The 72089-nt window shown below is 39.4% G+C and overlaps 1 protein-coding gene across 6 annotated transcripts; it reads left to right on the plus strand.

Moving 5' to 3' along the window:
- Positions 1 to 7093: 7093 nt before the first annotated feature.
- Positions 7094 to 47749, plus strand: VAPA (VAMP associated protein A). Of its 6 annotated transcripts, none has more exons than XM_007974668.3 (7): positions 7094 to 7481; positions 24986 to 25138; positions 28998 to 29101; positions 29865 to 29945; positions 37455 to 37589; positions 43297 to 43470; positions 46974 to 47749. In XM_007974668.3, exons 1-7 carry the CDS (start codon positions 7403 to 7405, stop codon positions 47130 to 47132), a joined length of 885 nt encoding a protein of 294 aa, XP_007972859.1. In that variant the 5' UTR covers positions 7094 to 7402; the 3' UTR covers positions 47133 to 47749. The 6 variants fall into 6 exon arrangements, with proteins under 6 accessions (XP_007972859.1, XP_007972861.1, XP_007972858.1 ...); XM_007974667.3 differs by lacking the exon at positions 7094 to 7481 and adding an exon at positions 11219 to 11321; XM_073006474.1 differs by lacking the exon at positions 7094 to 7481 and adding an exon at positions 22304 to 22479.
- The last annotated feature ends 24340 nt before the right edge of the window (positions 47750 to 72089 follow it).

Raw genomic sequence — 72089 nt, forward strand, 5'->3', positions numbered from 1 at the left:
AAAATATATATACATCTGCTCATTTGTGCCAAAGAGTAAATTAGGAGCTGAAATTGGTTACCTACAGGTGTTGGGTGATAACAGAGGAGAAATAACAGTATTGCTGAGAATGGGGTCACAGGAATTGGGAGAGATACTTTGCAAACCATGTTCATACTTAGAACCATGCTAGTTTTTACTCTTAGAGCCATGTTAATGCTTCACAAACTCCCAAAATAAGTGGTTAAAACAATGGGGATGGGACACAATGGAATGCTAAACGTAATAAATGAATTTACTATAATTGTATTACGAATGGATTACATAACCACACTGAAGGGGTGGGAGAGAAAAGCATTAGCCAAAGTTACTTTGGAAAACAGTATTTTGATCGTATATTGTAAAGGAAAAGGCAAAATGAACTAGACACAAATATTGTACTCCAGTTTCCTATCTGTTTTTCACAGGGGTATGCAAGAATGAGACTCCTTCATATGCATATTATGATTCAGCAGATCAGTAAATTTATGGGAGGTGATGAGACTCAAACGTTATTAAGAACATCATAAGGGAGAGAAACTATATTTCCAATTCATTTAGTGGAAATGGATCATCGTAAAGGTCTTCATCCTCATAGTCTTTACGTTGAGTGGGCTGAGGAGGAAGACAAGGGAGGAGTTGGTCTTGCTGACTCAGGGGTGGCAGAGGTGGGAGAAAATTCCCGTATAAATGGACCCACACAGTTCAAACTCATGTTGTTCGAGAATTAACTGTCATTCAAAATAAAAATTAGAAAACCATAAATGTATGTTGAGCAGCTTCTGTGTCTTAGGCCCTGTTGCAGATGCTAGAGATATGTCAGTGAACAGCATGAGGCATGAGGCCCCTGCTCTCATGGGGTCTACATTAAGTCATAAGTCTCATGCTAATCACTCACCATTTGTAATAAAGACAATGAGAATATTACCCTGTACAGATTGAATTATTCTGACTGAAGGTTTACATAATTTATAGTGACACTTGGCTTCTGTCTTAATGATGTCACAAAAGAAAATGTAGAATCAGGGACCAGACATTGTTTACTACACTGCTGAACAGCTCTGGAATTTATATACTCATTTCCAAAAGTACATAGTTACTAAGTCTTCTTGGTGGGCACAATCTAATTTCAGCTTAATGCATTTTTCCTGAACTTGAACCATGCTGATAAGATTGATGTGTGATAAGCCACATCTGATAATTGCCCTTTATATGTTAAGTCTAGAAACTTCAAGAATGATCCATACACATTTAATTAAATCTATGACTTGTATCTGAATTGTGATTTCATTTCCATTATTTAGCTTTACAATTCTTCAAAATCCACAATTCTATTGATCTTTGACCAGATTAAAAATAGGAACAATGAGAGTTGCCATGGCCATGGGCTCAGTTCGTTTGTCCCAGCTGTGTATGATCACCTTCCCCTGCAGGGAAACTGGGCGAGGGGTGAGCCTGGTGGTTTAGTCCTCTGGAGACCTGATGCGTGTTGGGCTTTTTCTTTTTGCCAGCATGCTCTGGCATTGGCAAACAAATCATTTAGAGGGAGCTGAGAAGAGATAAACGGAATCTGAGGAAAGTAGACGATGTGTGAGTTTTCCAAGGGTTCAAGAATGTTTATCACAGCTGTAAGGTCAAGTACAATGTTGTGAGCCACTAAGGTGGATACTTCAAGTCTTCAGGGTTTTCTCATTCCAAAAAAGAGCCTAGCTGCAAAGGAGTGGCTTCTGCAATACAGTAAGGCAACCCTGGAGGAAGTCAGAATGGGGATAACTGAGCCATCCATGTTACTAACCATGGCCTTCTTTCCTACTCACCTCTCTGGCCACTTTTCTTCCACCCAAGCTAACTCATTCTACTTAATGAGATATTTGAAAGCTGCAGTTTCCCAAGAAGCAGTATGAGGCTCTGGTCATTTCTCTGTCTGTATTAGGTGACCTCCTACATGTCCGTGACCATTCATGTTCAAGACTTGGAGGTTCAGTTTTCAGTGCAGAGCTGCTGCTCCTGAGTTCCCACCAGAACACTTTATTGCTTTTTTTTTTTTTTTGATGGAGTCTCACTCTGTCACCAGGCTGGAGTGCAGTGGTGTGATCTCAGCTCACTGCAACCTCCGACTCCCTGGTTCAAGTGATTCTCCTGCCTCAGCCTCCTGAGTAGCTGGGATTACAAACACGTGCCACCACACCCAGCTAATTTTTGTATTTTTAGTAGAGACAGGGTTTCACCATGTTGGCCAGGATGGTCTTGATTTCCTGATGTCGTGATCCACCTGCCACAGCCTCCCAAAGTGCTGGGATTACAGGCGTGATCCACCGCGCCCGGCCAAGAACATTCTATTGCTTATTTGATGTTTCCTCATGAATGTCTCAAAGGCATCTTACATCAAACTGGCTTAGTGATCTTTCCTTCCCTGCACCCCAACATCAGAATCTGGTCCTCTGTCTCTGTGACTGGTACCATCATTCATTCACCTGCACACACTAGAAGAAGGGGAGTGATTTCTCACTCTCTCACTTTCTCTTACTACCCCTGTATCTAATCATTAGCTGATCGGTTATTGATTCTACCACCTAAATATGTCGTAAATCCGTTCGTATTTTCTCCATCTCCACTGTGTCTACCTTAGCCCAAACTACCATTCTCTGCAATACCATCCTCTGTAACACCATCTTCTGTCTTCTGAATTATAGCACTCATCTAAACAGTTCTCCCCATATTCCCTCCTACTCCCTCTAATCCAATCACTACATTGTAGTCAAGAGAACTTTTAAGAATTGCTCATAACGACTCTATTGTTTAAACCCTTTGATGGTTTCCTATTTTCTTATGATAAAGACTCAAATACTTAATATGGCCTAAAACAATCTGCATAATCTGGTTTTTCAGCCTCATCTCCTGCTACTCACTACCCACTTTATTCACCGTAACACACCAGCCTTTCTTCTACAATTTGCAATGAGCCGCGCTCATGTCAACCTGGCCTTTGCATATGCTGTTCCCCTTTCCTGGATATCTAGATATCCTTCAGGAGATACTTCTTATTACTCTCTGAAGGAGATAATCTTCAAACCTTCAACTCAGTTCCCACAGGTAACTCTTCCAATACCCTAGACCTCTCATTCCTAGTGTTTACCACAATTCAAATAAAATAATTGTATAGTTATTTCACATTTGTCTCTCACTCTTGAATGTAAGCCTATAAGGGTAGGAACCATGTCTATCACTTCATGACTAATCGCCAGTGCCTGCTACAGTGCTGGGCACACAGCAGCAATTTAACATTTACTATGAATAAGGTAACAGTGCTGGAATCAGGCACTGTTATAAACTCTTCATGTGTAGGAACTCATAGAATCCTGGCAACAAACCTAGAATGTAGGTATTCTTCTTTTTCTCATTTTACAGATGTAAAACAGGTACAGAAAGGTGAAGTAAGCTGCAAATATCACACAGTGGAAAATGGAACTTGAACCTAGCAGTCTACATTCAAAGCCTGTACTTTTACTTTACTGCCTCAATATTTATTGAAAGCATGCCTGTTTAAATGTTCACTGAAGTGAATTACTCAGAGAATTGCTCATAAACAAATTCATAATTATAGAGCACCTCTACTGTAAAGTTTAACATGATTAACTACGGAGAAGGAGAGGGGTATAAGTACTTTGATACCATCCATACTGGAAACTTAAAATCTTTGCCCATAAGAGATAACCTGTCCAAAGGTGAATACTATTAGATTCAAATAGGTTGAAATAATAATCAAGGCCTTTGTACTTCTTAGGCTCATGAAACTTTGGTTGCTTGTATATATATATACATATATACACACACACACATACACACACACATATATATACACACACACATATATATATTTGCTAATACTTTAAGGCCTTTCTGTGCTGCATTAACCAATCTAAAAAGAGCAAACAAAATGAACATAGGTACCATGGTTCATTATTCCTAGCTTAAATGTTAAACAATGGATAAGTCAATTACATTTTAAATTGTTGCCTTGACCACTGTGGGTTGTCATTTTATTGTGGCTTTGGGAAGAGCAAAAATGCATAGACTAGAACATTGGGCAACTTCCCCTGCCCACAGTTGAGCTCTATTACTAAGATGAGATGCTGTCATCTGTGTTTTCATTTCCATATTTAACAACAAAAGTGGCACTTGCCAACTGTTATAAAGTTGTTCTGAGTAGGGCGTGATGATGTTTGTAAAGTTTGTAGTGCTGGAAGAAAGGTACTAATAAACACCAAAGCACAAACCACTTAAGTAGTGCACTATTTGATGTGAAGCAGATGATTCAAAATGACTCAGTGATGATTAATCTAATGCTCTAAAATACAAATAGGGGATTCATCCCAAGATGTTTCACATATTCTTAGAATATCAGAATTTTAAATTCTTCTATATTTTAAGACTACACCTACAGGATTTTGAAGCAATATTGAGAACTGAACAAACAGTTGATTCCAATGATAGATGACTCAAATGGGCAGAGATTTCTTAATACAGACTGGGAAACTAGAATACATCCAATTCAGGCTTCCCATTAAATCTATAGTGAATGGGTGATCACTCATCCTCCCGTAGGGGATTTACTGGGAATGTCCTCCGCATGCTATTCTGCTGGTTGACTGTTTGCACATGGTGGATTCCCAAAAGCTTTCTGGTAAGAGGAGTGTCCCTCCAGCTATGGAGGGACCAGATCAGCCTAGGCTAGCTGGCCCATGGAGGAGAGTTCTTAGGCTGGCAAAAAACTGGAGTTTGTGAGGGCCTTTAGGGTTGTCAATTCACAACTAAACCTATATGGGACACTATCCTTTGGACTGATTGTCCATTTTAGCTTTTTTTTCTTTCTTAAACAAAAACAAAAACAACTTGAACCCCCATTTTCATAAACATACAATTTTTTTGTATTCTACCTTAATGACAATCGACATTTCAAAATAAATTTTGTGAATAGAAAGAAATCACAGTAAAGGTAAATTTAGAATATGCTTCAAACTACTTAAGCACTGTATCCTCCTGCGTCTGGAGTTGATTTCTTCCAGTGGGTTCCTGCTCTCGCTGACTTCAAAAATGAAGCCCTGGACCTTCCTGGTGAATGTTAGAGCTCTTAAAGATGGCACAAACCCAGGTCAGGCATGGTGGCTCATGCCTGTAATCCCAACACTTTGGCAGGCCCAGGCGGGTGGATCACGAGGTCAGGAGATGAAGACCATCCTGGTTAACACGGTGACCTTCTCTACTAAAAATATAAAAAAATTAGCCAGGTGTGGTGGCGGGCCCCTGTAGTCCCAGCTACTCGGGAAGCTTTGGCAGGAGAATGGCATGAACCTGGGAGGCGGAGCTTGCAGTGAGCCGAGATTGCGCCACTGCACTCTAGCCTGGGCGACAGAGCGAGACTACGTCTCAAAAAAAAAAAAAAGATGGCACAAACCCAAAGAGTGAGCAGCAGCAAGATTTATTGTGAAGAGCAAAAGAACAAAGCTCCCACAACTTGGAAAGGGACCCAAGCAAGCTGCCCCTGCAGGCTGGGGTGGACAGCTTTTATTCCCTTATTTGTCCCCACCCATGTCCTGCTGATTGGTCCACTTTACAGGGTGCTGATTGGTCCATTTTACAAACCTATAGCTAGCTACAGAGCACTGATTGGTGCATTTTACAAAACTCTAGCTAGCTACAGAATGCTGATTGGTGCATTTCACAATCCTCTTGTAAGACAGAAAAGTTCTCTAAGTCCACACCAGACCCAGAAGTACAGCTGGCTTCACCTCTCACTCCCAGAACTACATGGCTGAAGACACATTCCTCCTGGGTGGCACGATCTTCTGTGAATGCCAGGCTAGCGATTCCAGCAGGATGTTCTTGGATGGACCCTGATACCTGGATCCCACATGAAAACTTGGACTTGGTGCCTACATCTAGACTGATGTTTCATCTCATTTATTTTCTAGACAAACTGTGCTGCTCCACGGCATTAGCCTCAATATGTCTTTTGTTTCGTGGAGCCTCCTAGGGATTTAAATTCAAACCGTATCATAAAATACAATAAAGGTTTATTTACAGCACATTGGTTTCATTTGACGTTCCTGTACCAGACTACCCTGGCAATTGGCTAAAGTTTTGTCAGCAAGTTTGCTGCTGGGATTTTTCTCATTTGGTTCAGTTTACTACAGCCTATAGTAAGTGATGCAGATGGGTTTCGCTTCTAACATGCGAACGTGACAACTGTTTTGGTTTGGGTCTATCATTAATCAAAACTGAAGAAGATTATTGGGTTCGATGGTGTAGATTTTGACTTTTATTTCTAGCTTCTGTGTGCTTTGTCGTATTTCCCCTTGCTTCCTAGACGAGGTATGTTTCCTTATCTGATTTTGCATCACTGGAGACAACTCAGGAACCACGAGAGGCTGGATTGGATACCACAAGGAATGCAGCCCTGCCAACAGAGGGACGGATAGAATTAGAGCAAACGGACACATCCCCCCAGCCTGTTCTCCACAGGACAGATTTTATTAATATATTTCTAACATTGGGGCCTCGTTTCAGTCTTCAAAAGTTTTTTTTTTTTTTCCAGCGCAAACCAGACGCGCTCTGAGCCAAAATTAGCGTCCGAGAACCCCACCCCATTCGCCTCCAACGGACCTAGCTCTCCTTTCCGCCCACAAACAGCCGTTACTACAGTTCCCAGCAAGCACCGCGCAGGGCCGCAAAGGGCCAGGCCCTCGGCGAATGCCCCGCCCCACAGGAGGCATGCCGGGAGTTGTAGTGAGTGGGCGCTTCCCCATTGCTTCTTGTCCCTTCCACTGGGCATTCCCACTTGGAAGACTGTGAAGCGCTGCCAGAGCAGTTTCTCTAGTTCCGTACTTGGAGCTCAAGGTGACAGAGGACTGCGCCGCCAGCCCTGCGCTGCGCATCGCGTCGGCCCCGCGGACCTTTGCCCCGCCTCCCTCCACACCCGTTCCCTTGACAGCTGGGCTGCGCTCGGGGCCGCGGCTAGCCGCGAGCGCGCAGGCGCAGCAGCCCCGCGCCGCGCTTGGCCGGCCTGGAAGGCGGGACGAGCGCTAGTGGCTCCCGGCCGCCGGGGCGCGCACGTAGGCACGCAGAGGCTGTCACGTGGGGCGCCGAGGATCGCAGTGCGCGTGGCCGTGGCGGCTGGTGTGGGGTTGAGTCAGTTGTGAGACCCGGAGCTGCTGACCCAGCGGGTGGCCCACCGAACCGGCGACACAGCGACAGGCGTCAGGGCTCGGGAGCTGCGAGCCTGGCCTCGTCCTAGAGCTCGGCCGAGCCGTCGCCGCCGTCGACCCCCGCCCCCAGTCAGCAAACCGCCGCCGCGGGCGCGCCCCCGCTCTGCGCTGTCTCTCCGATGGCGTCCGCCTCAGGGGCCATGGCGAAGCACGAGCAGATCCTGGTCCTCGACCCGCCCACAGACCTCAAATTCAAAGGTAGGCAGGACGGGGACACCCCAGGGCTGGCTGGGGCGCGCGGAGGGCTGGCGGGCGGCGGGGGGCGCGGAGGACAACTCGGCCGCCCCGGCCAGAGGGAGCGCCCCCTCCCCCACGCCCCGGCGCCTGTCCTTTCCTGGCTGCTGCCTCGCCGCCGCCTCGGCCGGCCTGCCCCTTGCTCCGGCCCGCTTCATCCCCTCCCGCCCACCCGCGCTGCGGTGCGCGCGCCGGCCGGGGCGAGGCGGACTGGAGCCGGGCCCTGGCGCGGCCGCCGCCGCCGCCATCTTGCGGTCCCGCGGGGGCGCCTCCTGGGTGTCCGGTCCCGCCCGAGCCGCCGTCCGCCCGGGCCCGCGTCCCTGGTCCCCGAGGCGGACGGCGTGCTTCGGCGGGGCGTGGGCGGGTGGGCATCCGCGGGCGTGCGCTCTGGGCTGCGGCGGGGAGTGGGCTCTGGAGGTGGCGCAAGCTGCGTCCGTCGCCCGCTCCCGGCTGTCAGCGGCGCGGGGAGGCCAGGGCGCGGTGCGGGACCCCTCGGGAGTGAGACCGCCCTTCGGCTCCTGCCCCGGCCCGGGGAGAGCTGGGAGCAGCCGGCCCTCGGGCTCCGCGGAGCGCGTCGTTTCTCCCTTTTCCGCCCGGTTTAGAACTCGGCCGTCAGGTGTAGGGCGCGCCGGGGCGGCGGAGAAGCCCTGGAGGTGCCTGGCGAGGGCTGCCCGGTGCTGTTGGCACGGACCCAGGCGCGTGCGGGCAGCAGCGATGCGTCAGCTGCGAGCGGAGTTGTAGGTTCATAGTAAGCGGGGCTTCCTGCCTTCTACGACATTTCAGTGTGCCACCCGCGTGCTTGTATTTAGCCCTTCGGTTGCGCTCCTCTGCTGAGAAACCTTCAGTGCGTGTGACTTTTTTGCTTTTACGTGTGCGGTTGCCGACAGATCCCGAGAAGGCTGATAAGGTGTGACCCAGCCCTGGAACTTTGTAGGTTTTTATTTTGTAGCACTGCCTGTGGTAAGTTTTTAGTCTGACTTGGTGATCCTGGAAGACTCCCAGGGGCGTTTGGTCCCTGTCCTTAGTCGATAGGTATTGTACTTTAGGAAAGAAAGTCAAACTGTACAGCTTTTTTTTTTTTTCTTCTGTGTTCTTAAGGAATACTGAAAGAGTGTGAACGTCTAATAGAAAGTAGGTTCCTTCCTATCTTAAGTGTCAAGTGAGGCCCGTTTTGGAAGTCTATGTCTTCTATTTCAGTTGTTGAATGAGAACAATTTTTGTGAGGTGTATAGCAATTCTAGTGCTAAAAGAAAAAGCTAAATCCTTTATTGTTGTGTAAGGTTGAGTCCGAGAGAAGACCAACTACATTATTTCCATAGGAAAAACTTCAGTTTTAGGAATTTAAAATATATTCTGGAATTATGAGATTAATACTGCGTAATACATTGCAAGCTTTTTAGTGCATTTACAAATTTCTTTGAATAGAAGTGTAAGTGAGCTACTTGTTGGGTAAGGATTTGGTTTTAAGACAAGATGCAGTGAGTGTATTTTATTGCAAGTTTATGTAAGTTGTGTGATTTTTTTTACGTAGTTTTAGCTGGGGGGAAACCTTTGAGGAATTATGAAAAGTCCTAACTCAGCCATTCTCTTGAGATAATTTAATGTAAGCCTGTATGATGTGTTTTTTAATATTTCGTTTTTATCTTTTGATTGGCCATGTTTACAGTGAACATTTCCTCTACTGGATAAGTATGTGTAAGTTGCCATTAGGGACTCAAAAGTATGTGTAAGTTGCCATTAGGACAGTTTTAGGCCAGGAAATGTCCACAGTTTGAAGTTTTTTCTCCTTAGGGAAGTTGTTATGTTGCTATAGTAAGAGACTAATAATAGTGGAGAAGCAGGTTTAAAAAAAACAAGCAAAAACCCTACACAGTGACTTACTCATATATTTCCTTTTTTGGGGGTATTGGAGAATTACAGCTATGATTATAGAACACGTTGTTCTTGTGTTGCCAGTAAAAATGATAAGACTAGCCAGGGAAACAGAAAAGGTGTATAGATGGTATAACAGAGACACAACCCTGTCTGAGGAGAGAAGCCCTTTCTCTACGTGTCCTATCCCTCCTTTAGGAAGTTTTTAAGGAAAAGGCTTGTTTTTCATTTCAGGGGAGGTTTAGGCCAAGAGAGTGGTTGAGTAAACACACTGCTGTGAGAGAATGCCTGGTACTTAAATGCCCAATAGTTTGTTGTGTGTTTGAGTTTAAAGACGGAGATAATGGGGAGGATTGAGAGGTGACATTTGGTGTCTCGTTCCTTAATATTTTTTTAGTCAAAGGTAAATTGTTTGCTTGATGGAAACCTTTGTGTATTTAAGTGCACAGCTCAACACTGAGGAGACTCATTTAGAATCTACAGTCTACTTTTGCTTAGTTTATGATAGAAAAAAAATCATTTAACTGACTTATCCTAAATCATTCAAAACTTTCTTTTTAAGTGAAGGACTTTTAAAAGACAGTTTTGCAGAATTCCTTGTCATCTTCTGGTAGATTTATTTTAGTTATTTTGATTTGAGTTTGAGATGATTTCTCCAGGAATGACTCAGGTAATCATTCTGAGAGTGGATGGTTTTTCTTTTATACACCCAACACAACCATCTTGAAGATGAATTAACAGCATTTTGCAGAATTTTGCAAAAGCAGATACCAACTAGTTCAGTACTACATTTTTCTGTATACCTAGTATTAAAAAAAAAGTTTTATATAATCGTTAACATACAAAAGTGCATTTATGATGATGTAATGAATTCTGAAGTAGATCTCTTGTTGTGTTGGTAAAGAAAAAAGTAGACACCGCTTTACTTCAAATTCTGTTTAAACCTTGAAAGTAATTTTACCTGGATTTCAGATTTGAAAGTTGGTATTTTATGTGAAAGATTTTTTTTGCCTTTAACATTTTTTACATGATAAAATTCCGTTTGTAAGTATTACACATTTTATTTTTCTAACTATTAGCAGTTTTTTTGTTTTTTATTTTTTGAGATGGAGTCTTGCTCTCTTGCAGTGGCTTGATCTGAGCTCACTACAGCCTCTGCCTCCCGGTTCAAGCATTTCTCCTGCCTCAGCCTCCAGAGTAGCCAGAACTACAGGCATGCACTACCATGCCCAGCTAATTTTGAATTTTTTGTAGAGACGGAGTTTTGCCAGGCTGGCCTCGAACTCCTGACCTCAGGTGATCCACCTGCCTCGGCCTCCCAAGAGTGCTGGGATTACAGGCGTGAGCCATCGCACCTGACCCCATTAGCAGTTTTGTAGGGAAGTTTGAAGAGGAAAGTTTATAAAATGCTAAAATAAATTTCAAATATATTCTTAATGATCAGAGAGGAAAGTAAACCAAAATCCTTTTGTTGAGAGTGGCCCATAACAATAAATCAACAAAGAAAATTAAGCTGTCTGAAGGATCAAGGAACGTGTGGTGTCAACATCAGCTAGTGCATCTTTGTGTAGAAGCATATTATTAAGAAGCAGCACGGGGGAAAATTAGAGAATACTTCTCCTCTGGAGGGGTATGTAACACATTTTTAGGTGTTTCCAGTCAACTCTCTTTGTTTCCCAGTGGACATATGAAATGCTTGGGGTAATACCCCCAGCTCCTCTAAAGACAGGAATGTAATCTTTAATCGTATTTCTCCATTCCTTAGTTTTTAGGTAACTCTCAATTGCTCACAGAATAAAAGTCAGATTTTTTTTTTTTCGGTAGGACATACGATCTCTTCCATGATGTGCCGCTTCCTCTTGTTAACACCTGTTAATCTGTACACATCCATACTTTCTTCCCTGAGAAAGAAAACCTCTGCTCATACCCAAGGTTCGTTGTTCCTCTGTTTTTGCTGGCTAAGGTGAAATTCCTTATGACTCAGACCATGTTCCATGAGATGTTTTCCCGCAATTGTCAATCACTGGCTGCATTGTTTTAACATATAAATACCTCAGAGTCTTTCATTTTAAAAACAAATAAACAGACATGTACATCTTTGACCGTAACTCCTTCTAGTATATGTCTCTCCCTTTCCTTCATTTCCTTTGCATTCAGACTTTTTGAAAAATAGTCCATATTAATTGTTTTTCCAGTTATTCACTTTTTATTCTCTCCTTAGTCCACGGTACTTTTATCCTCACTACTTACTGCTAACTTAATCATTTCCAGTTTTTATCTTTTTTTTTTTTTTTTTTTTTTTTTGAGACAGAGTCTTGCTGTGTCGTCCAGGCTGGAGTGCAGTGGCCGGATCTCAGCTCACTGCAAGCTCCGCCTCCCGGGTTCACGCCATTCTCCTGCCTCAGCCTCCCGAGTAGCTGGGACTACAGGCGCCCACCACCTCGCCCGGCTAGTTTTTTTTTTGTATTTTTTAGTAGAGACGGGGTTTCACCGTGTTAGTCAGGATGGACTCGATCTCCTGACCTGGTGATCCACCCGTCTCGGCCTCCCAAAGTGCTGGGATTACAGGCTTGAGCCACCGCGCCTGGCCCTCCAGTTTTTATCTCACTTGACCCCCCCCTGGCTCTTGACGTTACTGACAGTTTCTCTAAAAAAACCCTCAGTTCTTCTGGCTTCTATAATACCATTGTCTTCTCATTTTCTTCTTTGCTCCATTTATTGTCTTATTTGTGGCATTTTTCTCAGATGCTCATGTTTCTGAGATTCTGATTTGGTTTCATTTATCTCACTCTGTGAACTTTGTTCGTTTCATTGTTTTGAGGTTTTCTCTTTATCTTCCTTGCTCTTTGCAGGTATTGCTACACCCCCAAAGCCGTTTTAATTCACATTTTACAGTCAAGAGCACATACTCAACTTACTCACTATTTAGATTTGAATGTTGCAGATATTCTAAACTCAAAATATCTCAAATTTTTTACTACCCAAGCCTACTCGTCTTCCCATATTTTTTATTTTTATTTTTTTCAGACAGGGTCTTGCTCAGTTACTCAACCTGGAGTGCAGCGGCATGCACGTTCTTGGCTCGCTGCAGCCGTGATCTCCTGGGCTCAAGTGATACTCCTGAATAACTAGGACTATAGGTGTATGCTACCACTCCCAGCTAATTTTTTATGTACATATGGGGGTCTCGCTATGTTGCCCAGGCTGATCTCGAACTCCTGACTTCCTCCTCCTGCTTCAGCCTCCTAAAGTGCTGGGATTACAGGCCTGAGCCATTGCACTTGGCTTTATTTTTATTTTTTAGTGGCATCATGATTACTCACACCAGAAACAATATGCATATCTAATAATTAAAATCCTGTGTTTGCTTTTGACATAATCCCTTTGACTGTCCCCTTTAATGCGTTTCTACTCCAAATTCATTTATTTTTAAAATTCATTCAATTACGGATCTAATATGATTAGATTTGAGTATCACTACATGTCAGGTATGATGAATAAATATTGGAACTACAGTTGTGAGTGAAACACAAGCCATGTTTTCATGGGGCAGTTCTAAGAAGAGAGATAGATACTAATCAAATAATCAGAAGAATAAAGTATACCCCTGAAGAGATACATAGTGCTATGAGAATGTAAAATAAGGGTCTTTGATCAGGCTGTCACAGTTGAATTAAGATTCCAACAATGAGTAAAAGTTATCCTGGTGAAGAAGAAAGGAAAATGCATGTTCAAATATCCTGTAGCAGGAGGGACCGTGAAACATCTACCGTACTGAAAGACGTTGGTGTGGCAGTGGTGAAAATAGCCAAGATGAAGGTAGTGCTGGTTTAGTAGGTCAAGTTAGGAGTTTTGTTTTTATCCTAAGCCGCTAGGGTTTTTAAGTGAGGGTAGGAGCAGTAAAAGTGAAGGGAATGGAATAACATCACATTTGCATTAAAAAATAATTCTGGTAGCAAAGTAAAATTATACTAGAGGGGAGAAAGAGATGAATTAGGCAGCTGCAGCAGTCCTGGCAAGTGTTGACCCCTTGGACTGAGGTCATGGTGTTGGAGGTGATGAAAAGTTAGGTTAAATCAGTGAGACTTGGTGGTCTCTGTGCACTGAGAGAAAAGGGTATGAATGAGATTTCTGCTTATGTAACTGGGGAAATGGTGCTATTTGTTTAAGAAACGGTGGATGTCTGGCTGAGGATGAGATGCATCATATTTGGGGGTGTGTGAGAGGTGGAGGAGGAAGATCATGATCTCTTGGGGTATGGTAGATACCTTTAGGTCTTTCAGGATATTAACAAGAAGGTGGATTTGGTTAAATGGGTGTGTTACTTAAGGAAAGGTCTAGGCTTTGGATAATTTCCTTACTTCAGGTGATTACCTTTTATATTTACTAGTCAGCAGACATCTCCTTTTTTTTTTTTTTTTTCCTTTTCTTTTTCTTAAAATGGAGTCTCGCTTTGTCACCCAGGCAGTCTTGGCTCCCTGCAACCTCCACCTCCCGAGTTCAAGCGGTGCTCCTGCCTCAGCCTCCCGAGTAGCTGGGATTACAGGCATGCACCTCCATGCCTGACTAATTTTTGTATTTTTAGTAGAGACGGGGTTTTGCCAAGTTGGCCAGGCTGGTCTCCCTGACCTCAGGTTATCCACTCGCCTCTGCCTCCCAAGAGTGCTGGGATTACAGGTGTGAGCCATCATGTCCAACCTCCTTTTCTTTACTGTTAGCTCTTTACCCTGTCCTCCACACTGCTGCTAGAACTATGCTTTGAAAAAAGGAGGCTGTTACTGTTAGTCCCTTGGTTAAAGAACTCTAAATGTTTTCCCATTATGTACTTGAAAAATCCAAAATCCATTGCTTACCTCTCCAGCCTCAGTGTCTGCTGTTTTTCTTCTGTCCATAACTTTGGCTATATGAACCGTTTTCCCAAACACTCCAGGCCACTGCAATGCTTTGCACAGGCTCTGCTCAGAATATTGTCCTCCCTCACGTCTGTCAGCCTGGCAGCCTCTTAAGAATCACCTCCTTTTGAAAAGTCGTTGATACTTCTACCAGTCCAAGTCGGTCAGAGCCTTCATGCCGCTGTTGAAGCTTGTGCTTACCTGTAATGATAGTTTCACATTAGATGGTAGCTATGCTTACATATTCTCCCCTCCCAAACTATACCATGACCTCTGAGTATATAGCTGTTTATGTTTGTAGTAACAAGATCTGGCATCATAAAATGATTGCCCTATAAGTGTTGATTGAATTAATAAGACTCAAATGATTTCTCCAGTAATTTTTATTTTTTAGTCTTGGATCTTGACTCAGTTGGAGTTTTCACCTGCCTTTGCAGGTAATAGTGTTCAAAATTTTGTACTTCTAGAAAAGGGGTGGTAGGGTATTTTGTAAAGAGCTGACTAACCTTTACTAAAGGTAGGTTGTTTCATGTTTGTGCTTTTTTCATTTGTAAAGTGAGAGGTAGGACTAGGTGATTTCTTGGGTGTTCTGTCTTTAAAAGTTTGTGTGAGTATATACAATTGAGTACAAAAAGAAAACGCTATTTTTCTGTGAAGTGGAAAAATGCATATAAAGAATAGGGAAAATTATACTTTTAATCCTTTAAAAATATTTTATTGTGTGTATTTGAGGTATACATATAACATGTTATGGGATACATACAGATAGTAAGATGGTTACTTTAGTGAAGCAAATTGACATATCCATCATCTCAACGTAGTTTCTTTTTATCTTACCTTTACTGAACGTGTAGTGAAATCATCTTTGCCTTTCAGACGTGGAAATTAATATAGGATGGATCTTGCTTTCTTTTGATCATAAAGTTAGTTTTGGGAGAAAATTAAATGTGAGAGAGGACTGTTAACTTGCAAATACTTGTTTACTGGCTTAATTCATTTTATAATGGAAATATGACTCAAATTAAGTTTTAAACACTTGAAAACTTTCAAACATTCATGAGCACCTTATGATATAAACCTCAGTATACCTTAATTTAGTAAATTAAATTTAAATATAAATTTAATAATTAACATTTTACCATAATCGTTTATTTATATATTTTTGTTTGCCTCCGTGTTTGTATTTTTTCACAGCGGTCTTGCTCTTGACACCAGACGGAAGTGCAGTGGTGCTGTCATAGCTCACTGCAGCCTTGAACTCCAGGGCCCAAGCGATCCTTCCGAGTAACTGGGACTACAGGTGCATGCCACTGTGCCCAGCTAATTATTACATATTTTAATTTTTGTAGAGGCAGTCTTGCTATTTTGCCCAGGGTGATCTTGAACTCCTGGCCTCAAGCGATCCCCCTGCCTCAGCCTCCCAAAGTGCTGGAATTACAGGCATGAGCCACCATACCTGGCCTGCCTCAGTATTTTTAAAACAAATCCTGGATAATAGCATACCATTTCATCCCTAGATACTTGAGTTTGCATTTCTAACCAAAAAAGGACATTTTGTTTGCATAATCATGATACCGTTAACACATAATAAAATTAACAGTAATTCTTTTATATCCTCTAATATTTAGTCTATTACAAAGAACAAAATCACGCTTAAGAGTTTATTAATAAGCAATCTCAATGGCATAGGAAATCAAGTATACCTGGCCTAACAGGAAGAGGCTGTTTATAATCTAGATTCAAGACCAGCCAAGATATATGCTGGTGACTGACCAGTCAAAATTTTGATGCCTCACCTTGGAACACAACTATAGATAGATGGTTATAGGTTTTAGACCTTCAAGGTCAAATGACTTGGGAGACAAAACAATGGCTAATTTGGAACAGTGGCAAGCAGAAGCAACTAATTGAGAGAAAAAAGGCAGAAAAATGTAGGCAGAGAGGTCTTAATGATCCCAGGAATTAGTTTCTCTTGAATGCAGCCTCTTCTGTGATACCAGTTATACTTCATTTCCTGTGCCATTGAATTGCTTACATCTTTGTAATGAACTCTTCAGTATGGGTTTTTTTTTTTTTTAAATAATAAAATATTCTTTGCTTAAATGAGATTGGATTTGATATTTTCTGAAGACATATTTATAACATTATAATTTAACATTTCACTTTGTAAAAAATAATTCCGTAATTAGTTATACATGTTGCACTTTGTAATTGTTATTCTGTAACACATATTTCACTTTATAAAAACAGTCTAAACTGATGTCTTAAATGCTTATAAAAGAAATCTCCACATCATTTGTGTTGACTTATGCATCATTAATGTACCATAGCATGCTTAGCTGCTTTTCTCTGGTGTTTGGATGTTCTTTATAACTAGTTATCACGAATGTTTGATACTGTTTTGAAAATTCAGATTTAAAGGAGTGAGAAGTTTAGTTACATATCTTTCAGCTTTTTAAGGAAATGATTAGATTGAATTACCATTAAAAAGTAGGAATGTTAATTAAAAAAGAATTGTTGCTGTGAGAGGACTTTTAGTACATTTGTCGTATAACTTGACAAACTTCTCATGGGCCTATGTTTTGACAGGTCTTTTGTAGCTGTATGTTTCATGTATGTGTATATATGTGTGAAGTGTATATAAATATGTATATAATTTTAATTCTTGAATGACATGTAGTGACTGTCATACTTTAAAGATATAGGGTGCCTTTGAATCATAGTGTGTTTCCTGTTTAGTTTTTCCTGTGAAAATTTTTTATTTTTTAAAGCCTGTAGGGCAAGAATCTCTTGGTCTTGTTTTCTGAGTACTGTTCCCACTGAGAGAAACCTTACTAACAACAGATCCCCAAAAAATCTGGTTCTGAATTTTTTCAGTTTTTTTTCTTCCAGGATTTTACAAATAAGACGATTTATAAGCAATTAAGCTACTATAGGTGCATGTTTAAAAGTTCCTTCTTATATAAAATCAATACTAAATGTAGAAAATGAAAGAAGTATAGATGTAAAGCCAATAAAAATTACTCAATCTCACAAAATAACCACTGTTAACATTTTGATAAACTTTTTATAACTATGCTGTGTATAACTCTATATAATCTATATCTTGTATATTTTTAGTTAAGATTATTGTGATCATTTTTTTCATGTTATGTTTTCCCCTGGCAAGGACTTTAGATCTAAATAATTTAAAGTTTATTTCAGGTTCTTCAAAAATATACCTTATTTTCTATTTCTTCACATCCTACCTATGTGGAGTCCAAAAACTTAAACTGTGGATGTGGACCACTCGTTTCTATTTTAATCCAGATGTTAAAATATTAGTAAGTAGTATGCACTAATTTCATGTTCATTCTTGAACACTAGCATTGTTCTTTTACAAATAAATTACGTTTGTGTAAATCTTATTCTTCTTTGGAAGTGTAGAGTGGAGGGACATAAAATTGATACGAAAATGTTGCAAATCAAAGTGTTCCACTTCTATGTTAAGACTATTGTTTATTTTCTCTGCCTTGTTTTCAAGATTATGTCACCAGGATTGTTTAGGTCAGACCGAGCATTGTATGTATCGGAATACCTTAAAAAGCACTCCTAAACTGTTTAAGGCAGTTTTTAAAAAATGTCAATAAAGCTGTGATGGGTTTAAGATTGAATTATCTCCCATCTTTACTATAGGGTAGAAGATGTTCTTTAAGGTGGTAAGTAAAGTTAATTATAATGTCGCATGATTTTATAGCTGAGAGAAGCCTTAGAGATCATTTTGCCTACAAATTCTAAAATGAAGGAGGTTAGACTGGGATAGAGAGGTGAAGTGATTTACCCAAGGTCAATCACCTAGGTAATGGTTCTAGCTGTTAAGCCTCTGATTGAACATACTACGTTATGCTTTTTTTTTTTTTTTTGAAGTCATGGTATAACATCAGTAACAGAAATAAGCATCTCTCTTCCTCCAGAAGGCTGCCAAAAGAATGGAAAGAAGTGTGTTCATTTTTTATTTAGGTACCTGTTTATGTAAAGGTGGTGGATGAGTATTTATACGACCAGAACAATACTACACTGTATGAAAACAGTGTAAAAGAAGTAAAAGACATGGTCCTTTCCTGTTGGTAACTTTTTCACACTGTAATTTTAGGCTCCCAGAGTGGGAATACTGGTTTATAAAAAATGATTACATGACTATATTAAGTGGATTTTGGAGAGTTTTCATGATACATTCTGAAACTGTTAAGTTGATTGTGTAACATGGATAAACAGGGACAGTGAGGCAGTTTCAGTAATTAAAGCCCATAGAGGCTTAAATAAAATAGTGCAGTCTTGCTTTTCCGTTAATCTCAGGATCCGTATTTTTATGATGTTAGTGAAATCTTATAAAGAGATATGTTTTAGTGCTTCAGTGACTAAATTTTTTTAAATAGAACTAAGACTCATTTTCTTTTCCAGAAAGTAGTACTCTATTTGTACAATATTTATACAAAAATGTTTCTTCAGTACCTACTATGCCAGACATTGTGTTAGTTGCTGGGGATACAGCAGCTAACGAAACAAAGACCTAGTCTTCGTGGAGCTTACCTCAAGTCTGATATTTCAATGTGTTTGAAAAAAATGTATTGTAAAAAATTTGTAATAAGAATGTTTTAGGACTTTCTTGGATGTAAAATGTAAAATATTTTTAGAGTGCTTGATACGTGTTTCAGGAAGTGTTCAGTGTTGACCTATGTGACAAGAGAAATACAATATCCGTTTAAAAAACCTTTTTCATATATGGCTAATTTGACGGCACTTTCGTGCTTTATTGCAGAAGTCTACCTGGAATACTTATGAATTAGAAAATAAATACTGCTAGGTTATACGTTCAAAATGTATGAGAGTTCAGGCCCTAGAGTCAGACCTGGTTTGACTTCCCACTTTCATTGCTTTGAGTTGTATGACCTTGGACTAGTGTTTACCTTCTGAGTTGAATCATCTGTAAACTTGGTATATTAAAATATAATGAAAGTATCTACTTCATGGACTTGTGAGAGTTAAATAACGTAGTTTCTACAAAGTTATTGATACATGAGTGCCCAATAAATGCTAGCTATTCCCTTAGTAGATATTCTGTGTACTATATAGTATTAATATGTTTTGTATATATGATTACGTTAACATGATGCCACAGATATTCAGCAGAATAACCCTTATGTAACTGGGAAACAGTTCAATCAGTGATACAACTTAGTTAGCTAAAACCTGTTGGAAACATTGAAGGTAGTCATCACCTGCATTGCTGTGGCTAGGTTGTTCATGTATTTGAGCAGAGCACCCAGCCTTCCTCATTAGTCTGCAATGCGTAGCCAAGAATTTACAAAGACCTTGTCAAGAACTGTGAAGGGACTGAAAATTTTGCCTGCTGCAGTTTTGTAGATGTTGGTAGAAGATGTGAGATTTCCTGAGTTAGACAATGGACATAATTTTTCATGGCACTGCAAGTGGAATGGGATTTATATTTGTGTTGGTTTTCCTTGCCCTCCTCAAGTTCCATGGAGGTGACAGAGGTGTTCAGGTAGATACTACTCACATAATGAGTTTGCATCATAACTAGAAACCCTGAACTTAGAGAACCCGAATCTTTCATAGTGGGCTGCACAGAAACCTACGTGACCTTTAGTCCAGAAGAAGACCTTATCTTTATTATATTGGCCACTGAACAAACCTGCCCCTCTCCTCAGAAGGGAGGTGTTGTCTTCTAAGACAGTTCACTGTTTAATACATCCTTGAAAAGATAGTCTAGGTAAAAACTCCCAGGACTTCTCCTTGCAAGATGTGCAGAAATGCTTAGAGGCCTATGCAGAATTGTCTCCTAAACATGCCTCTGAGTAACTAGCCTAAATGGGGTCACTGAGTTCATAAATTAATGTTCATGTACATTGTCTGTTTATTCTTAAGCTACATTTTCGAAGCATTTTCTGAAATGTTCTGTGTGATATACTCCTGCTTATCCTGTATTAAAATTTTGTACTCTTAACAGAAAACAAATGCTAAAGTTGATACGCATACTGAGGCGTTCAGGAGTGACTGTGCTCATGTCTTCAGCTTGCTTTGATGTGCATCAGAAATTAAGTGGATGTCTGGACAGGGCAGATAGATATGCTGCAAAGTAAATACAGCAAAATGTTGATTGTAGAGTATGAGTGATGATGTGTGAGTGTTTATATAGTTATCTCAATTTCTGTGTCAAATTTTTCATAATAAAATGTTGGGGGAAAAGCTAACTGTTCCCCTCTTCCACAATTGATTCTCTTTGCAGCTGAACTGAACTCAGGATTTCAAGATAACTTTGTTATCAGTAGTTCACATCAAAATATGGATGAATGATAACAGTTTTTAAGAGTGGTTCTTTTTGTTGTTGGTTTTTTTTTTTGGTAGCTCTTCTTAGTGGGATTCCTTTTAAGACTGGGCGGTTTGGAGAATAAAGGTCCTGCTATTTAAAAGGAAGCCTTTGTACTGAATGGTTGAATTTTACATATATGGACTGACTAAAAAGGGTATTTCATGCTGGAAAAAAGGTTTTTAGGCAAACGAGGCAGGCCAGTCCCACTTGACTGACTTCCGGGTGAGCTGCCTTAAAATTTTCTAGTATTTTTGACATCTCATGTTGTAAGTTTTTTTAAAACTTATGTTCAGACTTTTTTACTCAGAGGCCACATTTGTGTTTTTGTTACATTTCTGTTTGATTGTAGGAATTTGGGACTAGGAGCAGGATTTTGGCTTAATGGCAGTGACAGCTATAGAGGAGTTGGGACAGAATACTTAGTGGCAGGAAATGGTCAGGCTTCCAAAGAACAACAGCCACATAATTGAAAGGTAGAAGTATTTTAATTGTAGATTTTCAATATAAGAGTGCAAATAAATGTAACTTGTATGCAGTTTTCTTTTTTTATATGGGATAGTTCATTATAAACAGTGACATATCTCTAACATTAGTTTTTATCATTACTTTTGATTAAAATGGACTAGTTAAAAATTGTTTCCTAAATGTTAAACTAAGCATTTATATTGGGCAAATGATAGGATTTCCCCATTTATAGGGATTAAGTTTCAGAAATCCTCGAAACGTATTTGTTTACTCCATAAATTGCATCAGATGTTCACTTTGTCATCAAAACTGCTTTTCACTGTTTTTTTCAAATTTTCAAGGTTATGTCAAGGATCAGTTTTTTTAAAAAAAAATTTTTGTTTTTCATAAAGAAAAGATATATGCAGTTCAAGGAATTGTTAAAAATTAAATACTCATATAATCACCTCCAGGGTGAGAAATAGAACTTGGCTAGCATTCGGCAAAGCTCTCCTTTTACCCTCTCCCAGTTACTTCCACTGCAGGATTAACCATTATCCTGACTTTTATGGTAGTCACTTGTTTCTCTTGATGGTTTAATCACCTGAGTCTTACAAAGGATACATGTTCAATTAGTAAAGCAGGAGATTATTGGTTTAATTCAGGGGTTCTTAACTCTAACTTGATACCTCATTTTTATATTTTATAATGTTCCTATTACTATCCTGAAAAGAAATTCATATATAAAATGACCAATAACATATGTAATTAAAAATTTTAAAATATATATACCCTAGCTATAACATAAGGAAAAAAAAGGAAGTAATTTTATAATGGAATGCTCGTTTTAAGTGTATTTGGGCGTGACTACCCTAGAAGACATAATGAAGTAGTCAGATACTTGTACCCTACTAGTTTGTAGGTACAGTAGTCAGATGTTTGTATCTACTTAAGATGAGTACGTTTGGATTTAAGAGAAATAAGACAAGAGTTATCTGAATAGTACTGACAGTTTTTCTTAACATTGATAAAAGGGCAAAATAAGAATATGCATGTAGGTAGATTCATGTGAATGTGTCACCTACAAATGCCTGCTGACTAATTCAGATGCGTTGTATTGGTGATTCAGGTATCATGAGTGGCATTGCTATTGGTAGAATAATCTTCTGTAACGGTGAACTCACCTTTTAACATTTTGAAGAAAAGAGTACACATTTTTCCTGTTCACATAATAGATGAATACTTGGAAAAGAGGTTTTCCACCAATATGAATTTCTGGAGGAGTATTTGAAAATGTGATGCAGTGGGAACATAGGACTTCATTGTGTGGGTCTGCATTGCAGAATGTCTGCTGTCCTGTTTCCTGCCCCCACCTCCCACCCCAGTAAGTACCACCCAATCATAATGCCTAATGAAAACACCTTGTAAGGGGCAGTATCACCTAAAGGGTTATGTTTGTAGCACTTTCAGTAAGGTATATAACTCCTCTTTTCTGAAGATCTTAAGGTAGATTTCTTTGTCAGGCCTTTTAAATCAGCAGCTCCTGGGGGTACATGATACAACCCCTCTATCCCTGAACCCAGCTCTCCAACTTGTTTTACCTTCCATAAAAGTCAGTGTAAAATTTTTGTGAATATTTACTAAATCTATGTATGTTTTTCTGAGGTGTAGGATACGGCTTTCATCAGATTCTTAAAGGATTCTGTAACTCACAAAAGTGGACCACATATTTCTTCCCATGACCTTTTTTAGCTGTTAAATCTGGTTATTCCTTTGCTAATGGTCATCAGTACTTGATAATTTTCCATTTTAAACTAGGAAAGGGGCTCAAACTCTTAACTATCTGCTGGGAGCAACCCTCATTGAGAGGCTAGGTTAGACAGATACAATGGAGCAGAAAATCTCAAATTCGTTTGTTGGGTGGGTTTATTATAGGTAATTCTACATTTTACTTGCAAGGTTAACATGCCTTGTTAAGAATTTTGTTTTGAATTGGTGGGGTGTATTTCTTTTGATATATTATCATCATCTTTAGATAATTTATACTTTTATGTCTAGAAATCCCACAATCTGTATTGACAATTTATAATCCCTGGTGGGCAATGTCATGAAATGTAAATACTATTTCAGAATTTGTACAACTCTTGTAGAGTTTGTTGATCAAAACTGACCCACAGTCATTTTAAAAATCAGTTAAAAAATTATTTTACCTTAGTTTGGATAATTGGCACTTTTTAAAATTGGAGAGAATTAAATTATTAAAACATTTAAATACTAAAAACTTACATAATTATGTTATGAAAATACATAAATACATAATTAAAAATAATTAGGTATTCATATTATGGATTAGGATTGTTCAAAATTAAATTTTGTGACATGTCATGTTACTAAGAAATTGGATCTTTATTTTAATCTGTGCTGGCTACTAATGTTAAAGTCCTACTCAAAATAGTCCTATAAAATTTTACATTTTAAAGTGTTTGTAGTAATTATGGATTTGAGAATGTTAAGAAATGGAATTCGCCTTTAAGACTTCTAGTTTTATCAGTTCAAAACATATCTCCAGCCAGCCATTTTGTGGATTCCTGTAGTAAAGTGGACACATTGGAGTTTTTTGTCTTTACTCTTACACTAGTTTTATGGTGGAGTTGTTAATCAGATGCTTTTCAAAAAGAAAATGCAAGCACTTGGTTGAAGAAGCGGCAAGGGGTGTATGTTTAAATGGAATGATTAATTTGGCCATATAATGAAACAAGCAGTTCAGAAAATCGTACTTTATCGTATGTATGCTTTTTTTTCCCCAATATTAAAATGCTTTCTTTTCTAAACTGCCTTTACATGCTTGCTTCTAATTTTCACTCATTTTTATCTCGTTCCTCTCATCCTAGTTCCAAATTTTTATTTATTAGAAAATATTTTACTACTCACAAACTTTAAGCATAGGATAAAATCAGTTTACTTCCTAGGGCTTGATAATAAGTGTCTTTTAATGACCTTGCCTTTGTAAAATTTTAAAAGACATGCTTATTCTTAAAATTGAAGTAAAGAAAAGATAGCTTTTGTAATAGTTGTCTTTGATTCCAGCCTTCTAGCTTTTTTTTAAAACAATACAACTTTAAATGAATTGTTTTTAGAATCATTTAAAATTACTTTTGGAATAGTTAGAACTGTGGTTATTGTTCCCAACTGGAACATGTTTTTATCTTCTGCCTCCAAATTAACCGGTATTTATTTTGTTGTCTAAATTAATCTGCATAATTTTTCTTTAGGCCTTTCTTTAGCAAAATGGATGAGCCTTTTGGGTTCTTTGTTTTGTAATTTTATGTTGTTTGGGCGCAGAACCAAAGCTTAAAAACTTTGTATCTAGAGCATATGGCGTAATAAACACTTAACAAATATGTGAATGAATGAATGGATTGAATGAATGAACAAACAAAAGTGAGGTGAAGCAAAAGCACTGATGTCATAGGGTGTAGGGTCTTCAGATGTAGAGATTTTTGCAGTTGGCCTAGTAAAATGAACTTGAAGATTGACACTGGTTTGCAGACAACTGGGAAATTCTGATATTTTCAGCAATGTATTAACAACATGCTATAAAAATACAGTTGTAAACTTCATAGATCAGAAGTTTCACAGTACTTTTTTTGATAGAAATCATACATGTTTATGGTGGAAATTTTGTGAAATACAGGGAATGAAGAAGAAAATACGACTTGTTTTTAAGTCTACCACCTGGAGAAAGGCAGTGTTAGTAGCCATTTGGGATATTTATGCCTACAGATGTCAACACATAATTAAAATTGAAGTTACATACTTTCAGTTTTGATTCCTTTGTTGTTGAGAATCCAATTAAATTTTGTTTTCTCTTTAATTTTTAAACTTTACAGGCCCCTTCACAGATGTAGTCACTACAAATCTTAAATTGCGAAATCCATCGGATAGAAAAGTGTGTTTCAAAGTGAAGACTACAGCACCTCGCCGGTACTGTGTGAGGCCCAACAGTGGAATTATTGACCCAGGGTCAACTGTGACTGTTTCAGGTAGCAAATCATGTTCTGAGTTTATGTACATTTGAATTTTGACGTTTTATGATTCTGTTTTTGTTTATTAAGGTTTCATCTGGAGGGAGGGAGATAATTCTTATATTATTCTGGCTTTGCCTTTAAAGATGTCTTGTTATTGTACTATATGCAAGCTGTTTCAGAAAATTTCTCACTCTCTTCTGTGTAGGAAGTGTGGTCAGTTTATAAGAAATTATTGTCAATTACAAACTTTATATCTAGTCTTTATTTCTACAGCTAACCACTACCTTCTCTGCCTTTGTTATTTTATCTTTGAAAAATTATACCATTTTTCTGATGGGTCGTTCTCCTTCAGATCATGATCATATTATACATTGCATGCAGCTGTAGAAGTGTCATAATTCTTCTGCTTAAGAAGGTATAATGCCACTTTTTTGCCTACTGTGTCAAATCAGATGAGTCTTTATGTCTTTCATTGTAAATGTCAACAGTGTCCTGCATGTGAAAACTTTTATTTTACTACTCTCTTATGTGTTTATTTGTCAAAGAAGTATGCTTGCCATATATGGATTGCTTACTCCTGCTATGGAGTCGATACTGGTACCATAGCTAATGCCCCTATAAACTGTTTTTTTCTTTCTCAGTCCCTCTGACTTCACTAATATAGCTGAGAAATAGGAACTAAATATGAGAACTTATATGGTTCCATGTATTTTACTTAGGGGAGAACCTCTCAGGCTGCATTTACTCTTCCTTTACAGCAGTACTTCTCAACTCCCACTATGTGCTGTAATAACGCAGGGAGCGGGAACACACATGGGTTCATCTCTCTCAGATCAGAATCTCTGGGAGCATGGCTTAGAAACGTGTACGTTTACGCTGGGCGTGGTGGCTCACGCCTGTAATCCCAGCATTTTGGGAGGCCGAGGCGGGTGGATCACGAGGTCAGGAGTTCAAGACCAGCCTGATCAAGATGGTAAAACCCTGTCTGTACTAAAAATACAAAAAATTAGCCGGGTGTGGTGTTGGGCGCCTGTAGTCCCAGCTACTTGGGAGGCTGAGGCAGAGAATTGCTTGAACCCAGGAGGCAGAGGTTGCAGTGAGCCGAGACCACACCACTGCACTTCAGTCTGGGCGACAGAGTAAAACTCCATCTCAAAAAAAAGTGCACATTTAAAAAAAAAAAAAAAGGCCTGGGTGATCTTGATAAGTAATCCTAAGATACAGTAATTCCATATCAGTTTTCAAGTCCACAGCAGAATTGGGTAGAGAGGGAGAGAACCCAGGGTAGGCTCATTGAAAGTATTTAGAGGTGGAACCTGAGTGCAAAGGCCATGAAGGACAGACCATAGAGTTTTTGGTGACGCTAAATCTTCTCTTGGCAGGTATAGCCAAAAACCTCAAGAGCGAGGAAAAAGATGTTTTAGTGAATCTTGTGTTCAGGAGGCCTGGGAGGAGTGCTTTTCATGTTTCTTTGCTAAGTGTAATTCATCAGTTCTTGGGATGAAGAGATGGGAAATAAAGATGAAGGAATGCATGCTCTCTGGATGTTGCTGCTTTCGACTACATCTTTAAGCCTTTAGCACAATTGGAAGAAGAGATAATTCTTTCTTGTTTTCTTTTTTCTTTTTTTTGGAGACAATGTCTTGCTCTGTTGCCCAGGCAGGAGTGCAGTGATGTAATCTCAGCTGACTGCAACTTCCGCCTCCTGGGTTCAAGTGATTCTCATGCCTCTGCCACTTGAGTAGCTAGGATTACAGGCGTGCGCCAACATGCCTGGCTCATTTTTATATTTTTAGTAGAGACAGAGTTTCACCATGTTGGCCAGGCTGGTCTCGAACTCCTGACCTCAAGTGATCCGTCCACGTTAGCCTCCCCAAATGCTGGGATTACAGGCGTGAGCCACTGCACCTGGCCAGAAGATATAATTATTTCAATCCACATGGCTAAAAATAGTTTATTGGTACAAACAGTTATATCCCTAGGAATCCAAACAGCTATGCAGAATGATTTTTTCTTTGAGGGGCCTAGATTGCTGGTTTCTGTGTATTAATATTTCTTGAGAAAATAACGTATGAAAGCATTTTCTTCCACAGAAACCTGCCTTACTAAAACCTGCAGACAAACTGGTTACTGATTACACAAACATGCCCTTGGATTGCTCTACTTCAATGAGAATTTGACTTTTCCAATTTTTAGTGTAGTTTGTTTCCATTTACAGTCACTCAAAGGTATGCTGCTTCCAGCAACCTTCTCTGGTTAATTCTCTGTACTATATGCTCATTTCTCTTTTTCCCCGTGTCCCTTTGACACTTTTTTTTGAATTTGTTCCAATTTGTGCACATTTTTATATATGTTTTCAAGATCGTCTTTGTCTGGTTATGTGGTCTGCAACCTAAGTTAGAGTGTAACTGCCATAAACTTAACCATGTTGTAAGTTTTCTTTTTATTCACAGATTTTTGGTTATAGTGATTAGCTTATAATGATTACTCAGTGAAAGTTGCTAATGGAATTTTATTTAGCTTAAGCTGTATTCTGAGGCATTTTATCCGGTACATTTCCTGCTGCTGTGTATTTGGCCCCTTGAAAAAGTTGTGTTAACCTTGATAGCAGTTAGTGGACTTCTCAGACACACCTTGTGAATAAGACTTTATTACATAATTGTTATTTTCTACATTTATTTACTTGTGTTTATCTTTTCGAAAGTGTGGAGATATATCTTAGAAATAATCCAAAGTTAGGGAAATAATTTCTATAATACCATGTACATACTTTGTGTAACTGTTGATTCATTTTTTATATAGTCTCATATTGGACTCATGTTACATATATTTAGCATGACTTACAACCACGTGGAACCTTAGAAAACTTAAAAGTTGGGAAATTATAAATGCTTAAAAATTTTGAATGTTATTGAGACTGTAGAATATATTTTAGAAATCAAGAGGCTATATGGTTTCCTTGTGTACTTTTGTTTTCTTAGAAGATTGAAATACATAAACTGAAATAGATGTTTATTTAAAATACATTTTTGAAAAATTAATTATATTAATATATGGGCTGGGCACTGCGTCTAACGCATTTAATCCTAGCACTTTGGGAGGCTGAGGAAGGCGGATCTCTTGAGCCCAGGAATTTGATACCAGCCTGGGCAAAATGGCGAAAACCCTTTCTCTACAAAAAATACAAAAATTAGCTGGGCATGGTGGCATGTGCCTGTAGTCTTAGCTGTCTTGGAGCCTGAAGTGGGAGGATTGCCTGAGCCTAGGGAGGTTGAGGCTACAGTGAGCAGAGATGGCGCCATTGCACTGCAGCCTTACGACAGAGTAAGACTCAGTTTTAAAAAGCAAAAAATAGATGGTAGTGAGGTTTTAAGTTACTATTTCTCCTTTAAATATCCCAGCTATATAATTTTAAATCAGAAAACACTAAAATGAAGCCTAAATTCATAACTAGTTTTAATAACTTAGTAGATTTTATCTGAACTTATAGGCATTATAGTTAACACTGGCAAAGTTTTGAAAATTTTCACAAGCTGAGTTTAGAGCAGAATCATAGATTCATATTTAATTTTTAATTGCAATTGTTTATTTTGTTGGTTGTGGAAAACTTAGTAAATTAGAAAGGCAGACAATTTGAAAATACTTGGGATCCATTAAGTTGATTTGGATTCTTAAACATTCTGGTGTTTGGTTTCTTGAACCCTTCTTGGTTTTCTTTAAATTTGCATATTTGTGAAGTAATAGGAATAATACTATGGCCAGATACTGTTTAAGGCAAATCCCAGATTTGGTATAATTTAATCTGTAACTGTTTCAATGTATGTCTTTCAAACATGCAGGAGACGATATAATATATCCTTTTTTTCTTATTTAGTAATGCTGCAGCCCTTTGACTATGATCCGAATGAAAAGAGTAAACACAAGTTTATGGTACAGACAATTTTTGCTCCACCAAACACTTCAGATATGGAAGCTGTGGTAAGTACAGAAGAAGAATTTATTTTGGGGAGTGGAGTTTAAACTGTGGGTTTTGTTCAGCAGTCAGTAGAAAAACTTAATTTCTAAAAACTAAAAGTTAAATTTAGATTTTTAAAAAACTGCCAATGTCTTCATTGTAGATAATCCTAACTTACAGAATGAAAGAATTTTTAAATAGTATTTTTTTTTTAGAAACAATTTAGAAATGCTGCTACTGGCCTAGTGCAGTGGCTCACACCTGTAATCCCAGCCCTTTGGGAGGCCAAGATGGGAGTATCTCAAGCCCAGGAGTTCGAGACCAGCCCAGGCGACATGGCAAGACCCTGTCTCTACAAAAAAAAAAAAAAAAAAAAAAAAAAAAAAAAAAAAAACCCAACAAGTAAAAAAAACCAACAGATGCCTGTAGTCCCAGCTACCCAGGAGGCTTGCTTGAACCCAGGAGTGGCCACTGCACTCCAGTCTGGGAGACAGAATGAGACCGACTGGAAAAAGAGAAAAAAGAAAGAAATGCTGCTCTTAAGAAGAAAGTCCTGTGGTTGCTAGTGATATCGTCGTGATTTTAATGGATGGTGATAGTAACTCTAGGATTATATATTCTGTGACATTAGCCAGTAACAATGGCAGGGTGATCAGTGAAGAGTGCACCAGTGTATTTCAGCCAAGCCAGGCAGCTACACTCATCTTTTAGCTGTCCCATGAGGTCAAACTTACTTACCATGATCATACCTCCTATGTCTCATTTTTGGTTGTGTTTATTTTTTAGTGGAAAGAGGCAAAACCTGATGAATTAATGGATTCCAAATTGAGATGTGTATTTGAAATGCCTAATGAAAATGACAAATTGGTAAGTAGGAAAATGTAAAAAAAAATTGGAAGCTGTTGAGCGCTCAGTTCCTTTGATTAATTTTGCTTCTATTTTTGACCTTTGAGGTATGTGTGTTATGGCTCTTTCACGTCATAAGACTCAGTAGTTAAGTTTTAAAAAACTTGGTATACTGTTTTTTTTTTTTTTAAAAATAACATTTTGTTTGTCCAAGAAGAAAGAAAGACTCACTTTTATGTCTATACTACATCCTGGAGAAGAATCCTTTAAGTATAGCAGATTTTTGTGGCGTAAACCACTACAGGTTCTTTTTTAGAATGAGACATGTATACATAATTTAAAAATACATATAAATTGCTTTTTGGCCATTATGTACCAGCAGTTTGGGGATAAAAAATTCACTTATATGGACAGTTTATTCCAGGTTTAGCTATTCCCAGGTATTTTTCTCACTTTTGTTTTTAGTCAAATCCATCTGATTGCATTCTTTAGTAAATAATTGTTATGCTGCTTACTCATTAGTGTAGGTCAAATACAATTTGGGGGACTGGGGGATATATGTGTTTATTTAAAAACGAACAAATAGTAGTCTGTGAATGTACAGAGTGGATTATAGTCACTTACCTTGTCCTTTTCCCTGTCTGGATTGTAAATTTGAATCTTTCCCTATGGTAAGAGAGACTTGAAAGATAAGTTTTTCTGTGTGTGTATGTGACTTAATACATACAATAATATGGATAAACAGAATTGTTTGGCACGATTTGGTTACAATCTGACATGACTACTGCCTTAATCTGTTGGCCATTTGCTCTATTGAAAAGTAAACATGCAGATTAAATACGTGGGCTCAGTTACTGTGTTTCTCTTTCAGGATGAGCAGAAATGAAAAGGTCTCTGGTAATTAGGTGTTGACCAAATTAGTTTTTGAATTTTTAAAATACCTCTTTTAAGTGATTTTTGAGGTATTTGCCAAAAGCAAAAAAATGTGAACACGTATATTCTCTGTAAAGTGAGTGTAAGATGGCCTGTGTATGCTTCCCATTTAGAGGTTTTCTTTTTTGCTTAGGCTGAGGGAAGCTAATAGCTTGCACAGCTCTTACTGTCGAAATCAAGAAAACAAAACAGCGTATTGTCTGGATTGACTTTTTTAAAAAAAACATTTGGGTATTTTTTCACTTAGAGTTTTATGTCATTTTTTACAGTAATTCAGTCAGCATAAATCTGTCTTCTATCTGGGCTTCTGCTATGCTCTGGATAGCACACACTTTGAGATGTGTGAAAAGGATTGAGACCGCAGGTATTTGATACTGCTGATTAAGAGTAGCTCTCACTGGTTTGGAAACCAAACCAGAAGTTGATGGGAATGATACGGTAATGACAGTTGAACCCAGCCATTTACCCATCTTGGGTGAAAAGAGCAGTTATGCCTACCTATTGGTCTAGCCCATAGTTATCCAAGAAAGTAGTTTTGGGTCTCTTTTAGCGCTTGAGCAAATACTGAATGGAGTTCCCAGAATCGCCTGTGGTGGAACTCGAGCAGCAGTAGTTTGAACCTGGAACCTTTTCAGAGCAGGTATTAGTAGTAACCTAAAAGCTGTTAAGTAACTTCAAAGTACTCTAGAGAATATCTTGAGTCTGAGCCTTGATTAGCTAAGTGCTAATGTATTTTCACTAATTGGATTATCTGGACTTGTATATTAAATTGTAGGAAATATCTGCTAAAGATAATTTTTAAGAAGATTTATTTTGAAAAACTTGAAGCACCTAGAAGAGTAGGTAGGAGGAGTACAATGAACCTCTGAACTTATGAGCAGCTTTAACAATGACTAGTTTATGGTTAAGCTTATTATATATAAATCCTATTACTTCTCATCTTAGGTATTGTTTAAGGCAAATCCCAGACATGGTGTACTTTAATCTGTAACTGTTTGAATGTATATCTTTCAAAGTACTTTAAAAAAAGAGATAAAAGTGTTTTAATGACAATACTGTTACTATGCCTTTAAAAATTTAGCATATCCTTAATATCAAGCTATCCAGGCAGCATTAAAACTTGTCACAGATGTCATTAAAAAATTTTTTTTTCTGCAGTTTGTTTGAATTAGATGAAAATAAAGTCCAAATAGTTCCTCTTTTTTTTTTGTTTTTCTTTGAGATGGAGTCTTGCTCTGTTGTTCAGGCTGGAGTGCAGTAGCACGATCCTGGCTCACTGCAACCTGTGCCTCACGGATTCAAGCAGTTCTCCTGCCTTAGCCTCTAGTAGCTGAGATTATAGGTGCACGCCACCACGCCTGGCTAATTTTTGTATTTTTTGTAGAGACAGGCTTTTGCCAGACTGGTCTCAAAATCCTGACCTCACGTGATCCACCTGCCTTGGCCTCCCAAAGTATGCTGGGATTACAGGTGTGAGCCACCACGCCTGGCCGAGTCCAGATACTTCTGTTGGATGATATGTTTCTTAAATCTCTTAGTTTGTTGTTTCCTCTCTCTCTTTTTTTTTTTTTTTCAAATTATTGAATGTTTTTATTATTAAACTATGTTTGCCTATAGACGTTCCCACAGACTTGATTTTGCTGATTCCATCCTTGTGGTGCCATTTAGCCTTTTCCCCCTGTCCCTGGTATTTCCTATGATTGAAAGTTTGAAATGAGTGGTTCTCATCCAGGGGAAATCGATTTGCTCCTCTAGGGACCGTGTTTGGAAACATTTTTGGTTTTCATGACTGAGAGGTAGGTAAGGGTGCTACAGGTAACCTGTTTAGTGGGCAGAGGCCAGAGATGCCTTTCAACTTCCTGTGATGCACAGAACAGCCCCCACAACAAAGAATAATCTGGCTCAAAATGTCAGTAAAGTTGAGATTGAGACAGTATGGCCTAGGTCTGTTAATTCATTTAAGATTGATGGTGATACTCTGTCATTCCTACTTCATAACACTAGTTACAATACTTGTGTAAAGAGAAACTTGTGCTTATGTAATATTTGGTTATTAAGTGGTAGAGTTTAAAAAGGCAGAACAAATGCCAAAGTTTATCTTTAAAGGTTTTGAAAAATGAGTTGGTTTGTAAGCATCCCACCTTGTGATGTACAGTTGATCTTCCACCTTCCATCCTTTCTTCCCTCCCTGCTACTATATTGATAAGACTCATGAATTTAAACATATTTGAGTTTTAACTAAAACTTGGCAGTTAATTATTATTATTGATGCCCAAGTTGCCTGGTGAGGATACTTTTCACATTGGTTCTTGAGTTTTTTTTGATCCTCATAGTCTTTGGTAATTTTCTTGTCTAATGTGGCAAGATTTTTCCAGGTTCAGACCTGGAAAGAAGCTCAGGACCATTTCAGTGGGAGATGGTATTTCAGGACTACAGTCGGCCGGGGCCCTGTGACAAAATTGATTTTTAATTTTATCAAACTCTCTATTTATTTTTTTGACCAAGATAAGAGTGGAGGCCCATTTTTCATTTGAAGGTGCTTCTTCAAATGATAAAATTTTAATGATAAAACAGCATATAGGATGATGTGGATCCTTTTATTTTGTGGGGTAATGATTGCATTTTATGGTTGGATTTTGTTGGGTAATTCAAAATGTGCAAAATCCAATACTGATCCTGAGAAGAATGAACCGGCTGAAGTGGTGTTTCAGTATAGCAATAGATAAATATAACTTATGACTTTCATGGCTCACTGGCCTTGCCATTATGATTTTTGATGGATGTTTTTGAATGTTTATAATTTACATTTCAAGTTTTACACATAAAATGAGACTTAAAGATTATAATATATCACCATTTCAAATTTATGTAATTCGAACTTGCAAAAATTGTGTCTATACTATCTAGGCTGGAAGTGACCTTAATTGATTAATGTGTATGTTAAAGAGAGACTAAAACACGACTGTGTTTTTATAAGGCAGTATTTCCCAGTGTATTAGGTTGGAAGCGTTCTGTAGTCAAGTGAGCTTGGAAAATTACTGTAAATGTCTCCAAGAGGAATCACATGTGTATCTGCCTATTAAAGGCTCTGAGAAAACTTAATGGTAAAGAAATATATTTAACCCAGTATTTTTTTTTTTTTAAATTTAAAATAACCTAATTAGGAAATACCGATGTTCTGAAAAAATATACTTTGGGAAATACTGTTCCTGCCTAAACTCACTCTTGTAATATTAACTAACCTGCAGATTGTACAAGAAATGTTACATACTGAGAAATGTGTTTAAACTCAGTGCAACCTGGCACAGACCGAGTTCCATCTGGGTTGTTAATTGATTGTGTGACTTTCAAGTTATCAATTTAATGTTGCATCTCATCTTTTATAGAAAATACGAAATCTTAAGGTACCAAATCTGAAGTCTTATGATAGCACAAAATATATAAGAAGTTTTTGTTTCTAACAATTAAGGATAAAACCTTTTATATTTGTCTAAAGATAAATAACAAAACACCTCTTTCTTAATATTTTATTCATGTGGTAATAAGACCCTATTGATGATTGTATCCTGCTGTTTCTAGGTCAATATTCTTTATAGGTGAAGTTGATAAAACTGGTTAAAAAAATATTTTTGACATGTTGGTTTCTTTCTAGTATCTGTAGATAAAATTAGTAGTTAATATTTGTTTTCTTTGTTTAGCATGAAATTTGGCTCTTTGGAAATTAGGACATTATTGGATAGTGTGATACACAGTTTGTTAATTTACTTCAGATGAATTGATAAAATGCTATACGATGCTGAATCCTGACTTACACAATTGCTGAAATATGACACTCCCTTATTCAAAGAAAATACATTTCTAAATGTGCAAGATGAACAAAAATGTTTTGAAAACTTGGTGATGTATTTTTTAAAAGTATAGAGTGGAAAATATACTTTTTATCTTACAGTTATGATTGTGATACAGAGAATTCTTTGAGATCTTTTGATCTTTTATTTTAGTTTATCAGTATGTTGTAAAAAGTGTGTTAACTTAAGCAAAAATCAGTTTAATTTTTAACTGCGTTGCTGGTAACAGCTTAGGATTTAACATAGAACTCTGGATGGCATTTGTAATTTTTGTTCAGCTTTATTTAGTGTTTAGAGCAGTGGAAAAGTTCATAGGGGTTCTTTATACCTTTATTTTTTGTTTCAATATATGCATACATTATTAAATGATCACCACAATCAAGCTGATTAACATATCAGTCACCTCAGATAAGCACCGTTTTTATGGGTCACATTTACTTTAAAGAGTCGATCAAAATTTCATTTTTGGTAGTCAACTTAGAAAAATTTGGTTAGTGTTGAAAACAGATTCTGCAATAGCTGTCACAATTGTTGATGCACTCTCAGATATTGTAGAGGTAACAAGTCTTGAACTTTATGATATTTTTTTAGTGTGTCTTAACCCCACTTCCTCACTTCCCCAGCCCCTCTTCCTGTATCCTTGTGCAGAAAGAAGTACACTGGTATTTAAGTACTGTACTAGTCTTTTCTCATATTGCTGTAAAGAAATACCTGAGACTGGGTAATTTATAAAGAAAAGAGGTTTAATTGGCTAACAGTTCTGCAGGCGTACAGGCAGCATGACGGCTTCTGTATCTGAGGAGGCCTCAGGAAACCTCCAGTCATGGTGGAGAGCACAGGGGGAGCAGATGCCTCACATGGCAGGAACAGGAGCAAGAGAGAGCGAAGGGGTGGTGCTACACTCTTTAACAACCAGATCTCATGAGAACTCTATCATGAGAACAGTACCACGAGGATGGTGCTAAACCATTCATGAAGGACCCACCCCCATGATCCAGTCACTTCCCACCAGGCCCCACCTCCAATACTGGAGATTACAATTTGACATGAGATTTGCCGGCGACACAGATCCAAACTGTATCAAGTGTGTTGTATACATATACCCCACTTGTTTGAGGATTTTGATCTTTTTACGGATGCTATTCCTTCTTGGGTGTTTACATGTTTGGAATGCAGTGAAAAAGTATGATGTTATTTTGTTGATTTCCTTAGACTTTTTAGGACCTTGATACTGAATATATAAGTAAGGAAAGATTGAAGTTTTGTGTTCATTTTATAGGGTAAAAAAATGGAGCCAACTTTAGAAGCACAGTGACTGAGTTCATATTTTTATTTTTATAGTTTAAATCATTTATTTGTGACAAAACAATTCTCATTTATTTGAACCATCACTAAAGTGTGGGCTACTTTCTGGGAAATAGCTCTCTGATTTGGATCATAGATAAGGTGCCCCAGAAAACTTAGGAACCCTTTTATTTTAGAACAAAAGGACTCTTAGTATTTTTTCCTGGATAATAAACATAAGCAAATACCATCCTTAAGCACACTGAGCTGTGTCGTTACCCCAGTCCTCGGGATCAGCAGGTGTGTGCCAGTACATTTCATTTTGTTAATGGCCTCTAGTGTCTTCAGTTGAGTTATTGTCAGTGCTAGTACTGAAAGCCATTCAGCATGTTCCGTGTATTGTTGACAGCTGGAGGCACATGATACGAAAGTGCTGACTATTGTACAAAATAGGGTTCTTTGAATTATTAGCTCTGTTCGGATTGTCAGCTCTGTATTATGAAATACGTAATGTCCAATTAGTGGTAGTGGTTATTTTTTAAGGATCAGATGTGGTTTTATTATTTTTGAAGTTTTATGACCTATTCAGTTCTTTGTGTTCACTTCTAAAAAATTTTCGAGGCCTTAACACTGACATTTTCTGAATTTCTTAAATGTTTTGCATTTCATTTATGTCCTCCATCTGACATTTGAAGGTGACATATTTTCTAGAAAAAAATACTGGTTTGTTTTAATGAAGACTGAGGGGCTGTAAAGAACAGGGATGTCAGGGGTCTTATTATAAAGACATTTTATGGTTGAGTATACATTATTTTCTGTTGAGACAGAGAACAAGTGGGATATCAGTAAGTATAATTAAGGAATCCCTTTCCTACTTATTTGTATAATACAGTATTGCTTTTATCTATTAAAGGAATTTGAAAAGAAAGGAAGAGAACTGTGGAGTTAATGGTTATGTGAGTCTTTAAGTGTGTTTATTGGCCTGGGATGTGTGTGAGGGCGTGAGTGTATTAGGGGATAGGCTTTAAGTACAAGAGAGGTTTATAAAATTGTTCAGATTGAGTGTTATCAAAGGTAAGAAGACATGAAGGTGCTTGTTTTTCAGATTATTGACAATTATTAATTAGTAAAAAACATTGAAAGCCACAAAGAATTAGATGGTATTCATTTTAAAACAGTGTAAGGCTGGTATAAATTTTAATGAAGTATGTACATTTAATAGGTGCACATAATGCCATTAGATTATAACTAATTTTGTTTGGGAAATATAAAAAGCGAGTTCAGAAACTACTTTTGCTTTAACATAGCTATTACTTATTAGTATCATTTCTTATGCATTAATGCATTTTTATGAAGTGTTAATGTTTTAGAGCCTAATGGTTTCTGTGTCAGTCATTCCCAATATCATGCAAAAGAAATCAGAGTTCGGTGAGAATCTGAGAATATGTTTCCCATGCCATCTCAGGGTATAACTCCACCAGGGAATGCTCCGACTGTCACTTCAATGAGCAGCATCAACAACACAGTTGCAACACCCGCCAGTTATCTCACGAAGGATGACCCCAGGGGACTCAGTGTGTTGAAACAGGAGAAACAGAAGGTTTGTTATAGGGAGCTAACAGACTTAGGAGTCTACTAGTGTTAATGATTAAGTTAATGTAGATATCTAGCAGAAAGTGGTATTGTACGTGTGTTATATGAAGTAGATAGAATTGAACTATGCCTAAAATTACAGTAAAACCACAAAGCACTTAAAAATCTTGCACACAAACTACTCTGTTCCAAAAAACTTCTGAACTTACTAAAATCTCAGTAGTGAGCAGGACAGTATAAGTGTGAACTTTACGAAGTTAGCATAGTTTTTTTCTTTGAGATTTGGGGGGCATACTTTTTTATTTGTTTTTTGAGATGGGGTCTCACTCTGTCACCCAGGCTGAATTCTCCCACCTTAGCCTCCTCAGTAGCTGAGACTACAGGCATGTGCCACCATGCCTGGCTAATAATTTTTCTGTGTTTTTGGTGGAGATGGAGTTTCACCATGTTGGCTAGGCTGGTCTCAAACTCCTGACCTCAGGTGATCCGCCTGCCTTGGCCTCCCAAAGTCCTGGGATTATAGGTGTGAGCCACCACACGTGGTCAACCCCACAGTTTTAGCAGATTGTTTATACTTTGATTTGGTTTTGCATATGATATGCATTACTAAGGCTTTAAAAAATTACTGTTTAAATGTTTAGTACTTTTTTGTTTTTGTGATTGGGAATTATTTACTTCTGGGAATCATGATCCTAGAGAAACAGTAAATTGTTGTTTAGGGTGGGAAAAAAATTTCAGGTAACCTTGTTACTTAAATCCCGTCTCTAATTCATAGGTTAAACCCTTAATTCTGCCTCTCTCGGTTTATGACAGTACTCTTGACTTTAGCCTCTTAACTCCTTTTATGTGGGTCTTTATCCGTCACTCATGTTAGTTTTAAGAATGTAGCCCCACGTTTATGTCCTTTATCTCCTTTGTTCTTCCCAAGGCTTCTTTGCAATCTTGTTCTTGTATTTCCAATTCCTAGTTCCCTCTTTTTCTAATTAAACCCCAGTAGAAATACTTGGAATATTAGAACTGAAATCTGATGGTCGTTAGAAAAGAAGAAAGAAGTGCAGTCATGCATCTCTTAAGGATGGGAATATGTATTGAGAAATGCGTTGTTAGGCGATTTGTTGTGTGAACATCATAGAGTGTGCTTAAAAAAACCTATATATGGTATTGCCTGTTGTTCCTAGACTGAAGACTTGTATAGCCTGTGGCTGTACTACAGTGGTAAGTATTTGTGTATCCAAACAATCTATACCAAGCTCTTTCAACCTGCAGCCTGCTACCCACACGTGGCCCAGGATGGCTTTGAATCCGGCCCATCGCAAATTCATAAATTTTCTTAAAACACTATGAGATTTTTTTTTGGTGATTTTTTTTTTTTTTTTAAATAGCTCATTAGCTATTGTTAGTGTTAGTGTATTTTATGTGTGGCCCAAGACAATTTTTCTTCCAGTGAGGCCCAGGGAAACCGGAAGATTGGACACCTGTGACTATACACAGAAAAGGCGCAGCAAAAATATGGCATAAGAGATTAAAAAAAAAATGCATACGTGTATACCAGTATACCTGTATACTTTGTGAATGAATTTTGCAGAACTGGGTCTGCAGTTTCGGGTGGGTCAGTGAATGAGTGGTGAGTGAATGGGAAGGCCTAGGACATTACTATATACACTGTAGACTTTATAAACACTGTACACTTAGGCTACATTTATTAAAATTTTTTTCTTTAATAGTCTTAGCTTTCTGTAACTATTTTCATAAACTCTAAAATTAAAAATTTTGACATAACCTGAAGCACAAGCACAGTGTATAGATACATAAAAATATCTTTTTTATATCCTTATTCTATAGGCTTTTTAAAATTTTTTAAATAAGATTTTTTTAAAAACTTTTTTTGTGAAGACTAAGACATGGCACACACATCAGCCTAGGCCTACACAGGGGCGGAATCATCAGTATCACTGCCTTCCATCTCCACAGCCTGTCTCACTGGAATGTCTTCAGGGACAGTAACACGCATGGAGCTGTTATCATCTGTGATAACAGTGCCTTCTGGAATACCTCCTGAAGGACCTGCCGGAGTCTGACTTAGAGTTAACTTTTTGTTTTCATAAGTAGAAGGAGTACATTCTAAAATAAATGATAAAAAGCATAGCACAGTAAATACATAAACCTGTAACGTAGTCATTTATTACCAAGTATTCTGTATTGTACATAAATCATATGTGTAATACTTTCATATGACTGGAGTACAGTATATATATTTACACCAGCATCACCACAAACGTGAATAATGTGTTGTAAGACCTCACTAGATAATAGGAATTTTTCAGTGCCATTATAATTGTATGGGAACACTATCATATGTACGGATCATCGTTGACCAAAACATCATTATACAGTGCGTGACCGGACAACTCATAGGTGGAGGATTACTGCAGATAGGCTAAATAGTGGAAAATGGACAAGGTTGGTTTATTGTTTTATTTTAGTTGATACACACCTTGACTTTCCAGCTTACTCTAAATTGCAGTGTTAAATGTAAGGTTACTATGCATCAATTTACCAAGAGTCACAGCATGTTGAATCCCTCTAGTTTGCTTGTTTTGTGGTTCTCAGAAGAACCAGTCTTCTCTTTCTGGACCAGTTTGAAGCAACTCTAAAGAAACAAGCTGTTTTATTGGAGCCAAACCTCACTTAGAGGTCCTGAATGGAAGCATATACTTAAAGTTACACCTGCTTAATTTCTTCCATCAGGCTGTTCAGATTGTCACTCCACGCATGACTCAAACCCCACCCTCCCATCACACTTCCCCCATTTTTAACTCCCAACTAAGATTAATATGCTATATTAACATATACATATGTAGCATATGTATATGTAAATAAAATAGATTTTCTTGCACCTATTATGTATGTTGACTGATTTGTAAGGGGCCTAGCTAGTTGTGTGATATAACTTATTGGGCACACTTTTGAAGTGTGTTTCAGCTTCACTATATTCTTTGCATTCTAGTCTCTCTATGCTCCACAAATTGGTTATCATTTATTCTCCTTTTTGTTATAAAAGTAGTATAACTTTTTTTATTTTTTTCTTGAGACGGAGTCTTGCTCTTTTGCTCAGGCTGGAGTGCAGTGGCGCAATCTCGGCTCATTGCAAGCTCCGCCTCTGGGATTCACGCCATTCTGCTGCCTCAGCCTCCCGAGTAGCTGGAACTACAGGCGCCCATCACTACGCCTGGCTGGTTTTTTGTATTTTTATAGAGGCAGGGTTTCACCATGTTAGCCAGGATGGTCTCGATCTCCTGACCCCGTGATCCGCCCTCCTTGGCCTCCCAAAGTGCTGGGATTACAGGCGTGAGCCACCGCGCCTGACCGAGTATAACATTTTTAAGAGAACATTTTAAGAAAAATTTAATTGTATTTGCTTAGATAAATTCTAACCTAATTCCAAGTCTAATTCTATTAGAATTAGAAACATCTAAATCTAATTCCAATCTAGTTATCTTTTTATGGAATATCTTCTTATGGATGTGTTATTTAAAATTGGAAAGAATGGAAAGCTGCCCATCAAATGCTTAACAAAAGTGAAATGTTTAATTTTGGCAAGGCATAGAATAGAATATTTAATGATATGTCATTTAAAATGATTATTAAAAATGCATATAAATAAGCAAATAGGTATGCCCAATTTTATAAAATGTGTGTGGAAAAATAGTAATATAAATAATAGTTTTGTTGATTTCATGAGATTATGGGAAATGAGTTTTTCCCTTCCCCCCATAATTTAAAATTTTATGCAATGTAAAGAATTTAAAAACAAAAATCTAGTTGTCAAGAGCTTGATGATCTTTGTTTTAGTTTTTTTTGGTGTTGACCCCATGTATGTCTTTTTATCCCCCTTTTGGAGACACAGTCTCACTCTCACCTGGGCTGGAGTGCAGTGGCAGGATCTCGTCTCATTGCAGCCTCCACCTCCTGGACTCAAGCCACCTCAGCCTCATGAGTAGCTGAGATTAGAGTTGCACACTACCATGCCTGGCTAATTTTTAGAATTGTTTTTTGTAGAGACAGGGTCTCCCTCTGTTGCTCAGGCTGTTCTTGAATTCCTGGGCTCAAGCAGGCCACCCATCTCGGCCTCCCAAAGTTTTGGGATTACAGGCATGAGACATGGTACCCTGCTTCATCCTCTTAAGTTTTTCGTCAATTTTCTGGTATGGGTATGATACTTTTTCCCAATTCTTAACCAAAACCTAGAAGTTCTTCTATTGCCATATTGGTGGCCATTGCCACCTCCTTTATAGAGGAAGTCAGTGTGCCAACTTCATTATCAGAAGTTGGATTTGTGTTAGGATAGAATGTGACCACACCGAAAATCATTTTGAAATGAGTTCTAACTACTATTAAGGAAAATAATAGGAAAAAGTATTGACAGGGTAAGATATATCTGAAGCAGTGTTTTAATAGTAGAGGTGGCTATTATTAGATTGGGGTGGAAGAGACTGGGGTGAAGAACAAAAAAGCTGGCAAGAGAAAAACTCAGAGAAAGAATTGAAGTAGGCTTCTTTAAAACCTTTCTTAACTGGGAAGCTTGAGGAAAAATGGAAGAATCGCCGACAGGTCAAATACATACTGTTGTTGATTAGAACCTCATTATAAATTTGCATTTTTAAATAGATTTTACATGGATTTAGGCTTACTAATCAAATCATATCCCCTTCATAAGAAGAACAAGTTTTGCCCTTTGAGCAAACAGTCTGTTTATACTTAATATAAATTTGGCAACTGGGATGGTGTGGTAGGTGTGCAGCCTCTGATAAATCTTATAAAATGAGTATTGTGGAATGCCATAAAGTTGATTTTGTAAATGTCTTTGTTAGCAGTTTATAGCTGAATAAAGCAGATTTGATCTAAAATTATTTTAAAGCAAGTAAAAATTTAATTAAAATGAAAAAAACTTGTTACACGAATACTGCTACTCTGTGTGGTGACATAAATGCTGTTAGTGTGAAGGATGTTGGGGTACTTTAGACCGCAGGCTGAAGAATATGTAGATGCAGTCATAGATGTTTCTCTCCAGGCCTTCAACACTAACTTCAAATGGTTCAGTGTTGGTTAGGATTAAGATTTTGGGGCTCATAGTCTTCAGGGCATGCTAATTTTTACTGTGATGTTGAATCACGTGAATTAAAGCAAACAGCATTACTGAAGATGATAATAGAAGTTAACTTTTTTGGCATGTTTTTTCTTAGGTAGTTTCTAATTTTATTGGAATGATTGCAATAATATCCCCCTACGCCCCAGAACCTTATTTGAATTGCAGAACCAGAGCACGGAAAATGACCTTCGTATTTGGATTTTGTTGACGTCAGTCATTCAGCATACTTTGATTGAATAACTACTCTTGACCAAAGTGCTGGTTTTAGGGGTAAATACAAAGAGAGATGGCTCTTGCTCTCCCAGCCTTTGAAGTGTTATAGGAAAGAATTTGAACAATAGTTATTAAGATACATAATAAAGTGCTATGGTAGACGTACATGCCAGCGGTTATGGGAATAGAGGGAGTGGGCTCGTTATTTAGACTAATCTGACTGCTGACATGTACTGATTTAGGCCTTTTAAAGAGTTTTTCATAAACAAAGATGTAGAATTTATGTTTTTGTTTGTTTAAAACCTGTGAGAAGATTTGGTAAAAAAAAAATCTCAATATCTTTGTAATACAGAATGACATGGAACCTAGCAAAACTGTTCCACTGAATGCATCTAAACAAGATGGACCTATGCCAAAACCACACAGTGTTTCACTTAATGATACCGAAACAAGGAAACTAATGGAAGAGTGTAAAAGACTTCAGGGAGAAATGATGAAGCTATCAGAAGAAAATCGACACCTGAGAGTAAGTTCTGTTGGTTGAAAATAAGTTGATTTAAATGAAGGTATAGGACATGTGAGTGTTATTAGGCCATTTTAGCAATTAGTTTTTAAATTTATCCTTGGTCAGTTCTTTCTTGTTTTCCCCAATTTGATTATGTCCTGACCTTTGCTCCCCACCCTACTCCTCTCTTAAAAATCTTCCTGTGGTTTCTCATTGCCACAAGTTCCTTACCTTAGCATACATTCTAATTATTTGTGATCTGGCCTGCAGCATTGCCAGCTTCAGCTCTTGTTTCTCCTGTCCTTCCCATTTTGTGTCCCAGTCATACTGAACTAGGATTGTGTTGTCCCACATCATAGCCATTAGTCACCTAGGACTGTTGAGCACTTGAAATGGGATTTGTTCAAATTGAGCTATGCTGTTGAGTGTAAAATACTGATGTTGAAGAGTTAGTACAGAAAAAGGTAAAATTTTCTTTTTTTAATGGTTACATACTGAAATAGTAGTTTGGGTATATTGGGTTGAATTGAATATATTATTAAAATGAATTTTACACATTTCTTTTTACTTTTTAAATGTACTATTGGAAAATTTAACGTTACATAGGGGGTCACATTTGAAGCTCACATATTGGCGTGGGGCAGTGTTGGGCTGGAGTATGCTGGAGAAGCATCTGTTTATCACCCCTCTTTTGCTTTAGTGTAAGCTCTTCACTGTGACTGGAAAGGCTCAGAACCCTGTCCCTCCCGACACAGCACATACACATATTAATGTCTTGCTACTATATTCTTGTCGTCTTTTCAGTATAGCGTTTGCTGGGACCCTCTCCAAAAGAAAAAAAAATCGATTTGTCCTGTCTGCTTTGTGCCACCACTATGCCGATTGCATTCTACTGCTCTTACTTGTTAGAGGCCTTTCTCCCTCTAGTGGGCAGTAATTTCCTTGGGGGCAGGGGCAGTGTTTCATTTCTCTCTGCATTCACCGTGCATGCGTGTAGCAGTCATATATTTGATTGAATAAATGGATGGTGAAGGAGGACTGATTTGAATATGTGTGAAATTTATGAATAATACTTGTCTTCGACAAGTAATTGTTTCAAGACCTGAATTCCTATATATTGCTCTTTAGGCTTTGTCTGAAGCTCTTTGCAGCAACGTAGATGATACAAAAGTATAGGTAACTAAAATAAGCTAAATGATGGGAGTTATTTGATTATTCCTTTACAGTGTATATAGGAACTGCACTCTGAACACTGTATCTTAAGTCGATCTGTGAACTCCTTTGCTGAAATGCTTTTTAAAGTGAATTTTTGTGTCTCTTCATGTTTGATACTTCATAGTAACCCCTTGAGGGGTACCCCTCTGCTTCCAGGCGCTTGTCTGGATAGCGGGAAGAATATCTTTATTTCACACCTACACACCATGGATCTTTTAAAGGATTTTGTTGGTTACTTTTACTTGATCTGCCATGACTTCCATAGTTCTGTTCTTTGATAAAGATGTGCTTCTTAGGGTGCTCAGTAGATTTCTTTCAAAAGCCACTGTTTACCTCTGGCATGGAGGGGAGAGTGTAAACAGTAGGAGTGACAGGTGGAGCAGGACTGGAAAATAGGAAGAATGAACCAGGGAAGTGAGAGAGACTTTATTCCTGGTTTCTGCTCTTTGTATGCTAATGTTTGGTATGAGATTTTATTGAGAGATGATTCTGCTGTTGGAAAAGTAAAACAAAAAAGCTGTGCTGGGCACGGTGGCTCACACCTGTAATCCCAGCACTTTGGGAGGCCGAGGCGTGTGGATCACCTTAGGTCAGGAATTCGAAACCAGCCTGGCCAACGTGGTGAAACCCCTGTCTCTATTAAAAATACAAAAATTATCCGGGTGTGGTGGCGGGTGCCTGTAATCCTAGCTACTTGGGAGGCTGAGGCAGGAGAATCACTTGAACCTGGGAGGCAGAGGTTGCAGTGAGCGAGATCACACTGTTGCACTCCAGCCTGGGCAAGAAGAGCAAATCTCAAAAAAACAAAACAAAATAAAACAAAAACCTTGGAGACCTACTGGCTTACAGAATTTCAGACCCTTTAGCATTTTATACACAGGCCCATCATAATTTTTTGCCATGTTAACTTTCTTGCTCCTGTCTGTTCACTATCCCTTTTAATTCCCCTAGCCCTGTGGTTCTTAATTCACACTGCATGTGAATCACCTAGTGAGCTTTAAAAAGTTACAGTTTAACAGGCCTTCCCCAGACCTAATGAATCAGAATCACAGGAGTATTAAAAGTTCTGTAGATGTTTGTGATGTGTAGCTGAAACTGAGAATTACTACTGTTTTTATATAGAACTAATTAGCATGAGACCAAAAATACCCAACGCCAGAAAATCCAGTAATGCAAATAAAACTGTGCCATTAGGTGTACTCTTTTAGTTAGTGTTTGTTTATAAGCACAATAAAAGAATCATGGGAGAAAATATTGCCTTGCACTGAAAAAAGTAAAAAACTGTCCTGCCATTCATCAGATTGGATAACAGACACAGATAAAGACAACTGCGTAGTTAACAGGTGTTAGTATTTCTCCCAAGGTTCACAGTGCACACAGTGTCGTAACAACCTCCTGCCTGGAGTGACTTCTGCTTTCTTCTGAGAAACCTTGTCCTCTAAGGACATAGTGCTGTGTGAAGCCACATCAGCAAGGATGAAGCAGCCCACTCTTGACTGGAGGATCTGCCGTTTTGACACAGAGAAGCACCCTCAGTTTCCATTCCAGGTGCAGAGCTTCAGATAAGGGTTTCCTACGTACATTTCTCATCTAAATTTGTAGTTCCTGAAGAAACAGTATTCTTTCTCTGTTTTGCAATCCAGACCTGGTGCTATCCTTTTACACACAGCCCTCTGCTTTGCTTTGAGCATGTGAAAACACTGTTACTTAAATTTCATGCGAAACCGTTTCCTTCCCCCAAAATTCTGTGATAACCGTATCTCTGTTTTCGGCAAGAATACCCTCTTGTGCCTCTGCTGTTTTGGTTCCTTAGTTGCAGTGGGTCAGTAAACTCAACTGGTAGACTACGGGTCTGGCAGTTTTTGACTGATTGGGCTAGGACAGATGTAACTGATTTTAAATACCATGGGCCGCCTTGGAAGTACTCTTCTTTAATTATGTTTTTAGTGGGGTTAAAATGAAAGGTAAATATAGCCATATCTGACTTTTATTTTTTAGGAATACATTTCTCAGCTCCAGTTTTAAAAAATCAGTGTTATTGAGGTATAATTTATATCCCATGGAGACACCCACTGTGAGTGTACAATTCACTGAAATATAGAACTTTATAACTGTCACTATAGTTCAGTTTTAGAATGTCCATCACCCCTGGAAAGTTTCGTTATGTGGTTAGCAGTTAATCCCTGTTTCTGTCCCCAGCCATAGGCAACCACTAATCTACTTTGTGTCCCTATAGATTTTTAGCTCCAGTAGTCTCATTAGTATGCTTGTTTTTAAAAACCTCTTTTGTGTGTGTGTTTTTTTCCTAGGATGAAGGTTTAAGGCTCAGAAAGGTAGCACATTCGGATAAACCTGGATCAACCTCAACTGCATCCTTCAGAGATAATGTCACCAGTCCTCTTCCTTCACTTCTTGTTGTAATTGCAGCCATTTTCATTGGATTCTTTCTAGGGAAATTCATCTTGTAGAGTGAAGCATGCAGAGTGCTATTTCTTTTTTTTTTTTTTCTCTTGACCAGAAAAAGATTTGTTTACCTACCATTTCATTGGTAGTATGGCCCGCGGTGACCATTTTTTTGTGTGTACAGCGTCATATAGGCTTTGCCTTTAATGATCTCTTACGGTTAGAAAACACAATAAAAACAAACTGTTCGGCTACTGGACAAATTGTATATTACCAGATCATCACTAGCAGATGTCAGTTGCACATTCAGTCCTTTATGAAATTCATAAATAAAGAATTGTTCTTTCTTTGTGGTTTTAATAAGAGTTCAAGAATTGTTCAGAGTCTTGTAAATGTTATTTTAATAATCCCTTTAAATTTTATCTGTTGCTGTTACCTCTTGAAATATGATTTATTTAGATTGCTAATCCCACTCATTCAGGAAATGCCAAGAGGTATTCCTTGGGGAAATGGTGCCTCTTACAGTGTAAATTTTTCCTCCTTTACCTTTGCTAATATCATGGCAGAATTTTTCTTATCCCTTGTGAGGCAGTTGTTGACTGAGTTTTTCATCCTTACAATCCTGTCCCATGGTATTTAACATAAAAAAAGAATAAAACTGTTAACAGATTCTTGCTCGATAGCTTGTTTGTGTCTGTCGTGTTATTAGAGGGGAGTCCACTATTTATGGTCACTTGAAATTATGATGCAAAGGTTTTTCTTGCATTGAAACCCTCTGAGATATCACAGTATTTTTAATTGAAAATCCTAATTCTGTTCAGGAAAGGAGTTGATTAAATTTTAAGGTACTGTTGGTATTTTGGGAGATTATAATCAGTCTGTTTTCAAGATAATGGAAAATAAGGTCCATGAGAATAGAAGTTACGTGATTTCAGTGAGTTGACGTGTACAGCATGGCTGTGCTCCATCTGGTTTTTACCCCATTCTTAAGTTCTGAGAGTATGTTCTCAAGGAAGATTTAACTCTCCTTGGTTTTAAAGTACTTTTTAACCAGCCTAGTAAGTCTTACTACTTTTCATAATATTTCATAATAGTTAAAAGTAGGTGTTTTTTCCTGCCCAATTTGCACTCAAAATAATGTTCATTATGGAAGTTTGGTAATACTGAGCAAGCCTGTGGAATTTTCTTTATGAAAAATGATTTTGTCTTTTGCAAATGTTAACCATGTGAAACACATTTTCAGTGTAAGTATGCGTTACAGGGTCTGGTATTTCCTGCACTTAGGTTTGTCCTGTGTCTTCATTTATTCTTACTAGGATAGAAAATGTTGGAATCAGAAAATAGATCCAGTTTTTAGCTACATACAATCTAGTACAAGTGATTTTTTATTCTTAAACATAGGTGTTATTTTTTTAAAAGATGCGCTCTACCTGAAAAGGAAATTGGATTTTAGAACTGGATGTGGTGAAGTATTTTAGGCCCAGATCTGTGTACACATTTTATAGAAGAGTGAAGTATTCTGAAGTATTTTGGTTGCCTTTTCATTTCAACTGTGTTTTGAATTTGTCAGATGATGCATATATTGTGTTATTGTGTGCTGTGGTATCTTTTATAAAACCTCTTGCTTGTGTGCAAGTTGCTAAAAAGAAACACAAGTAATGCCTATCCATTACTAGCATGCTATGCTGCAGGTCATATTTCCATTGCTATATGCTTTACTGTTTTTATAAAAATCCCCCCCTCCCCTTTTCCGGTAACTGGAAAAGCATGCTAAAAAGAGTCTTATATTTTCACCCCATAAATGGAGAATCAATAATTCCTTGGCTTAAAGCTCTTATGTAATCAGTATTATTGGTGATAAATATCAAGTTTGATATCTCATAGCTATCTTTTTTTTAAAGAAATGAAGTTCTTGAAAATTTAGCCAAATCCCGTTTTATGGGAATGCTCCTTAGAATTCATTTTGTTCAGTCCCTTTGTTCTGTAGTTGAGAAATCTGAGGCCTTACGAAGGTTAAGAGAACTTTCCCCATGTCTCACAGGTAGGTAGAGGCAGAGCTGGAACTAGAAATCTGTTCTGTTGACTCTAGCTCAGTGTCTTTTCTGGTAACTTGAAAATTGTCTTAGTTTGAGAGATGGCTGAAATAACATAAAATGCTATTTATAATAACAAGTATATGTGACATTTCCTATTGTAAGACTACTGCCGGCTTACTGTTGAATAGTTTGGTTATAGTGTTTAGGCTAGATATGCTTCCCACATTGGTAATAAATAAACATTACAAAATACAATGTATTTTTAGGTAGGCATTTTATAAAATGCATTATGCCATGGTTGCTTTTGAGATAGATTGTAGTCTGGGTAGCATCTTTAAAATGTATGTGGGCTTAACTGTTGTTCATATCAGGAGATGCTCTGATTGTATAGGTGAGACTGTTTCTGTTATTTTTATTGCTGTATGAAATGTGATCAGATTATTTTATTACCAACAGTTATAGTTTGAAACTGTATTAATTGACTGATAATATGATAATATAGAGATTAAATTGTCTTCATTCCTTACATGTTTAGAAGTTTTTGCTTTGTCTACCTGCTTACTTGTATATGTAAGCATGAGGGAAAAACACTGTTGATAATACTGAAATTACAGTCAAGTAACTAAGGCCTTAAGTTCATATGTGACACTGAATGCACTAGCTTCCTTCGTTCTATAACTAATGTACCTTAACTTCCCTCATTCTTGTATTTACAAGATACTGAGAAGTTATGTTCTGAGTGTATGGTATGTTCCCTTAAAAAAAAAAAATGACACTTGGAAGAAAAATGTATGAAATTCAGAAATTCCGATCAAAGAAAAGTAATTTTCTCTCCCTTCCTTCCTTCCTTCCTTCCTTCCTTCCTTCCTTCCTTCCTTCCTTCCTTCCTTCCTCCCTCCCTTCCTCCCTTCCTCCCTTCCTCCCCTTCCTCCCCTTCCTCCCCTTCCTCCCCTTCCTCCCCTTCCTCCCCTTCCTTCCCTCTTTCTTTTTTTTTTTTGACAGAGTCTTGCTTTGTTGCCCAGGCTGGAGTGCAGTGGTGCGATCTCACCTCACTGCAGCTTCTGTCTCCTGGGTTCCAGTGATTCTCATGGCTCAGCCTCCTGAGTAGCTGGGATTACAGGTGTGAACCACCAAGCCTGGCTAATTTTTGTATTTCTAGTAGAGACAGATGTTTCACCATATTGGCCAGGCTGGGCTCAAACTCCTGAATTCTGCCTGCCTCGGCCTCCCAAAGTGCTGGGATTATAGGCATGAGCTGCCACACCCAGCCAAGAAAAATAATACTCTTAAATATTTAGCTCAGATGTTCACCTAAAGTTGATATTATTTGGTATGGGAATTACTTTTGAACTGTAATCTTTCAGATGATACCACTTTGAAAACAAGTTTTAACAGTAAGGTAAAAATATAGTTATTGAGGGTGTATTCCCCACTTGTGATCTTCTGCCACTTTAGAGACATTCAATTAATAGTTTTCCTAGAGCTTTGCATATTCCCATTCACAGATTTTTTAAATTTCACCTTTATTAGTGGGAAGGATCAGTGCTTACCATTTGGAAAGACAAAGATCAGAAGGCAAATAAATTATTTTCTAGCTTTAAAGGGAAATTAAACTATTCGTGAATAAACTGTTTAAAAATGTGAAGTGTCCTTTTCCTTTTCACAATACAAAAAATTTCAACAGATTGTGATGGTTTGTGCATTTATATCCTGTTAAGCATTAATAGCTAATCACTGACTGGGACTTGCATTCTGACGGCAGATAGTCTCTTGCTTAGTGAGAGAGAGTTAACTGTTTTGTAGTAGGAAGTGAGAACAGCTGATTTTTCATTCCACATTTCATAGCCCACTTTTGGTAGATTACAGCCATGCTTCTTCGCAGAAGCAGTGACATGTTGGGAATGAATGCCTAGCCAGTCCTGGGTTGGTGCAAAGAAGTATAAACACATCACTAGGGAAAAAGAAAGTTTGTCTTCCCCTTCTGACACAGTGTGTGCACTTTAGGCAATTTTTGGAAAATATAAAAAATTCCAAATTCTGCCTTTCAGCAGCATCAATTGCTAGGAACATTTCATTCATTTCCCTATAATATTAATGTTCTTTAAGCATAATCACTAATTATAAGTTGTATCCTATTTTTCTCCAACTTAATTTCTGTGGTTTATTGAAAACCAAGTATAAATGTGACTGCAAAAGCATTTTGCTTTGTTTTTATAGTTACTTTCTTGAGGTTATGGACATTTTATAATGTAACACTTGATTGGCCTGGCCTCTTGACAGTTCCCTTCTAGTTATGCATACCCTCCTATTGCCACATTTGTTTTAAAACTCAGTTTCTTGTTTTCCAGTTGTTCCTATGTATAACACCCATCTTGAAAGAGAGTGTACAGGAAGTTATTCAGATAACTTTTGTAGTAGTGATATTCAACTATGGCAGTACCTTAACTCATGTGATGAGCTTAGGAACATAAAAGAGAATTGTTGCTTGAATAGCACCCCCAGAGATACTGACCTAATTAGTCTGGGGTGGAGACCTGGCATAATAGTTTTTTTCAAGCTCCAATCATTGGCCAGGCAGTTGCTTTACATAGGCTTTTAAATGCCAAAGGAAGATATGAAGTAGATTTAATTAAGACTTTACTTCAACAATACAGGGGAACTTAGAATACTTACTTTTCTTTAAATTGCAGGAGTCACTGTTAGGTATTGCTTAATACAAAAGCTTTGCCTGTCAAGTTAGGATTGCTGGAATACCACTAAAGATTTTTGACTTGTGAATAAATGAGCTTTCAGCGCCAAAATGCGATTTGAGAAATGTTGTGGGCTTCAGTATTAATTGCCATTTTGCTGACACCCAGTGTACCTACCTACCTGAGAAATTCATTTTGTCCATCATGTATTTCTCAAAGCAAAAGGTGGTTTTCAAGTATAATGTCGTTTTCAGCATGCTTATTACTTAGTTTTACGTCATCTCATTTCGTCATCACTGATAACTTGTGGAATAGATACTTATCTCCATCCTATGGAATAGGGGAGACAGGTTTAGACAGGTTCAGTTTGCTCAAGTCTGCACAGCTGTAAGTAGCAGAGAAAGTGGGATCTAGATGGTGTGATCCTAGAGCCCATGCTCCTAACCATTGTAATCTACCATATGAAGGAAATAGCTTGTGTCCTGGTCCAAGTCAAATACTGACTCCTCACAAACAGTAAGTATGGCAATTTTGTGATGCCTTTGATTCCACTTTACAGGGACTACTGTTACTTGTGAAATGTCTTTAAGATTTTTAGTCTTAAATTTTTGAAGACCACTTTCGTCCTCTATCTCCCAGAGAATTGAGAAGAAATAAACTCCTGCCCATTAACAATCTCAGTCCGTGAACAAAACCAACATCAACATTCCTAAACAAGTGTGTTACTCTAAGAAGGTGGCTCTAGAATTTACGAAAATGGCTTATGTAACCTTCAAGACTGGAGAACAGAATGTGACTGGCCTTTTCTAATGGTCCTTTAAGATTTAATGATTATTTAAAGCAAGTGTTTTTTTTTTTATAATTGACTTTGTGGTCTGAATTCTTGATACTGTTTATAATTCGACAAAGAACTAAAATTGTTATGTACTATAGGCACTTAAGAACCCTGAGGAAAAATAACACAGTTGTGGGTGGGTGTGTGTGAGAGAGAGAGGGTTACTAACGTGTAAGTTCCAAAAAAAAAAAAGGGTTGAAATGGTAAGGAATTGGAATATTTTAGAGCAATAAGAATTCCTAATCTTAGTACATGTCTTGTTTCAAGTAGAGGTTTGTTAGGAATTACAATTGTGGGGAGCAAACTTTTTGTGCTATTTTAATCCCAAATGTATATTCTTAATTGTATATAATATGTGGATAAATATATGAGGGTATTAAGCTACTTTGAATTAAATTTAAGGATATATTTCACATGAAAACAAATATAAACTTTTGAGAATCAAAAAGTTTTGCAAAGTATTTCTTTGGGTGCTTTTGTGTACTTTGCCATTGAGCAAATTTTATGAAGTTATTGGGGTATTAAGGTTTTCTTTTAAAAGTTAAATGTTTAATCAAGTAAATTCTCATCTCTCTAGGGGAGACATGCTCTTGTACGTTGGGACCCCCATAGAATATCTCAGCTAGAGGAGTTTCCCTATGCATGTTTTAGGAAATTATGGAGATTGTACATTTTGCAATGAAGGAAATGCCTTAAGAGCCTTAATTTTGAATTGGACCAAGTGGTTCCTTTGTAAGACAGGTGGTGAGCAGAATGGGAATTTCAGGGAGAGGAGCATAAGTACTTAAAGGCTCCCAACGTGAATGTTAAGGTGCTAGAAATTTGTGTTCATTGTTACAACATTTGCATCCCAAGGTGATGGGTGGGAGATAACAGCTACAATAGTATTTGCATTCAGTAGTTAAGCCTGTCACATCTATGCATTTGTTTGAGGAAATAGTGCAAATGTTTCCAATAAATAATGTCTAAACTACTTAAATATGTAAACAGTTATTTCCATCCAATACTTTGATGTCTAACTCCAAGACAGTACGTTGGAGATACCAACAGCAAATGAGGTTTTACATTTTCATAATGTGTTTCCCATACCACAGTAGTATGGAGATAAGGTGGCTGTAGAACAGTGTTTCCTTTTCTCTTTGCTTTTGTTTTCCTTATGAAGTTCCCCAGCTTTGACACATTATTTTTCCCTATTTGGTTTGGAGCCTAGATATGATTGAAGCCACCGTGATGCCCTTCCCTGTCCACATTTCCATCTGTCAAACCACTAACCTGAAATGTGTGTCATTCTTGTGTTTCAATGTTTTGCTACATGTAATCAGGTTTATAGTAGATTTTGCATGTTTTAAAATGCCGCATAGCTGTGTATCTTAGAATATTATTTGTCTAGCTTTACCTTCACCTAAAATATTTTAAGCCCCCAAACTTCCACCTAAGTCCCTTGGGGTGTCTCATGCATTTCATGCACTAATATATCGTTTGCTCCTGTGAGTAGCAGCTTGGACCCATCGTAGTGACTTCCTGTTGCTGCCAGGGCTAGAACTGAAATTAGGACACCGGTCTCTAGCAAAGGCTGCTGAAGCCTGTTGATGATTCCAGCAGTGCTGCCACTGCCTGATGTTAGCACAGGGTCTGTTGATCAGTCTGGCACAGATGTAGTTGACATCCGACTGAACATCTCAGCTCTCCTGAATCTCTTGTGGTGGTTTGTTCTAGGACTTAGACATCAAGTCTGGCCAGAAGACAGTTGCTGAGACAAATGTTGCCCTAAAAGCCACTTGCTACATGTGACTGTGGACATAGTCACACATAATTTTAGAAGTAAAATGAGTCTAGGGGAAGAGAGATGAGGTGCATAAGCACATAAATGTGGAATCTTCAGGCTACTTGCACATCCACACTCTGTGTGTGCTTGTGCTGCAGGGTGTGTGTGTGTGTGTGTGTGGAAATGGAGAAATGACACAAAGTCAAATTTTTTTTGAAAATTCAAGATTTAGAAAGGTCTTGCATTACCAGATGGCAACAATTTTCTGGAGCCAAGTAGCCGTTTCCCCTGTAATTCCCGTCACTTGTTTTATACTCTGTCTTACTTGTTACCTGCATGATTCCTGTATTCATCTGAATTTGTGACCCCTGATTTAGATGCTAATCACGTATTATAAATACTGAGTACTTCTATATTAGATACAGGTTGGAGTCGCGGGTGTAGGGTAAGATTATACCAGATTGAAATATTGGGATATGGGGGGGGATCCTGTTGTCAGGAGGCAAAACTAGTTAAGCACTTGTACCTGTTCAGCAGATCACTGGGCCCAGAATGTCCAAAACATTGTAAACTGAAATAGGCTAAAGTTTGAAGAGCAGTAACTGTAGAGTACTTATTATATGTCAAGTACTTTACATATGTTGTTCTCAGGATAACCTTTCAGATTTATTTATTTATTTGAGACGGAGTCTCGCTCTGTCGCCCAGGCTGGAGTGCAGTGGCGCGATCTCGGCTCACTGCAAGCTCCGCCTCCCGGCTTTACGCCATTCTCCTGCCTCAGCTCACAAGTAGCTGGGACTACAGGCGTCTACCATCACGCCCAGCTACTTTTTTGTATTTTTAGTAGAAATGGAGTTTTACCATGTTAGCCAGGATGGTCTCGATTTCCTGACCTCATGAACCTCCTGCCTGGGCCTCCCAAAGTGCTAGAATTACAGGCGTGAGCCACCGTGCCCAGCCACCTTTCAGACTTTCAAAAAACACAGATGAGAAGCACTTGGAGAAATTCACTGTCCAAACTTAACTGTCTTGGACAAGTCTGGGCCCTTCACCATACCATGCTGCCTTTAGGGAGAAAAGGGGGTGGGAATGACAGTGAAACTGAGCGAATGATGTTTAATTGAATAAAAACGAGAACTTACTTTGGTCTCAGTCACTTTTGTGAGTATAAAATAATTTTTTCTTCTGGTTTTGAAAATCTCAACATCAGAGAATAATGTGCCTAAAACTTAATTACCGAATACACCATACTAGTGGCTAGAAGTTGGCATGTGACTGCAATATGGTTTCAGAATATAAGCTTTTTAAAATTCAGGCTCTTCATAGCCCACCTGTCAGCAAGTTAACCTAGATTTTTAGCTACGTCAATGGCCTTTAGCGTTATAGTTCCAAATATTAGGCATGAGAGAACCTTGGGAGGAAAGCATTTCAAAGAGGTATGAGTCTGGACGCTGAAATGAGATTGTGGGTTATAATTCTGGCTCTGTCAGTTTACTAGTTGTGACTTTGGGCAGTTTTATTTCTCTGTTGTCCCAGCTTCCTCTGTAAATAGGGTAATAACTATGCCTGTTTGTTGGATGTGGAGGGGATTAAAGAAGTATAGCTCTTAGAGCAGAACTTGGCACAAAGCAGATGCTCAAGAAATGGTAGCAATTATTGTATGTGTATAAATGAAGTGGAAAATTGGGAAGCTGTCTGATCATTTGGGTTAAAAATTAATATATGCAGACTGGGCATTTGGCTTGACGTTTTATTTTTGAAGTCATTAACCAGGTGTGCAGCTGCAGGCATTATCTGTGTTAGGCAACAGCCTTTTATTGAATGCCAGTAGAGTGGCAGCAGGACAAACAGTGTGGGTTTTGGAGGATAGACAGAATTGAATTTGGATTTCAGCTCTGCCATTGGCTAGAGTTAACGAACCCTGGAACAAATAATGGAACCTCTTCGAGGCGCAGCTTCCTCATCAATGACACTGTCTGATTTTTACACTCCTCTTTTGTAACTTTGTAAGGTTGTGGTGAAGACTGCAAGATATTTTAAAAATTACATTTTTACTCTGTTCTTCATTCGTATTGAACATGGTATTGGGATAATTAAACTTTTTAAAATTTAATGGTAAATTTTAAAGCTTAATGGTAATGAATACTCGAGTTAGAAAATATAAAAATACTGTAAGGGTGGAGGCATCCTTGTAGGGGAGTAACCTGTGAGTGTTAAGAATGATATATTTCTTTGTTGATTCTTTTTTCCTGCATATGAAGGTAACACTAGTGGATTATAGAGGTTTGGAAATGATAGAAAAGTATATAGTAGAAAACATTTCCAATATCTCACTTTCCAGAGATAACTTTTTAACAGTTTTTTTAATGCCTAGGAGCATAGCAGAGATTTTATATATATGTATATAATTAGTATAAATATTAATTTATACTAATAAAAATCAACATGGTTAATTGATTTAACAAAATTAAAATAATTCATTTTTTACCTGGAAATAAATTTTGAAATTGTTGTAAGAAAGAGTGTAAGAATAGTAGAGAAGACACCCATTTTGCCTCACTGCTTTATTGTTGGTGCTTCCTCCCTGCCCCCCTCCACACATAAGTGCATATACATTATATGTGCATACATGCATGTTCATACACATACATGCATTCATAATGTACATGTATACATTCACATGTGCATATATACCTACACACATACCCACATTTTCTCAAAACCATCCAGGAGTAAGTTGTGTATATCATATTGCATGCTACTGGGGAGGCTGAGGTGGGGAAATTGCTGGAGCCCAGGAGTTTGGATTAAGATTGCACCACAGCACTCCAGCCAGGCAACAACGCCACCCTGCCTCCGTCAATCAAGGACGTGCATATATTATCCTAACTATGTCAGTGCGTATTTCCTAAGGTGAGGTTCCCTTCCATTACCACAGCACAGTTGTGAACTTCAGCAAATTGAACATTGATACAGTTTTTTCCCCCAAATCTATTGTCTGTATCCAAATTGACTAATCATTTATGGCATACTCCCCCCTCCAGTACAAGGGTTGGTCTGGGGTCACATGTTGTATTTAGTTGTCAAATCTCTTTAGTTTTCTTGAATCTGAAATAGTTCCTCAGCCTTTCTTTGTCTTTTATTACGTAGATGTTTTTGAGGAATGCAGTCCCTGCCTCCGCATTTGGGCTTTCTTTGATGTTTCCTCAGTAGACTCAAGTAATAGATTCTTAGCCTGATTGCTACAGAAGTGACACCATGTCCTCCTCAGGGTATCATGTCCACTGGCACATGAAGTTCCCCTGCCCCTCATTTGTGAATGAAAACCCAGCTGAGGGCTGGGAAAGAGGAGGACTCACGCTCAGGTGAAGAATCAGATGACCTGGCTTTGAATTCTGGCTTTGCCTTGTAATCTTGGGCATGCTTTCAACATTGCTGTCTCAGGTTCTGCATCTGTAAAAAGGGAATTTAAGAAAGTGTACTGATATATACCTCATAAGGTTATTATTCGATTAAATATACCTAGAGTGTTGAAAATAATTATTGGCACAAAGTTAACAACACATGAGTGCTAGCCATCGTCATTGACATCAGTTCTCTTCTACAGTATATTACTGTTCTTTTTGAAAAATCAAGTCTGAAATGCTGAAATGCCAAATGCATTGTTTAAGCTCATGCAGGTAGGATACCAAGTCTCATGAAGCTAAATACTGTGCTGTCCTGTTAATATTTTTATTTGAGTTCTGCCAGATCCATTGTAAGCACACCTAATTTCTATGGTATAGATTGAAAAGACCCCAGGAGAGTGTCGTCTTAATGTTATGGTGGGAAAGCCTCTGGCAGGTAAGTTGGGAGCTGCTCGCCTCCTCGTCTGCCTAGAGAAGTGTACGCTGTGGAGGTGGCTCTGTGCCGTGGAGAAATGGAGCAGAATTTACTCCTGTGGTGTTCAGCTATCACCAGGCAAAACACTAATTTTATTTGGATAAATCAGAACATCTGTGGATATTTGGAGCTTTTTAATGTAAAAGTGGTGCTAATTTTCACATTTTCAAATAGACTCCCAGACATTATGATAACATTGGAAGTTTCTTTTTATATAGGTGATTTTCAAGCATGCTTGCACAGAGCTGTGATGCCTGGGGACCTGCATATTCCTTTCTCCTTTTCCATTTTTTGATGAGACTTCCTTTCTGCACAGTAGAACAGGTAAAAGGAACATGGTGTCAAAAGCAGCCTAATTCCACTCTTCTCATTTGCTCAGACACAACTGATCTAGATGTCTAACAATGCCACTTGCCTTATTTTGGGAAACAATTTGGGGTTCACACGGATTTTATTCCATTGATTTGCTAGGGGGAGACTCCAGGATTGTGGAAAGCATTCTGAAGGGTGAGGAGTATGTATTAGCAGTGTGTAAGTGACCATCCACAAGAGGTAGTAATTGCGGGAATGCTACCTGCTTACGAATGTTTTCTCACCAGGCTACAAGGACAGCTGCTCCCCTGCCTGGCCTGACTCCCATCTCCAGAGCAGGTCATGAATCGGTTAGGACAGTCCGGGTGGGCAGAATACAAAGGAGAGCATCCAGCTGTGCTTAAGTGGAGAACCAAGCTAGAAAAGATGGATCTAGATGTTTATTTTTGCAACCAGACTTCATCCTTTTTGTATTATATTCTGATTTCCTTCTGGGCAGTGGTATTACAGCAGTCCACCACCCCCCTCCCTCCCTTATCTGTGGTTTCACTTTCTGTGGTTTCAGTTATCTGTAGTCAACTCTTATCTGAAAATATTAAGTGGAAAATTCCAGAAATTATAAGCTTTAAATTGCATACTATTCTGAGTAGCATGATGAAATCTCATGCCTTCCCACTGCATCCCACTAGGGACCTGAATCCTCCCTTTCTCCAGTGGACTCATGCTGGATGCTCCCCACCTGAGTCACTGACATGGTCTGCTCCTGACGTCCAACCGTCAGCATCGTCATGGCTCGATGATCCAGGATCACCTGGAGCGAGTGATCTTCCGATCTGTCATCAGAGGGTCAACAGCAGTCTCATGCCGTATCACCTCACTTCCTCTCATAGGCCTGCTCATCCCACGTCTTCACCAGAAGAAGGGTGATGCAGACGACCCCAGCTTATGACACTTTAACTTGGGATTCGACTGTAAGGTGATGCAAAGGTGATCTGCATTCAGGAAAAACCATACTTCCAGTACCATTCAACATTGTTTTCCACTCTAGTACAGCATTCAGTCAATTACACGAGACAGCTGACACTTTGTAATGAGGTGGGCTTTGTGTTACAGGACTACTGCTGAACTGTGGGCTAATGCAAGTGTTCTGAGCACGTTTCGAGTAGGCTAGGATAAGCTATGATGTCTGGTAGATGAGGTGTATTAAGTGTATTTTCGATCTATGGTATTTTAATTTATGATGGGTTTATCGGGACATAAGCCATTGTAGGTTGATGCCTGTACAGTACAGTAAGGTATTTTGAGAGAGTGTGAGCATGCACGTTCACATAACTGTTATTGCAGTATATTGTTATAATTGTTCTATTAGTTATTGTTGTTATTGTCTCTATACGTTAAACTTTATCGTAAGTATGTATGAATAGGAAAAATGTATATACAGGGTTTGGTAGTACCTCTGGTTTCAGGCATCCACTGGGGGTCTTGGAATGTATCGCCTGAGTATAAGGGGGACTACTGTAGTTTTCTGTTGTGACTGTAGGTTACCACAAATTTAGTGACAAAAACCAACACAAATTTATCTTAAAGTCCATCTCCCTTATCTAAATTAAAATATCAGCTGGGCTCCAAGGGAGACCATTCCTGGCCTTTTCCATCATCGAGGGGCCACCCACGTTCCTTGACTCCTGTGGCCCCTCCTGCGGTCACATGACACCAACTGCTGCTTCCACCCTCTCTTCCCCTTCTCTGACCCTCCTGCCTTCCTGTTATAGGTACCCCTGCGATGACACTTGGGCCCACCTGGCTGATCCAGGGCCATCTCTTCATCTCAAGAGCCTTCACTTAATCACAGCCAAAGTCCCTTCATGGAAGGTTACGTATTCAGGGATTCTGGGGGTTAGGATATGAACATTTTGCGGGGCATTGTTTCCCCCACTCCCTCAGTCTGTGCTCTTCAGCCTGGCCTGTGTCTCTGGCATCAGGGAAAGTAGAAGGTCTATGTCCGAGCCAGTCATCGGTGGCTAGTCATCAGCACATCCCAGTGCGTCAGAGACTGGAGTGTGACCCAGTCAGAGCCAATGAAACCACGTAAAACCTCAGCCTTTCAACGGATCTCCGTTTCCCCTGGTTTTATCGTCCCCTTCAGACCCTTTCAGTTTAGTTCAGGCTCTTTTTCATATTCAATTCAAAGTTTATTATCGACACTGTGCTCGTCTGAAAGATTTGGATTTCACTGGCGCATCTGGTCCTCTGGGTCTCGGCAGCACCCGTATCCTGTTCCTGCTCCAGCATCCTCCCCCCCCCATTGCACTCCCCCTAGGGCAGGGCCAGTGCTGCCCAAATCAGGGGTACTTCCTGAGTCACGGGTGGGCACTTGTGATCCTTCCCTGTGTGAGGGAGGGAGACTCTTAGCTCTCCCGGGCTCTCTTTCTTGCTAATCACAGAGCCCTGGCTTTCCATCTGTCCCCTCGCCCCTCTTCCGTGCTCCCAGCGCAGATATGTCCTTGAATTACAGACTTACATCCCCAACGACTTTGGCCATCCGTCCGATAACTCGGACTTGATAGTCCAGAACTGAATCCAGTCTCCCTCACACCCCTGCTTGCTCCATGCAGGCCTCCCCCATCGGCATTCTTTCCTTCACTCAGACCTCCGAGTCATCCTTGCTTGGCACGTTCCTTTCCTTCCCATGCCACAGCACAGCCCGTCTTGTTAAAGCTGCTGCTGGCTCTCCTTTCAAAACACACCCAGAACCCAGCTGCTGCTTGCCACTTTCATGTTTTGTCCCCTCTGTTTCCTTCATTTTCTCCACAGTCTCAGCAGATCTCCCAGACGGCCCCGTGTCCCCTCAGTCTGTCTGAGAGCAGGAACCAGAGCGGTCCTGTTAAACACAAGTCGGAGGGGTGCTTTCCTGTGCTGACACGCCAAGCCTTCCCCCTTCACCGTGAGCAAGAGTGGGGACCTGGCACTGGCCCACAGGACTCCAGCGTCTCTGCCCCGGTCCCGCTTCCTTCTCCTTCCTAGCCCCATTCCGTCTCCTTCTTCCACTCGCCCCACGTGGTCCTGCCATCGCGCTGTTCTCTGGATATTCATGGAGCATTTGCACATTCCAGTCCCGGAGCCTGCACCTGCTGTGGCCTCTGCCCCAATGCTGTTCCCAGTGTGTCCGCGGGGCTCACTCCTCACCTCTCCCAGACTTCACTTCGGTCACCTTCTCCCTGAGGCCTTCCTGGGTCACTCCAACTGAACAATGGCGCCCGTCCCTTCACACTCTGGCCCCTCTCTCTGGCTCCCCTCACCCCCGTGGAATGTGCCATACCTGTCTTCATTTCTCTTGTGGTCTGCTCCTCCGCCAGAACGCAAATCCCCTAGGAGCAGCGGTTTTGGACTTTTTGCTCACTGCACATCCCCAGTGCCTGTAACAGCCTGGCACACAGTAGATGCTCAGTAAATCTTTTTTGAAAGAAGAGAGAGAAAATGCACAATTGTGCATGTATACGGGGTGGCCGTGTAAAATGGGCTCTTACTATGCATTGTGGTGAAAAATCTGAAAGCCCTGCCTCAATTGGACCCTACTCCTCCTGCTTCTCCTCATCTTCATTTCTGCGCAGAGCTCCAGACTTCCCACGTGGGACCCACAAACCCCTAGCTCTTCATCTTCTAAGGACAGCCTTTTGCCACCCGGCTGCAACAGAAGCTGAGATGTCTCCTGGGGGCCCTGCTGTGGTCTGGAATGGAGAAGACCCTTCTGCGCTGGGAGGAGGGGCTGGTTTCCTTCCTCATCTTCACACCTGTTCTGAAGTTTTCTTTCCTTCCTCTTGCAATAGCCGAGGCTTGTTTCCAGCTCATGCTGCCCGCAGCCCACCTTGCTCCTTCCCTCTTCCAGCCTGTACCCTCCTCTGCCCTCCACACTCTCGGGGGTCTTCACTGGGCGGGTTGCTGTTTGTTGACCTCCCCCTTCCAGGCACTTTCTTCACACACCTGTCATTCACCGTCCTGAAGGACAGTTTTTGTCACCACCCGGTAGAAACATCTCTGAAATTTTGGCTGCAGATAACTACTTTCCAATCATGGCGATCCTTTCATCCAAATTGCAGAAATATCCTCTGTGGCCATAACTTCTTACCCGAACTCTTCCACTCAGGAAGTCACCACTTTCTTACCAAGAGCGGCCTTTTCTTGGTTCCCTCACTGGCATTCGATGCCAGTGCTGCCAACTTCACTGCTTCCGCCGGCTCCACAGCTGCCCAGCACACCCAGCCCCTCGGGGGGTGCTGGCTCTTGTCCCCTTCACTGTAGTTCATGGCCCCTTCAGTGCACATTTGGGGTGAGCAGGTGTGTTGAGCCGGGCCACAGTGACTTTAGGAGACGGGCTGATGCTGGCCTTAGACTGCAGGGACTGCGTTGAGACTTTTCCGGACACATGTAGGAGTGCCTGCATGGAGAGTTTTCTGGAAAGCCATCCTGGAAGTGGCCGTTTGGAAAGCAGGCACGCCTTGGCCCTTGGGAGAGGTGGGACTTCCTCTTCCCAGGCCGGACACAAGAGCAGGGAGTGGGAGCGGGGAGATCGGCCCGTGGCCCTGTGGAACTTGGTGGTTTCCCACTGCGGGAGATGGTCGTGGCAGAGCCCCGGAGGTTCCTTTAGCCTCATGGGGACTTGTCTGTTTCCAGCCCCCTCTCAAGCAGAAGAGAAAGGTGAGGACGCAGGGTCCTTCCTTCAGGCGACACCCTCTCAGCTCAGCCACCAGAGTTCATGACCAGCCGTAGCTGCAGGTGTGGGTCTGAAGAGTGGATCATGAAAAGTTGGTGGTTCTCCTGGAGGGAAACCCTCGAAACTTGTTTCTCATCCTCTGGGGAGTTGGTGGAACTATCTCAGGCCTCCGCTTGGGAAGAGCGTGGAGCAGGGCCGGTGCCGCCGCCGAGACCAGCAAGCCGGGCTTGGCTCTGCAGGAATGAGTCTGAGGCACTGGCGGGTCCTGCTCTCCCAGCGCGGGCGATGGAGGAAGCTACCCTACCATGTCCTTGTATTTGGAGAGGGGGCTCTGGGGAAAGCGACATAGTTCTTGATCATCATCAGATTAGGAAGACATCTGGGGCCTTAATTTGGATAACTGGGTCAAGATTATACAACAATTATGGTTATATGCAAATTCTGTTGCTTTAAAAATAGGAATCACCTTATTTAATTATTTTAGGATCACAAAGCTTCCATCCTCCGCGAGTGACCACACGATGGACATTTCAGGAGCCTTGGAGAGCCACATCTCTAATTCCACCATCACACCGAACGTGCAGCTTGCCATCCTTCTGGTTTTGTCTGTAAACTGGTGGCTGTTGTTTACAGCCCCCGGTAATATTGCAGTTTACAACCCCAATATTGTGGTGTGTTTGGGATGGGGATCCCAGGCATTTATCAGACTCAAGCTTTTCCTATCCTTGGAGCTTTTTTCTTTTTGGTTTCTAAAACTAGGTAAATAACAATATTTGATTTCCTAACCTCCAAAGCCTTACTAATTTTGTTTTTGCTAAATGGCATTGCTGAATTTTAATGTACACAACGGAGGATCCCTGAAGGAACCAGGGTCACTCCACTCCAGGGGCCCCTTTCTCGTTGAATTTTAGATGGTGCAGAAGGAATTGGGCTAGTGCCTTTTCTAAGATGCCATGGGAAGATTTAGCACTCCAAAAACTTGTTTTAATTCAGCACCTCCAACAACCTGTCCCCAGACTCTTGTTTTTCTTAGTGCTAAACTATAACCACCTAAAACACACACTTCTCACTTTCTGAATAGTAACTTGAAGGCTGGTGAACCATTTACATTGAACTGTTGTAAAATCTGATCCTGCCACCAGGTGGCGGTGTGGTCTTGTGTCTTGAGGCTTTCTGGACGGTGGAAAACCCTGTAGAGACAGACACATTCAGTATAGACAGTATAAACCAACTCCTTTCAGAAACCCACATCTCAAACAAAATCAAACTATTAAGTTTTTAATGCAAACTGTAATTACAGGCTGAGGGAAGCTTTCTTTTTGATTCTAAGGATAGATATAAAACTTCTCCCCCGTCCCTTAGAAGATGTAAGATAGTTGACGTAAAGTTTGCTTTTCCAATCTAAAATTAGGCTAATTACAGTGATAATGTGGGTAAACCCTTGTGGTATCTTTGATGAAAATATATAGTAGAATAATACCTTTAATTTCATTACTAACTTTCATCTGTGTGACTTACTTTGTTGAAGGCATTAATTTTTTCTAAGGTCTTATAATTACAGAAGACATTATGTGTTTTTCTTTACCTGATCCTTCCCTCGAATGTTGAATAACTGTTTGATTTCATGATTAAATTCTGGGTTCCAAGTACATCTCTCTCTCTTACCACACCCCCAACATGTTAACATGTAAATAGCCTATCTTGTCCACCCATTGTCAAGTAGAAGCTCTGAGGAGGGGAAAGTAAGCTTGAATAAGGGCTTAAAAATAACAGTAATTTAAAAAGCAAAAAAGTCCTAACCTTTTGATTGCTGAAAATGTTAAGACACAATTGTCTTTGAGTTTACTGTTTTGGAGCTCTAATGAGGGCCATCTCGTTAACTTGAATGCTTTTGAACTCAGTTTAGCTTTGACGCGTGTGCTCTCAGGCAGGCAGGCAGGCGGGCGTGTTCCTCTGGTATTGCACACACCTGTTTGGAATGGCTCGAACTTCATATACACCATGCCTGTGCATTCAACATACCACCCTACCTAAGAGCTAAGGATGAAGAAGATGGTTATCTTTGATGGTTAGCTCATCACTCCTGAGTGTCTCCATTGCACCTGGTAAAAATGTCACTTGGTCTGGGCCAGGTGAGAGCCATGGGGGTAGACCAAGGGGCCAGGCCATGGGTTAGAGCAGGCCTCAGACCCAGAGCTTGATCAAGGGGGGAGTCACCCACAAACGGAATGAGCGCCTACTCTGTGACTGTCAGTTTACTTACATTAGCTCCTGCAGTCCCTCCAACAGCCCCATATCTCCCCTTTCCACAGAGGAAAAAGGTTTACCAGGTATGGTTGGCAGAACAATGGCCCCCCAAAGATATCCACGCCCTAATCCCCAGAACCTGTGAATACGTTATTACACAGAAAAGGGGAATTAAGGTTGCCCATGTAATTAAGGTTGCTAATCCAATGACTTTCAGGTAGGGAGATTATTCTGGTTTATCCTGGTGGGTCCAATGTAATCGTAAGAGTTTCTGTGGCTGAAAAGGGCAGAACCAAAGAGATGACAACATGAAAAGGCCTCAGCCAGATGCTGCTGGCTTTGAAGATGGAGGAAGGGGCTTGAATAAGGGCTTAGAAGCCAAGGAATGTGGCGGCCTCAGGAAGCTGGAAAAGACATAAAACAGACTCTTTTCTAGAGCATCTAGAAGGAGTACCGCCCTGCTGACACCTTGATTTTAAGCAGTGAGACCCATTTTAACTTCTGACCTCTAGACTTGCAAGAATGAATTTGTGCTGTGTAAGTCACTACATTTGTGGTAATTTGTTGTGGCGGCAATTGGAAACTGACACACTGGTGTTCTATATTGCGGGTTACACAGGCAGAGCGGGGTGATTCCAGACTTAAATCATAGCTCACGTGATTGAGAAAATGTAATTTATTAGTTTCATGGATAAAGTGATATTTCTCACCTGCTAGGTAGAGGATAAGAGGAAAATCATTTTCAGTTCTGTTTGATATGAAATTTAGTCTTAATCCAATAATTAAAAAAAAATTCCTTCAGGCAATGCTGTGTAACTGCATTGTAACTTTTAATAACTGCATGTAACTTTTAATAACTGTTCATTGTTTTAACTTCCTCCTTAATCACCTGCTCTGTTCTCATGGAGTGTGTGTGTCAGGTGACTCAGTGGCTGTGGGATGGGGGTGTCTGGCTCTCACCAAGCTCTGAGGCTCCCTGTCGCATCGTGTGTGGGTGGATTTTGCACAGGGTGGGACTGAAGTGGGTGGGGCCTCAGGGAGTGGTTTTGCACAGGGTGGGGCCATGATGAACTGGGCTTTGGGGTGCCTGCTGCTGCCTGCATCCCTGTGGGCAGGCCCAGCCCACACCGACATTGAGAGACCTTCATGTCCAGTCTCCATTTCCCCAACTCTATAGACTTTTCCCCTCCTGGCTCTGCTGCCTGGAGTCCAGTCACCCTGGGTCTCCTCATTTCCCAGCCCAGCTCCCTGGTGTAGTCTGTGAGATAGCCCCTCTACTCCCTAATTAATTCCTGTTCTAGTCATAACGACCATCAAAGAGTGGCATGGAATTAAAGTCTCTGATTTTGGTTCTTTAGAAGCTAAAGAAAATTACAATACTTGTTTCAGTATCTAAGCCTGTTTTTCAGACCCCTTGTCCTGTGAAGGGGCTAAGTATCTTTCTTCTGTTGTCCCAGGGCCATAAGTATGGAGACCACAAAAGGCGTATGTTTTATAGGGGGCTGTTAAAATGCACACTCTTCTGTTTGCTGTACATGGCCCTATAGCAGAAGCTGAGATGGGATTGGAGCCTGGGTCTCTGTCCTCAAAGCCCACATTCTCACACACTACAACACCTTGGCAGGCTGCAGGTGGACAGAGGCTGTTAAGTTTCCAGATAAGGAAATCTGGTCCTAAGGCCAGCATCTAGGAGGAGAAGGACGGTGTCTCCCTTTGGCATGATCTACCGGGAAGATGGAAGTTACTACCTTTCTCCAAAAGTGGCTCATTCTGCCGGAAGCTGTCTACATTAGAAGGGAGAACAAACTTGGAGGTGGAGTTGGAGGGGTGCAGCACTGGGAATGTCTGCTTCTCATTAGGATGTGTGTGTGGGAGAGAGGGGTAGGTGGAATTCGTTAGCATCATTAGGTAGTTGTCCTGGACTTTCCCCAATGGGAAGGAATGAGGCCTCAGGGCACCTTCAATTAAAAAGTCTGATTTTAAGTCTTTGGGAAATAGTTTTATGTTTATTTCTTAACGTACCATTTTCTAATGAGGCTACTTGACTTCTAAGAGAACATTTTTTATTGACTACAAAGAATGAAACAATCTTGTGGTGTTGAAACCATGTTCCACAAATTCAGTATGGAGTCATCTGTCAAGAATAAACAAACCAACCAAAACCACCATACAGATGATTCGAGAGCAAAATGTGATTTTTAAGACTATTACTGTTCAGCACAAAGGTATTCTGAAAGTCCAAGCAGATATTACAATGAATTTGTACATGCAAAGTTGGAATAGGGTGTTTAATGTGTCATAGACCTTCCTGGAGTAGTAGCACTATTGCTCTGGCCTTATCCAAGATCCATCCTTCTTTCCTCCTTCACAGATGGAACTCTGCTTTTGTTTGGGGCAGCACTGTGCCCTACTAAAAAATTACATTTCTTGGCATCCATTGTAGTTGGGGGAAGATCATGTGATACTGTTCTGAACAATCAGAAGTCAAAGACTGCTGGAAATTTCTGGGAAATTGTGTTTTCCTATTTTGGCATCCACTACTTTCTCCTTGTGTTACTTTCCTCTTCTCCAGATTGAAATGCGGATTTGATTGGTTTTATGTCTTTAAGTTTATTCTTAAGACCATGAACTAAAGACTAAGAAAATTATAGAACTCTCGGCCCTGACATATTTGAGCTGCTGGACTAATACCAATTGTCTGGATTTCATGTGGTGTGAGAGAAAAATAATAGCCCTAATTTATTCAAGTAACTCATGGTCACATTTTCAGTACTCCTAATTTATATTTGACATTTCACCAATGTAAATATAATTATACTTCTTGTATTTTTCTGACTAAAATGCTTCAGCTGCCACATGCCCGTGTTTGCAGGAAGCCCAGGCTCTCCATCTTCGAGGCCTCTTCTGTCACTCTCCCCACCACTCACAATGACCAAAGGTTTTCGTTCTACCTCTAACTCCAGGTGGATGGGTAATTGGAAACCCTGACTGCCTACTAGCAGAGCCTATTGCTCACCACAGGATGTTGTTGGAAAAACCTTGAGCAGTACTGTGCTTCCTAAACTTGCGGTTGGCACAGCCTTTTCTTTAAAAGAAATTTTATCTGGAAATGTTATTACTTCACCTTCATTCTTGAAGCATATTTTGTTGGGTATACAATTCTAGGTTTTCAGTTATTTTATTTCAGCCCTTTAAAGATGTCATTCCATTGTCTTTGGGTTCCACTGTTTCTATGAATAGTCCTAGCTGTCAGTTTATTTGTTGCTCCTTTAAGGAATTTGTCTATTTTTCTCAGGCTTTTAAAAGACGTCCTCTTTGTGTTTGGTTTTCAGCAGTTTTAATATGAAGGAGGTGTGAGACTTTTTTGATTTGTTTTGTTTTTATGTTTATTTGGCTTGGGATTTGAAAGTCTGGATTTTGAGACTTGACATTTTTAATTAGTTTTGGAAAAATTTCCACCATTATTTCTTATAATACAGCTTTTACCTGAAGAATTTTATCCCTTAATGGGGTTTCAATTTTTTACATATTAGACCTTCTCATTGTATCTTCTATGTATTTTACCCTCTCTTTTGTATTACACTTCATTTGTCTTTTTGACTTTACTCCTGGACATTTTCTTCTGGTCAGCCTTCTACTTTACCATTTTTTTCTCTTCAGCTATGTCTAATCTGTGGTTAAACCTGTACAATAAAATCTTAATTTTGAATGCTACATTTTGTTATTTCTGGATTTTTCTTTTAAAAATAGTTTCCAGTTCCTGACAAAACTTAAAACTTTATTTTTTATCTACTTGCACATAAGGACAGCTATTTTAAATTCTGTGCCTTATATCTCAATGATCTGGAATACACAGAGTCAATTTCCATTTTGTTGATTTTCTTGGTGTTTTCTTGTTTTCTAGTATGCGTGGCTATTTTAATTTTAATGCCAGATATTGTTTATGAAAAATGGTGAAATAATTTGAGGCCTATAATGATTTTATATCCTTTTTTTAAAATTATACTTTAAGTTCTAGGGTACATGTGCACAACGTGCAGGTTTGATACATATGTATATATGTGCCATGTTGGTTTGCTGCACCCATCAACTCATCATTTACATTAGCTTTTTTCTCCTAATGCTATTCCTCCCCCAGCCCCCCAGCCCTGACAGGCCCCAGTGTGTGATGTTCCTGCCCTGTGTTGAAGTGATTTCATTGTTCAATTCCCACCTATGAGTGAGAACATGAGGTGTGTTGTTTTTCTGTCCTTGTGATAGTTTGCTCAGAATGATGGTTTCCATCTTCATCCATGTCCCTGCAAAGGACATGAACTCATCCTTTTTATGGCTGCATAGTATTCCATGGTGTATGTGTGCCACATTTTCTTAATCCAGTCTATCATTGATGGACATTTGGGTTGGTTCCAAGTCTTTGCTATTGTGAAAAGTGCTGCAATAAACATATGTGTGCATGTGTCTTTACAGTAGCATGATTTATAATCCTTTGGGTATATACCCAGTAATGGGATTACTAGGTCAAATGCAATTTCTAGTTCTAGATCCTTCAGGGATCGCCACACTGTCTTCTACAATGGTTGGACTAGTTTACATTACCACCAACAGTGTAAAAGCGTTCCTATTTCTCCACATCCTCTTCAGCATCTGTTGTTTCCTGACTTTTTAATGATTGCCATTCTAACTGGCATGAGATGGTATTTCACTGTAATTTTGATTTGCATTTCTCTGATGACCAGTGGTGATGAGCATTTTTTCACGTGTCTGTTGGCCGCATAGATGCCTTCTTTTGAGAAGTGTCTATTCATATCCTTTGCCCGCTTTTCGATGGGGTCATTTGTTTTTTTCTTGTAAATTTGTTTGAGTTCTTTGTAGAGTCTGGATATTAACCCTTTGTCAGATGGGTAGATTGCAAAATTTTTCTCCCAGTCTGATGGTAGTTTCTTTTGCCATGCAGAAGCTCTTTAGTTTAATTAGATCCCATTTGTGTATTTTGGCTTTTGTTGCCATTGCTTTTGGTGTTTTAGTCATAAAGTCCTTGCCCATGCCTATGTCCTGAATGATATTGCCTAGGTTTTCTTCTAGGGTTTTGTGGTTTTAGGTCTAACATTTAAGTGTTTAATCCATCTTGAATTTATTTTTGTATAAGATGTAAGGAAGGGATCCAGTTTCAGCTTTCTACATATGGCTAACCAGTTTTCCCAGCATCATTTATTAAATAGGGAATCCTTTCCCCATTTCTTGTTTTTGTCAGGTTTGTCAAAGATCAGATGGCTGTAGATGTACGGTGTTATTTCTGAGCTCTGTGTTCCATTCCGTTGGTCTATATGTCTGTTTTGGTACCAGTACCATGCTGTTTGGTTACTGTAGCCTTGTAGTATAGTTTGAAGTCAGGTAATATGATGCCTCCAGCTTTGTTCTTTTTGCTTAGGATTGTCTTGGCAATATGGGCTCTTTTTTGGTTCCATATGAACTTTAAAGTAGTTTTTTCCAATTCTGTGAAGAAAGTCATTGGTAGCTTGATGGGGATGGCATTGAATCTATAAATTACCTTGGGCAGTATGGCCGTTTTCACAATATTGATTCTTCCTATCCATGAGCATGGAATGTTCTTCCATTTGTTTGTGTCCTCTTTTATTTCATTGAGCAGTGGTTTGTAGTTCTCCTTGAAGAAGTCCTTCCCATCCCTTGTAAGTTGGATTCCTAGGTGTTTTATTCACTTTGTAGCAATTGTGAATGGGAGTTCACTCATTATTTGGCTCTCTGTCTGGTAATGGTGTATAAGAATGCTTGTGATTTTTGCACTTTGATTTTGTATCCTGAGACTTTGCTGGAGTTGCTTATCAGCTTAAGGAGATTTTGGGTTGAGATGATGGGGTTTTCTAAATATACAATCATGTCATCTGCAAACAGGGACAATTTGTCTTCCCCTTTTCCTTTTTTTTTTTTTTTTTTTTTTTTTTGAGGCGGAGTCTCGCTCTGTCGTCCAGGCTGGAGTGCAGTGGCCGGATCTCAGCTCACTGCAAGCTCCGCCTCCCGGGTTCACGCCATTCTCCTGCCTCAAGACTCCCGAGTAGCTGGGACTACAGGCGCCCGCCACTGCGCCCGGCTAGATTTTTGTATTTTTTAGTAGAGACGGGGTTTCACCGGGTTAGCCAGGATGGTCTTGATCTCCTGACCTCGTGATCCGCCCGTCTCGGCCTCCCAAAGTGCTGGGATTACAGGCTTGAGCCACCACGCCCGGCCTTGTCTTCCCCTTTTCCTAATTGAATACCCTTTATTTCTTTCTCTTGCCTGATTCCCCTGGCCAGAACTTCCAACACTATGTTGAACAGGAGTGGTGAGAGAGGACATCCTTGTCTTGTGCTGGTTTTCCAAGGGAATGCTTCCAGTTTTGGCCATTCAGTATGATATTGGCTGTGGGTTTGTCATAAATAGCTCTTATTATTTCGAGATACATCCCATCAATACCTAGTTTATTGAGAGTTTTTAGCATGAAGCGCAGTTGAATTTTGTCAAAGGCCTTTTCTGCATCTATTGAGATAAT

Source organism: Chlorocebus sabaeus, chromosome 18, assembly GCF_047675955.1.
Source record: "Chlorocebus sabaeus isolate Y175 chromosome 18, mChlSab1.0.hap1, whole genome shotgun sequence".
In the NCBI taxonomy this organism is placed as follows: domain Eukaryota; kingdom Metazoa; phylum Chordata; class Mammalia; order Primates; family Cercopithecidae; genus Chlorocebus; species Chlorocebus sabaeus.

What these genes read in the sequence shown, in the direction of transcription:
- VAPA (XM_007974667.3), top strand. Translation starts at nt 11,231, where the DNA reads ATGATGTGCCGCTTCCTCTTGTTAACACCTGTTAATCTGTACACATCC. An exon ending in GTCAACTGTGACTGTTTCAG is followed by an intron (nt 25,139 to 28,997) that starts GTAGCAAATCAT and finishes TTTCTTATTTAG; the next exon opens with TAATGCTGCAGCCCTTTGAC. An exon ending in CTAATGAAAATGACAAATTG is followed by an intron (nt 29,946 to 37,454) that starts GTAAGTAGGAAA and finishes ATGCCATCTCAG; the next exon opens with GGTATAACTCCACCAGGGAA.